The sequence below is a fragment of the Barbatula barbatula genome (assembly GCF_947034865.1).
Source record: "Barbatula barbatula genome assembly, chromosome: 25".
In the NCBI taxonomy this organism is placed as follows: Eukaryota; Metazoa; Chordata; class Actinopteri; order Cypriniformes; family Nemacheilidae; genus Barbatula; species Barbatula barbatula.
The window spans coordinates 12,800,273-12,854,037 of record NC_136788.1 but is presented as its reverse complement, the minus strand read 5'-3'; the positions used below and the strand labels follow the sequence as shown (position 1 = coordinate 12,854,037).

At 38.3% G+C, this 53,765-nt stretch overlaps 4 protein-coding genes across 4 annotated transcripts; 3 read left to right on the top strand and 1 right to left on the bottom strand.

The window, feature by feature from the left end:
• Positions 1 to 12,923: 12,923 nt before the first annotated feature.
• On the top strand, positions 12,924 to 14,186 carry chst1 (carbohydrate (keratan sulfate Gal-6) sulfotransferase 1; the record flags this gene model as incomplete). Its single annotated transcript, XM_079450616.1, has 1 exon — positions 12,924 to 14,186. One exon carries the CDS (start codon positions 12,924 to 12,926, stop codon positions 14,184 to 14,186), a length of 1,263 nt encoding a protein of 420 aa, XP_079306742.1.
• Positions 14,187 to 20,534: 6,348 nt separating this feature from the next.
• LOC306890219 (transmembrane protein 263-B) lies at positions 20,535 to 40,594 on the bottom strand. Its single transcript, XM_079449784.1, has 3 exons — positions 40,446 to 40,594; positions 39,936 to 40,038; positions 20,535 to 22,300 (listed from the first exon to the last, which is right to left on the bottom strand). Exons 1-3 carry the CDS (start codon positions 40,449 to 40,451, stop codon positions 22,020 to 22,022), a joined length of 390 nt encoding a protein of 129 aa, XP_079305910.1. The 5' UTR covers positions 40,452 to 40,594; the 3' UTR covers positions 20,535 to 22,019.
• Positions 40,595 to 41,953: 1,359 nt separating this feature from the next.
• On the top strand, positions 41,954 to 45,673 carry guca1g (guanylate cyclase activator 1g). Its single transcript, XM_079450700.1, has 4 exons — positions 41,954 to 42,420; positions 42,561 to 42,710; positions 43,080 to 43,170; positions 43,524 to 45,673. Exons 1-4 carry the CDS (start codon positions 42,223 to 42,225, stop codon positions 43,643 to 43,645), a joined length of 561 nt encoding a protein of 186 aa, XP_079306826.1. The 5' UTR covers positions 41,954 to 42,222; the 3' UTR covers positions 43,646 to 45,673.
• Positions 45,674 to 48,295: 2,622 nt separating this feature from the next.
• Positions 48,296 to 53,370, top strand: acte1 (actin, epsilon 1). The gene is made up of 9 exons (XM_079449608.1): positions 48,296 to 48,366; positions 49,179 to 49,321; positions 49,790 to 49,918; positions 50,012 to 50,122; positions 50,219 to 50,303; positions 50,380 to 50,541; positions 50,806 to 50,997; positions 52,094 to 52,275; positions 52,368 to 53,370. Exons 2-9 carry the CDS (start codon positions 49,193 to 49,195, stop codon positions 52,509 to 52,511), a joined length of 1,134 nt encoding a protein of 377 aa, XP_079305734.1. The 5' UTR covers positions 48,296 to 48,366; positions 49,179 to 49,192; the 3' UTR covers positions 52,512 to 53,370.
• Positions 53,371 to 53,765: the final 395 nt, after the last annotated feature.

Here is a 53,765-nt window from a genome sequence, read left to right as displayed (position 1 = left end):
GGCTTCTTGAAATGCGAACCTCATGACTATTTTCTGAGGCTGGCGCATGGATTGTATCCCTTAGTACACTGCTGCTCTGTGCAGAAGACCTTTATCTGGCCTGACGTGGCGTGCGTGTGCCGCCTGTTTACACATTCGGCGCCTTGTGTTTGCCTGCACACTGCGAGGAAACTTTCACTTCATTAATCTGTGTGGACTGACACAATCGTCAACTAGATCCTTGTTGAAATTCAAATAGGCTTAGTCCTAAAGGCTTAGTCCAAAACCTCTGATCGGGCGATCGCGCAAATATGGGAGGATGGAAATGTTTGCAGGAAAGCGGGATAAATGCTACTCTGGGTATTCTTAAAAATTATTTCACGTGAGCAATTATGTTATTTTGTATAAGTATAATTCTTAATAATTATTTGAATTCATTTTTTAATATGCACTTATAAAGATAAATATGCATATATGGATTCTTTTGATGAAAAAAAGTTCTGGCTGCGTGTGATTTCATAAAATGCATGTAACAAAAACAAGCAAATCTTTTGCCTTTTCAAAGTGCCTCTGACAAAGCTCTACACCGGGAAAATGAAATAATCAGCTTCTTTTATGTGTGTGCTGTGACAGAAAATTGCTCAAATTATTCACACTTGTATGTTTTTTACCTTTCAAGTGAAAAGGATTCGGCTATTAAATCAATAATAATTTAGCCCGATGAATAGAAAACCCCCACCACTAATAGAAGCAAGACAACATTTAGGGGTCCGTATATGGTTAAGTATACAGAGGTTACTTCTGGTTATAGAAATGTGAACGCAATCTCAATGCCTCAAGAAGATGGGTCTCCTGAGATAGTTACCGCCTCACGTTGCTTATATCTTATTCAGGGCTGCAAAATCAAAAACGCCTTCAGAACACATTTCCATTCATTTCTCCCGCAGCCGTGTTTACAATGAAACTGCTGTGCTGGCTCTCTCGCGGTCGCCCAGGGATTTTACTGAATTTGCTTCATGTTCAGACACTAAGAAACAGCGTTCAGGCTGCAGGCACGTGTCGGCGACAATATACGGCCTATCATCGGCACTGTTTCTTTAGACTAATGCGTTCGCTAGCCACTTGGAGATAAACGCTTTGTCTCGCCACACTGCACAGACATGTTGTCTTTTAGATAGACTCCCTGTACTTTGGTACTTCATTATCTTTGGTGGAGGCAAACGTATGCCGTTTCTTCTTTGATGCTTAACTGTGGCACGATTTGCATGGGCAATAATTTATATGGTCATTTGGGGGACTACATTTTCTAATCCAATTTGCATTATCTGCCAGTTTGTTCTTCTCTTTTGCAGCGTTTTGTTTAGGGACTTTCCGAAGAGAACTGTTTGTGATTAATGTGTCCTATCATAGCATTAATTGAAGAGAAATTGGACTGTGCTGCTTGTGTTTGGATTATCTATTTGCATAGATGAATCTTCTTTTACTTTAAGGCTCTGGCTTTCTAAAATCCACCTGTTTGATTGTAAATAATTGCAGTTTTCATTGTTACATGTTAACATTAAGCTTATTAAAGGGATAGTGTACCCAAAAATGTAAATTACGTCGTCATTTGTTTAAAATCTGTTTAAGACTCTTTGTTCTGTGGAACTCAAAAGAAGATATTTTGAGACATGTCAGTGGTTTTGTGTTCATACCAGGGTTGTAGTCAAGTTCACCTTCGTCGTCCACGACCAGCACTAGTCGAGACCGAGTCTTAAGAGGTTGGAGTCCAAGTCAAGACCGTGTCCAAATGAGATGGTCAAGACAGAGACAGAAAAAATAATCCTCTTCAAGACTACATACTTTATTTGTAATGATCACAAAGCAGATACATTTGGATCATTTTATTTACTTTAGGTACAGCAATTAGACCAGTCACATAAAGCCAAAAGTGCAACTTTTTTTATTGTAGTGTAACAATCTGATTCTGGGCTGCCAAGAGAAAATGTTCCCATTCTCAGCTTGTTGACTTGTAAGTGTGAACTGTATTGAATCAACATCACTTTTGCAACCACAATTAATGTTTAGAAGTTTCAACAAACCATCATTATTGTGATCAGAATTTGCTTTAGTTGAGTTCTTGATTCTTGTGTTTTAACCTTTTCATTGTCTGCTATAACAGTGCTAAAATACAATTGTTGAGGCAATGAAAACTAAGATCCATTTGGATCAGGTGATAATGATAGGTAGTCTTTGTGCAGTTTCCTAAATAATTGTTTATGAGTGCATTGTGTTATTGAATTATGAGTATTGTGTGATACTACGGTGTGAGATTAAAGCAGTGGTATGGCTTAGTATAATTCTTTGAATTGACAGAAAATATATAAATATATTGGTGAATCAATCAGACATCAATAACCAGTTTATGAAACACAACAATAGAGACAATCAACAAAAGAAAGTTTCATGCTGCAAGGCACACTGGGTGCCATCATAGTACAAAACTCATTCATGACTCCCAGCATGCATTGCAGTTCATCTGTTTATCTGAATTAGTCTGATGATTGTCACCATTGTTAAGGGTTTGTAGGATGAGTGTTGATGTCAGGAAAAGTTTCGGTTTAATTTGGTACAGAAGTGTTGTGAACCAGAACACTCAAATCAGTCATCAACTTCATTCAGTGTTATTTATCATCTTGTTTACAGCTTGACACCCATCACAAAAAGTAACCTACTCCAAGAGGAAAGAGAATTAACTTAATGAAAGTCAAGAGTCCGACTAAAGCAAACATAGATGCTTCATCAATGGTTTTGTTTAGGAGAAAAAAACTCAAGTCCGAGTGCAGATACCAATGATTCCAAGTCCGAGACTACAGAAAATCGTCTCGAGTCCGGACTCAAGTACTACAGCACTGGTTCATACAATGGAAGTCAATGGGACCAATGTTGTTTGGTTACCAACTTTCTTCAAAACATCTTCTTTTGCGTTCTCCAGAAGAAAGAAAGTAATTAAACTTGACACGACATGTGGGTGAGTGAATGATGAAAAAATGGGTGAACAATCCTAACATTAAAACAGTGACTCTTAACTGGACATCCAGTACCAAAGTTGTTTGTCATACAAAATGTGAATGGTTTCCAGCACTCGCTAGTCAATACACTCCGTAAACTCATTGTGTTGTTCACAAATCATGTTTATCCTTCTTCCAGGTTGCCCATATTTAAAGCAATCTGGGTTGCATTTTTACCAGTAGTTTTGTTACAGCATCTGGCAAACTTGGCCAGCTTTTTACACAATGACAGATGGACGACAAATTAACCTGTGCCAAGATTGGACCTTTTACATCAAAAACAAAAGATATGGCAAATGCATTTCCCTTTTAAAAGCTCGCAAACCTATTCATTTATTTAATTCACAATTTGGTTATTTCCATTTAGCCGTTTTCCCATTCTGTTTATGGCCATATTACGAAAGAACGACCACCACACTTACATTTACACATTTTGCTGATGCTTTTATTCAAAACAACTTTCAATGCATTCACAGTGCACATTTTATCCGTTTGTGCGTCCTCTGGATGAAAACCCATGACGTTTCTAGTGCCATGTTCTGCTAGTTGAACAACAGAGACACTGCTGACACCATCTGTTGAAATCCACTGATCTAGACACAGCAAATCACATATCTCCTAAGCATCTGCTAGATACTAAAATATCCCGTCGAAATGAAGACCCGCCGGTATTCTATGAAAAAAGATAGATGTGGAATATCTTTCAAAGTTAGTCATCATTTTATACTTGTCCTTGAGATAATACCGCACAGTTTCATGTTGCCGTCCCTGAAAAAACTCAATATCTTGGCTCACCAATAACAGTGAAGTAACACAGATGGTTCGCAGGTAAAATCATCCCTTCTGATCCTACTGGAGAGGCAGCGTGTAATTATGAGGAAGCTTCTAGGCAGGTCTGTCCCTTCCCCCTTTTACGCACAGGGGAGAGATAATTACCGTACCTGCTTTTCAAGGGCAAATAGTGAAGTACCATCGCCGGCGACTGAACTCTTCGAGAGCAAAAACGCCGGAGATGCTGCTGAGATATTCCTCCGGAACTCCCAGTTCTCTGCCCGTTCCTCTGTTCTCATGAATCTGCACATACACCATTTATCATCATTAGCATCTCGTTCGAGAGCCAGGATCGTATCATTTCAATCTCTCTTCGGCCTCCTGAGTGGCGGCTTAGCGTTTCATGAGGGGTTGAGCGAGGGTCATTGTCAGCTTTGAACATTATATTTAGCGAATGTTTTAATGCAGGCCAAGGTCTAGTTTCTTTGGATCATCCCGGGGCTGAGTCAATGCAAAGATTTCTACATTTATATCCAGATTTTGTTAAGATGTTAATGCAAGGGTTGAGACCTTAAGATTTTGTGAAGGTAAAGCTGAAAAGAACAGCTCTTCCAACTCAAAAAGAAAAATGAACAAGTTTTATGCTCCTCGATCCCAAGCGTAATGCCATTGTATGCTAAATACAATACATTCAAAAATGTTTTATTTTTTGGTTCAACTGCTTCATTAAAAATACATTTTGGACTGGTCCTTTGTTGGGCCTGTCGCAAACAATGCATCCGAAACTGAATGAAAGATTTCCAATTAAAAGAACATCTGATGCTTCTCAGGTGGGATAGGTTTTGATAGGCGGTTTCTTAAAATGGGCGTCTTTTGTGCTCAGCTGTTTGACTGCCAAATCCTAGCCCCTCGATCCATCAGAATGTAATATATCAGCCCTAATCCGGCATAGGCTTTTTGTGTTGTTTCTGTAATCTTCTCTATAGAAAAACCATTAAAGCACCCAAAGCTCTCATGATTCCATAATTCAGCCTGTCCCACAAACTCTGCTGACAACTAGAAATACATCTATTTTGGGAACAAAGGGCGGGGGAGAGGAGAAGGAGATGGCATTTTGGTAAACTGTAGCACTTAACAAATGGATGGAAAGAGTTTATTTCAATAGAGGGCAAAGTAATTAAAGGAAGGTGATGTATTTTCACGAAACGATCCTTCTAATGTGAAGCAATGGGAGGGATGAGGTATGCGGGTGAAACGAATGTGATTTTAATAATGCTTAAAGTATTGAATGATGGTTATGTGGAGCTGGGTTTGCTGCTTAATACGATTTGACACCTGTGATTTACATTGGACTATACTTATGCCTTTGAATAATGTTCACATTGTGACTCGTGCTGAGAAATCCAAGTTGCTTTAGTACAGACAAAACATAAAGCCCTTGCAAGATATATTTACAGTGGCAACATTTCATTGAACCATTTGGGACCATGGTTCAATGAACACAATGCAAATATTAAAGATGTTTAATAAATGCCGTAATTACAGAAGGAGTTTGCATTTTGCATGTGTTTGTTGTGTGAACTCTTTGGTTTAATAATAGCAGACTGTAGTTCAAGTTGGTGTTTACTGTAAATAATCATTTTTTGTTGGATGTACCAAAGTCAACTTATAAAATAATTGGTGGTATAATTATGCCAAACACTGAAGAAACACGCCTACTCATCTTCAAAAGTATAAAACGATTATATAAACATTATTTTACGTCTGCGCTGCTTGGAACAGAAGGTAATACAGGTCAAGCTTTTAGGAGGAAAAGAGTAATACAAGAACCCCTCTCGAGAGGCAGAGAGACAGCGGGTGGACACCGGGAATGAAAGAAGATCATTACCGTGGGCTCTGGGAGTACAAAACTCTGTCATCTCTTTGCTTTTTTGACCTCTAGGTATATACAGGCTATATATGGAAATCCAATATACAGTTTGAATTGCTCTCTGATTCCATCATTAAGATCACAAGAAGTCCATCAAAAAGAAATATGCATCTTTTCAGAAAGAATGAAAGAGCCATGAATATGATTACGGAGATGATGATGATAGCCGTGTATTAAAGGCCTGTGTCGGACAGATCGCTAAATCTTTAGGTCACTTCATTACTCAATCATTAAAGTTGCCATAAAGCTTAATTGTGGCTAATTATGAAACAGCCTTGGATGGTGTATATCAAATGGTGTCAAAAGAGCTTTGAAACTGTATAAGGAGAGGATATAAAGCGTCACTTCAGTCCATGAAACATTGAGCCACATTTAAGAGATGTCTGAGTAGAATAAAACAATGAAACACTACCCACACAACTTTGAACATAATATTGACTCATTTCACTTGTTAACTGCTCTGTAAAAACAGTTCTGCTAAATAAATGCATAAAAATTGTTAACGTGTACACTGTTTTTAAAAGTCCAGTGTGTAATTTTTGGGATGATCTATTCATTGAAATGGAATATAATATACATAGCTATGCCTTCAGAAGTGTATAAAGAGCTTACACAATGAAGCGTTATGTTTTTATTACCTTAGAATGAGCTATTTCTATCTACACACACCGCGGGTCCCCTTGCATTTAATTCCCTGTCAGCCGTCATAGTGTTTCGAAAGGGAGGTGTAGGGTTGGTCTGAGCGCCGCTAGATTTCACTGGACCTAAGAAAATATAGACATTTGAAGTAGATTCGAAAATAGCTATTATTTAAAGTATACATGTATATGCTTACTATATATTTATATATAAATATGATTAATTATTATTATTGTATAATATAAAAACATTTTATATAAATATCAAAGCTTGATCCATACACATCAAACAAAAGGTAATCAGCCTGAATCCAATAACAAAATATAAATGTTTTAAACATTTTCATTTTATTCAAACAGATACCATGACAAATGAACGACATTAAATTACACTTTTGTTAATGTCCCAATTTAAAAAGCATGTATCACCCACACTAATGGAGATGTTGGTGATTGTGTTTTGACCCGAAACCAGCACACAGTTCAGTCATTTTTAACACAAACAAAATCTCCATTAATGACTCGACTGTCTATGGATCAAATGTCACAAAACACGCTCGGAACGTATTCACCGCAATTCTCTGCTATGAAGTCATTATGACTCTTGTACGTGTAGCATTAGGGCCGATATGGCTTTTGTAATGACTCTCTTTCAATTAGACAATGCATACGAGCAGTGGGCTGAAAAGCCATTGCTCTCACTTAAAAGCGATTTGCTTGGCATACATCATTATTAGCAGCCCATAAACGTCATACGCGTTTGAAATCATGGTCACGTTCGGGCACAAATAATATTTCTGATGGCTTCAATTTATGGGATTTTGGAGTCATGACGGATCGGTGGGGTTAATTAGCGACACAGATGAGGCTTCAACTCCAGTCATCGAATGTGTAATTAAACCTTTCATTTAAGTGCCAACGACTACACTATCACAATCTCAATTCGGTGGTTTTGCATCACAATACTGCAAAAATGAATACACCTTATACCACGGCTCTCCGATTGGTCTGTCATCACATTCCAAGCTATGTTATTCTCAACCGCTAAAACTAATAACACAGGGTCATCTGTGCACCGCGAGTCATCTTGACTAATCATGACTTTAAGGCTGTTATCCCTTACTTTTCAAACGCTATATATGATTTTGTTTCTATACATGTCACCATTGTTCCAGTATATACAGTATGTGCATATATTATAAATTAATCAACATTTTTATTTATTCAGCTTTTCTAGATGTATTGTGGCCATTCCAGTCCATTGTCTGTTCAACTTCAAACCTCAGAGTGTCATCCAACGGCAATGTGAAAGACTGACAGCATGACAAGACACATGAAAACTTATAAAAATCGAGGATATCACTTTTTTCCACTTTTCCTAAATTCTAAAACATTTACTTGTTTTCTTGCTTTCGCAGTATTTGAGGTCTGAAAAAACACAAAGCATATTTTCTGTTTTATGTTTCTCCAGTTTTCTTTTTTTTGCAAATAAATGTATATAGAAACAATATATTTCTTTTTCAATTTGGAAGATCATTGAACTGTGCAAATATAGCCTAACCTTTATTTCATTACAAACTAACATTTTATTTAATATGAAATGTCGGTGACATTGATGAAAAATGAGTAGCAAATAAGAGAACAAAATTGATGTAAACTCAATATCGTTTAAAAGCATCTCAGGATGCAAATATATATATATATACTGTATATTTTTCTTTTTGCCACATGATTCTCATAGTTTACTTTGTCTTATTCCACAGTTTCAATGAGCTTACTATTTCTCTAAATTGTGAAAAAAATATGAATAAGTGAGTAAGTGTTGTAAACTTTTGACCTTTAGTGTAAATATATACAGTATATGTTGAAACAGAAGAGGTCTGTATGAATCAACTACAAAAATCAACAAAATATATTGATATAATAATATTTAGCTTGGGCTTTTAGTGGGATTTACAGTGTTTCATTGAAAGGCATCACGACAGCAGTGTTCATCTTGAAGCGGACATTGTGAATTATTCATTACTGCACACTTGACCCTGTACTTCCATTGACCTATTAAGAAATTGTGCAGTCATTTACTGTAGCGAACAAATTCTGCACACTACATATCAATACACAAATCGCCCACTCGCTTTCTCGTCAAGGGCTTTTGCCTATTTAAAATGCTCTCTGGCACCCCAAAAATACTGGAAGGAGGGCAGAATGTATTACAAGACGCCATTAAATATGTTTGCTATCTTTCCTGCACACCAAGGGCGAGAGCGAAATCTTTGAGTAGAAACAGGATGATGTTGCTGTCCCGAGACCCGAGCGCGTCCTGCCGGAAGCCTGGTCTTGACATGCCCTCAGCTACAGACTGCCATCCGAATTGACGCCCACACAGGCCCTTGGCCCTCCATTTCTGCCAATCACAGAGGTCTTTCTTCAAGCCTGTTCTATCAGTGGGCGGAGGAGACGTGATACCATTTCAGGCAAAGATTTTAGCTTTTTCAGTGCGCAGGACAAGACAACGTGTGGCAAATTTCGCTGTAGAACAACACAATTATATGCCACGCAAGCCACGCTACATTTTCAACAACTGTCTTATTCACGTCAACACCTGTCCAATAAAATCAGACTCTCTTTGAAAAAACGAAAACCGAAAAGTAAACACAAATAAAAGGCACTTATTATTGGGAATACTGACAGCCTGTCACTAACGTTTCTTTTAAAGGCATCAGGTTCTAAGCTAATCTCATATATGAGACGTCTGTTCTCAGATACAGGGAGCTGTCGGGAGTAATGGAGAAAACAATGGCAGCTCCTGTTTTAATTAGACCTGGGCTACTCCTCTCCAACAACCTTTTCCAGACAAACTCTTTTCAATTAAACAAAATAAAGTCAGCTGTCTCGTCCGGAGGCACTGATCCAAAGCCCGGCCGCGGAACAACCTTGGCCAGCCGAGACCCGAATGTTCCTGACTTGCGTCAGGAGAGTTCAGACAGTTCTCACATTCATTTTGTCAATGTAGGTGATTTTTGAGTCTGGAAAATTTGGCTGTGTGCCTCACGAGCTTTTACTGGCCAATAATATGATGAAACTATAATAAAGTGGTATATTTTTATGTCTTTTATGTTATAGCTATGGTGGGTATATGTGTATGCAATATTTTCAAGTTCCAGAGTGTCATTTTTTGGAGGACCATATAATACACATGTCTTTGTCTTCAGAGTTGTATAAAGACCTTATATAATGAAGTGCTATGTTTTAACTACCTTAGAATTAGCTATTTCTGTCTATGTACACCACGGGTCCGTCATGTTGTTTCTACAAGAGCCCAAAACTTACCAACTGCTCTACAGATCGTGTTTTGATAACACTTTATGTCCTTTGGCAAAGAAGCGAAAACACGACAACATCTTAGTCCTGTGTCAGCTGCCGTAGTGCTTCGAAAGGGAGGGGTGGAGCGAGCCGCTCACCCTGTGATGCCAATAAAATCTCCACATTGCTTCTTTAAAATACATTATAACCTATTCCGATCATTCTGATTTTAATTCATAGACTCAAAATACAACATTTCTTATGAGCCCTTCTTTTCATCGAAACCGGTCAGTACGGTTCCTGTAAGTATATTATGCTCTAGCTTCAACTGCCTCATGCACACAATTGCATATTGAAATCACGTTTCATGCTTTCGGTTTTCTCATTTCTCCGGACACGGTTGTCATAATAGGTCCATATATAGAGAGCTGGAGAAAATAATGGCTAAGCCGCCGATGCAGCACTGTGTTCACCGGACAGGACGTTGAGGATCATTTGCGAATGAAAGCTTATTACCAGTTTTCACCAGGGTGGATGATCCATCTTCACCTAGGCACCGCACATTTGCTGACATTCACAAATGCTGATTGAATTGTGTTGAGCACACAAAGATAAAACTGATTTGCAAAAGCCAACCACAATCTCACATTTGGCCACTTTTAAGACTCAGAAACACTGAACTGGGGTAAAACCGCATTTCAAATGCCAGTTTTCTGGCTTTAGGTGAAAGGATAGAGAGGCTAACAGTCGAAGAGAGAAAATATTTGGTAGGATGAGGGCTTTCCGGTGTAGACGTGACGGGCCAAATGAGCTGCAGATTTAACGAAGAGACAGATGGTGGGTGTTTCACCAGAGTCAGTATTTACATTGTGGTTCACTTGCGTGATCGAAGATCTTAGACAAAACTAAAATGTTTGAATGGATATAGAATATGAAAACCGTATTTAAAATATAGAAATGGTTTTCAGCTGTAGATGCACTTCTCTTCTGTAGACTAGCCATACCCATAAATGTAAGAGGCAGATCAAACGAAGTGTGATCATTTGGTGAAAATTGTCCCCCTCCCACCGGCTCTCAAATCTCATTTTACATTCATGTGCATTTAAATAAGAAGCACAGGGTCTTACACGAAGGACATTAAAATATATTGGTTCTTACATGTCTGCCGACAGATTGTCAAACCTGCCACAACAGATCTATATCAGGCATATCTAAAGTCAAATTTGAACCTACGTTTCACGTTTTATTTTGTTGCTTACGCAGATCACATGACCTTAGATGACTTGAAATATACTTTTGAAATATAAATCGTGCGTTGCTTTTATCCTTTATTGTTTGAGAGTGACATCGCCCGGCCCCATTAACTTCAATTGTATGCAAAGGAAACTGCCATAACAAAGCATGTAAAACACACAGCTAAATTGAACGTTTGTAAATGAAAGAATCAGTTAACTGATATAACTCCTATATGACAATTAACCGTAGTTTTACTTCAGCAACCCCCGTATACATATCAACTAATTTCTCGCTCCATGAACCATGTTACTTTCACTATAATAAAACCACGGTTAAGTTTTATGTAACAATAACACGTCCATTCAAACGTAAGACACGTTTGGCCAATATGACAGGTACAAGTACATTCTTATGTAAAGTTTCGAAACCCTTACAAAAGTTAACCATAGTTTTATTATCGTAAAAACACCGTGTATCAAGTCTTTGGCAGATTTGTATGATAGCTCTATTATAAACATCATGGTTAAACTATTGTAGAGAGCGTCGTCAATGTATGGTGGTGACTATGGTTTTACCTCAAATACCATAGTTAAAATAGGCTACTGTACGGGCACTACAGTGTAAAAAGTGGTCATTCGTCCACAAACTTATTTTTCTGGACATACTGTACCATTACATAATGAAATCCATCACTTTACCCTCGCATCCAGCTCGATCTTAGCTGAAAGTGACCTCAACCAAACTATCTGCGCGTTCAAAGCATCATCGTCGAGGCACGAACACAGTGTGTACTGGACCTGCCTCCCCCTCGTGCTGTTCTTTCCCTCCTCCTCAGCCTTTGTCAACTGTGATTTTGAGGGAAGGGATGAATATTCGGGTTGGGTTTCGTCAGGCTATACGTTTTACCGACCGTCACACCTCTCTTCAGTCTTCTCCTCACGACGAGCGAGCGAAAGATCCGTCCGGCGTTACGCGTTTAGTCACAGATATCTGACGATGCGCATCAATTCATCCGTTGTCTACCCACGGAGGCTGACTTTCAATGTTTTACCCCGAGCATGAATGGGGCTGCTTAAGGATATGCGTCCTTTCGTCGGCGTTTAAGAGGCAAGGAAATGTTGGACATGCTTCACGTAAACGAAAAGCGTTAACGCGTCTATGACGGACGTAAAGGGACGAGCACGCAAAGCCAACGCGGCGTATGACGGTTTTTTCTTTTTGTTTATTTTACGGCTTGTTCCTTAAACAGCTCGATGTGAGGCAAGTACATATATATCTTAATATAACTGTGTTTTTACTCTATATGAATGTCTGAGATTCTCGAGCGAATATGCCAAGTTGGTCGCCGTTTGATGTATTCAGTTGGGATTTTTAGATTTCCGACTGAATACTGAGTTGTTGCACTGCGGTAAATCAGAAGTCGACGCGCCGTCGTCGATGACTGCCGTTCGGATCTATCATATATGAGCGTGCATTCGGTATTATGAGAGATCGCGGTTAATACCGCTCTCCACAGGTGCCTGAACCGGTGCCAGTTTCCGAAAAGGACCGATTTCAAGTCTGCCTCTAATGTTAGATACCGGTTTGCATGAACCCTTCGCTGTTCCCCCGTGGGAATAACTAAATACCCCGCTTGTATAAAAGGCTGTAGGAAGCACTTTAGTTCAAGACTTCGGCTGCATTTCACGTAGCTAGTTCATTGCAGATTGCATATTGTAAATGCTATTATCAAGGAGCTTGCTTTTGACTTCTAGATTAAGATTGGCTAAACAGTACATGAAGTTAAAACATACACTTTCCGCCTAAATTTAAAGCAAACTATTGCATTTAATTAGTAGATTCCATATCATTTGTTTAATATAACAGGACACTGTTATGAATGTGAATGCCTTTTTTTAGACATTTTTATTCGTGCCTTCTCTCATGACACTCACTGTAAGATCTGTTTTCCCCCTAGCTGTGTGTTTGTCCGTAGGATCAAATCAGAGCGCATCGTCTAAATGAAGTTACCCAGCCATGCAATGTTCCTGGAAGGCTGTTATTTTGCTTGCGTTGGTGTCCATAGCAATCCAATACACAGCAATCAGGACTTTTACAGCCAAGACTTTTCACATCTGCCCCGTTCCCAACCCACTAAATTGCGGCTTGGGACAGGACGTGGAGTCTTTCGATCGGATGTGCGACGAGTACCCGTATTTTAATTACAATTCCTCTAGGAAGACTCACATCCTTATCTTGGCGACCACACGCAGCGGCTCGTCATTTGTCGGACAGCTGTTCAACCAGCACTCGGATGTGTTTTACCTTTTCGAACCCCTCTTTCACGTTCAGTCTACTTTAATTCCTCACCTTTCTCCAAGCAGATACGCCGTCGAGCGTAGGGTGATGCTGGGAGCAAGCCGCGACCTTTTGCGAAGCTTGTACAACTGCGACTTGTATTTTTTGGAGAGCTACATCAAGCCGCAGCCGGCGAACCACACCACGGACAAACTCTTCAGAAGGGGGGCCAGCAAAGCGCTTTGCTCTGTGCCGGTCTGCGATGCCTTCAGCCCGAGCGAAGGCAATATAGAAGAGGGGGATTGCGTGCGAAAGTGCCCCTCCGTCAACTTGACCCTAGCTGCCGAGTCGTGCCGCGAAAGACGGCACGTGGCCATTAAAACGGTACGTATACCGGAGGTCGGCGACCTAAAGGCGCTGATCGAGGACCCCCGGCTAAACCTCAAAGTTATTCAGCTGGTAAGAGACCCACGTGGGATATTATCATCCAGGATCGAAACCTTTCGGGACACGTACCGCCTGTGGCGCATCTGGAGAGCCACGGGCCGCAAACCGTACAACCTGGATTTGACCCAGTTCACAACAATCTGCGACGACTTTCTCAACTCGGTGTCCACAGGGTTGAGCAGACCACCGTGGCTCCGGGGAAGGTACATGCTGCTGAGATACGAGGACGTGGCCAGGAACCCGCTTCAAAAAATCAAGGAGGTTTACGAGTTCCTAGGACTGTCCATGGAAAAGAACGTGGAGGATTGGATACACAACAACACGAGAGGCAATAATGACGCGTCAGCAAAGCATAAGTACGGCACGCTGAGGGATTCGGCGGCCAACGCGGAGAGCTGGCGGTTGAAATTGTCTCATGACATAGTTGATTACACGCAAACTGTCTGTCAGCACATTTTAGACGAGCTCGGCTACAAAGCTGTCAGCTCCCCCGAGGAGCTGAAAAACATGTCAGTCTCTCTCATTGAAGACAAAACCTTCATACCTTTTTTGTAACAAAGGTAATCATGCGCACGCACAACTATTTTTCTACATTTATATCCTTGCCTTATTGTGACTGACGTTTGCACTATGAACTTTTTATTACTTGGGGAGACTTCCCTCAAAGTCACCCAATGAGTTTCCGAACAGCACAAGAACCAAAACACTCAGCTGTAAAGAGATCCGACTTCACCTCGATGGCAGTGACTGCATTGAGTCATGTTCATTATTTATATACTAGAACAGAGCACCACAATATTGACCAGAAAGTTTTGTATGCCAGTCATTGCTTTGACAACACTGAATGTGAATATTTTGTCGGACCTAAACTCCACGAACCGAGCGAACTGAAATGCTGTATTGTAAAATAACAGCCGTGCAATAAAATCGTGAATGTCACAGTCAGATTATTTCTCAGGTTGTGTAAGTTTTAGCTGCCACCGTCTGCAGTGGGATTTATGCTTTGTGTACGGTTTGCATTTAAAATGCGGTTTTAAATGCAATGTTATGCATTGGTGCTGTATCTGGGTTAAAGGGTGATTTACCGTAAACTCATGCACTTATATTGGCTTGCTTTGGGTGGGTATGATTTATATGTAAATTGTAATGATCGGTTACTGCTGTTACATTAACATGATATGAGCTCTTTGTTTTTATCTCGCTAAATGTCATAATACAGCCGCAGAGAAACAAAATGCAGTGTGTCTATGTTTTTAAGAGTGGAAAAATGGGTTATTTTTTAGAGTAGACATGTCCAGATGAATGAAATGATTCATTCTGTACTGTCCTCATCGTCATATCACTTAACTTTGTCTTTCATGCAATCAGTACATACAGATTTGTATTTAGTGTCTATGTATGGGAAATACATTGTTGCTATTTTTGAATTCATAATAAATGCAAAGAAGCAGAAACGGGATAAATGGCAAAACACGATGCACTTATTTCCATGGCCAATTGGCTGAATCTTGCCCACGTTTCTATAGTTACATAAATGTGTCATTAAACCTCGTTTTCATCTTACAAGGACAGTTTTGAAGATGTTTTATGCTTGGTTGTCAAAATGGCCTCAATTCGAGTTCGTCCATGCATTTACATTTAGGTTAGTGAACCACAGACCAACATAGTTGGGAGATCTGACTTAAATTCAGATTGATATTAATCACTTTGAACTACTTTATATAGGAATATAAACAGTATGGTTTACTGTCGGATATGCATTCAAGATTTTATTCAAGATTCTGGTTATTTATTTGGCCACATTTAGCATTCCACACTGTCTGTCTCAACATCATACTGTACAAGGTGCTTTCATCTAGCCTTCTTGTGACCTTTCAGGACATCCAGGAGAAATGACACCCTCTTGTGGTCTGAACAATAGCTAATTATGTCTACTTTTGGTTATTGGGCTGAAATGATCCAGATAGTCTAAGATTTACGCAGCGAGGGAACTGTTTGTTATAACAAAACGTGCTTTAAAGTGCTCCCATATGCTTGTATTGTGACTCTGCTTTTATGTTTTGAAGTACTGGTCTTTATTTCCTCAAGTAGAGCTAGTTGATCAGCCTAAATGTTCCAAAAATAAAAGCACGAGCAATAAACGTTTGATAAACACCTCAAAGAGAAAATTTCCATTACACGTTCTTACCAACTAAAGTGCTTTTATCATTTGTGCAAGCTTTAAAAAATGTCAGAAATATCCCACAAAAAGTTTATTAAAGTGTGCCATTAGTATAATGTGCTTCCTATAAAAGCAAGATAAGAAAGTTACCTTCAGTCAACTTCATGTACTTTACAGAAATGTACTTAAAACTACATTTAAGTCGTTTTTACACACTGGGTTAAAAACGAACACTTTCAAGTTCGAGAATTTACTGTTAAAGGTATTTCAATTACAAGGTACTGAATATAGGTACAAATTATACAGGTATTAAACTTTATAAGAGGATATGCAAAAATTATAGAGAAACAGTAAACTTACATAGATAAATGCTACCTAATATTACATATTATATATCAGTATACCAACAAGTTCACTTGTAGTATAGTTTCAGTACAAATTAACACTGTATATGTAATCTAGTTTTGTATTTCAAGATAACTGTCTGATTTTACACTTTAAAGAATATTTTTATTAATTAAAAAGTGGGCCAATGTAGTGCCAGAGAGTTTTGAAATGACATGTTCTTACACTTACAAATATATTATTAGAGATGGGGGACTCGAGTCATGTGACTTGAATGGAGTCAGACTTAAGTCGCAAATTTAAGGATTTGAGACTTTCTTGACAAATATTAATAAAAGACTTGACTTGGACTTGCTATTCATGACTTGAGACTTGACTAGTTAAATTCTTCAAAATAACTAGTTTTTTGTTTATAAATTGTTATAAATTATAAGTTGTGACTGAACATGGAACGCGCTACATAGAGAATTAACTTTGGATACCTGGATAATGTGCAAGACGGTGATAAGAAGATATACAACCACCACCACTTCGAATATCAATCGACACTTCGAATTTCATTCGACACTTCAAATCCCACAAAATATTGTAAGTGACAAAGTCAGTCCCACTGTTTTCAGCTAGGCTAATGTCTTGGTCATATTAAGAGTCCAAAGATTTCGAATATTTTAGATTTAAAAAAAAAGCCTTTATTTCATCATGTGGGTATTGACCAGGGGCCACAGTCATGCTGAATTGATACTGATGTAGTCAAAGACTCTTCATCTGCTTTGCAAGAAGCTTTATCTTAGCTTTAAATTCTATTTTATTAATATTCTTTTCAGCTATGTTAAGACTAGGCTATACTTCTCTTATAGCACAGTGCTCTGGTTATCATTTCAGTAACAAAGCTGATCAAATACATGATTCTACAATCCTGCTACATGTGTGCAGTATTTACATTGATCTTCTGGCTTGTTTGGCTGCAAAGTTATTTTTATTTCTGATAAATAATAAAAAAATATATGTTTACAATTTATCTTATTTAGATTAATTTGTCTGTGCTTTATCCGATATACAGATTGTTATCGCTTTTATTTGAGCTGGGCAATTTTAGGTAAAATGGCAAGCATTGAAAGAATTGGGTGAGGCCGAATTTGAGTGGCTCCAACAGAGGTAATCTCACTTCAAACCTTTGATAAAACAAAGGTCACGCTATACACAGGACAATATTCAAATATATAACAAAGAGAAAATCTCACCCCTCATATCATATATCTTTGATTATATGCCTTTTTGTTGTGTGGATGGATTTGTATATCTCTGTTCATTTATGATTTTGTTGATTTGTATTTATTTATTCATTTATTTTCTATTTAATCCTATATTGGGTGAGATACGTCCTTTTTGCATCATTTGAATGATGTTTCATATTGAAACCTAAATACTTTTCATGCTTTAATGTTGGCCTCATTTCAGTCACATTTACATTTTATGCTATGTAGTTTTCATTTTTATTAATTTTTTAATATTTAAGTTTTTATTGTATTAACATGCATGACAACTTTTGAGTAGAAATGCATATTGATATATTTTTGTTGCACATAAAATGACCATAGTCCTTAACTACTGTAGTTTAAACTTATTTTAATATACATTTAGCTAAATCATCAAACATCTGTATGACTTGCTTGACCCAAGCTACGACTTGACTTGCTTGATTCTCACAAAATTGACTTTCTTGAGACTTGAAGGTTAATATTCGAGACTTACAGTATACTTGCACATGTGTGACTTACTCCCACCTCTGATTATTAGTATACTTGTATACTTTGTATAGTTTTTTAAAAACATGAAGAATTATTTTAGGGCGTATTGGTATCTGTGGCTTGCACACATGGTAATGAAATGAGGACAAAATGTAAGGGATAGCACAGGCAGCCGGTTGTATTCGCAGTTATAAGCACCGACATTGTGATCAGTCTTGTGTGATTTTGGACCTTTTTCTGTTTACAAAAACAATTCAACGCTAAAATAAGAGTTTTAGGACATGGAAATGAAAAATATCACGTAACTTCACTTAAGCTTCAGCAACAAGAATTGCATGAGGCTCTGAAATTTGGCAATTTATGACCTGAGGTCTGTGCATAACAGAGACTTTTATAAACACTGATGGAATGGGTTGGGCATGGTGATCTTTAACTTTTCTTCCATTAACCTTGCACTAGTGAGTAAGTAATTGGGTCTTTGAGCCATCTCGCTTTATCTTTTGCCAAAAAAGGTACAAATAATTTGTCCGTGCCTGGAATAAATCACTTCATGTGCAAAGATCAGCAAAAAAGGTTCTGGCAAGAAAAACAAGGTTGTTACTTCTTAAACTACTTAAATGCAGATACTATGTGTAAATTACCCACTTAAATTTGTTTCGCTGTGACACCAGGGCCAGTCACATCCTAGACTGCTGTGTAAATCTGTGCCGAGGTTGCTTATTTTTAATATGTGCAGCGTTAAGAGAATCTCAGAGGGAATATGATGGAGAAAATGACCTTGGAGAGGTCCAAATGTCTTGAGGTTATGGAGATGATGAGGTTTTGTAAGGTTAGGTGTTCTGAGAACATTCACATTATGGGCAGCAAATGTCAAGTTTTGCTTTCCTGAACTTCCGGCGCTCTTCCGAGGATAGTGATTTATCATGCTCTGCCCATCTCGACACGCTTGAGCTCTTCTCAAAAGAGATGTTGTTCATTTAAACCACTTATTGTGATTAAGAAAACCATTTAAACCACTTATTGTGATTAAGAGACGGCGGGATACAAACTATATTTGCAACATTGTGCATTTAATCATAGTCGCTACGTTCTCTAACTGTGTGTCACTAGAGGGTCATTGTGATTTCCAAATTGGAAATATCTATGGGGAAACAACAATAAGTAAAAGGTTGGAGGGGTGAATCAGTGAATTTGCAAAAATGTATAATCTATTGATATATTTCTATTGGTTGGTGGGCAAAATATCCTCAACCAATTTTCTTAAATCAAATATATGTAATAGAGAAGCAGAATGACATAAAACATGAAGTCTGGTTTTCTGAAAGAAATTAACAAAAATAAGGAAGTATTTCCTTAAAATAAGACTAAATATTTGGCAATTAGTTCATTTTCTTTTTTTGCAGTAAAAAAAACCCTGTTAAATTGTAACAGGGTTGAAGTTAAATTGTAAGTAATTGTAAAATAACGTATAAAAGTCCGCTCTGGAATCATACAGTTGATGTAGAAACGTCAAAACGAAGAACTTTGTTGCATATGCAAGTACTACGGACATGAGAAGATATATAAAAATACAGCTTCTGACCGTTTTCCCGCTGCATTTTTAATGACCAAACAGACTATAGACGATGACGTCTTTGCACGCGAGCAACCCGGCGTAGAATGTTTATTGTGTTTTGAAAGAAAATGTCACATCATCACGAGTAAACATACACCTAGTTGGTGAACAATGTCTAGAAGTTTCTCAACAGTGTCTAAACAATTGTATTTGACCTTGTGTTATAAAGTATGAGATTAAAAAGCCACAAAATAACTCTGATCTTTTATGGTGCGTTAGCCGTGCTTGACACTAAAATCACTAATGTCTTAGGTTAACATTGCGGAACGGTGATGTTGTCGAGCTGTGCAATTGTTTTTGCAGATAAAACACCTGAGTGACTCTATAAATTTTTGTGCTGATTCAGTATGCCGTGTAAAGACCACGGTTTATGAGCACCTGCCCATACCGGACAATGACAGCTGTACACAGAACTCCAAATAGCATGAAATGGACTCAAGAGTCCAAATCCAATGAAGCTATAGCAAGCTGTTGTGAGAGAATATGTGGAAAACATCTCTTATCTTGCAGCTAGAGATGCACAGAGATATCGGCCAACAATCGGTGAAAAGTTAAAAAACATCCACAGTTTGATGTTCAATCTTGAATAATAGTTATAATATTGTTAATAACATTCAGAAAAATTAAAACATATATTTTAATATATGTCATGAAAAAAATTGAGAAATATTGTATTGCATATCTACTTACAACATATTTTATAATCACATGTATAGAAATCAATTCTGTTAAAATGCTTCTCTTGCAAGAGTGAAACACCAATAAAATGATCATTTTACCATGTGACCTAAATTATGTGGCCACTTACTTTGTATAAACTGCTTATGTAATCCAGATCCAGTTTACTAATGCATTCCAGTGTGTTTAATGTTATATAAATGATTGTAGCTAAAAATGAAATTGGATCAATGGTTTTGAAATATCTCCACCTGTACCGGTGCCAGACCGGTGTGATATTCAAATCTATTCTTGTCTTTGCTCATACCGAACAAAAGAATGTCTCACTAAGAAAAAAGAAACTCCCAAACTGGTCTAAAATACAGAATGTTTTATTTTGTAGAATACAGCATCAATTTAGCAAAAATAGTTCTATTATAGACAAAATCTACTTGGTCTTAAAAGTCCAATTTATAACAGCATCTTCAAGACGAGGGTACCTACAGGAAAGTATGAAAGCAAAAACAGGACAGGAAAAAAAACTAAATATAAAAATGAAAAATACAGTCACAATTAACAGCATGTTTTGAGTTACACAGCATGTTGTACAGTGAAAGCTTGAGCTTCATGCATGCATTGCAACACTATAATAATACGCCATTTGAGATGCATAAATAAAAATGAGACAAACGCTGTGAAAAAACACAGGAACAAATACTCAAGTTGCACGATTTCCAACTGTGATAGCTCTATTATGTAAACAGCAGTAAATATAAAGCAGGAAATACATCTGTGGTTATTTCGTAGTGTTCTGAAACATTCCACGGTAAGCTTTTACAACTCCCAAGACATTCAGGCACATGTACGGCCATTAAAACAACATCTCAAATAAGCTGTAAGTGATGCTTCACAAAATAAGAATGTCGTCTTTTTAAAAAAGCTTTTTAGATGGACTGAAGAAAATGTGGAGTTTTTTAAGCCACGTTTGTTTCCGTCTGAAGCATCCTTTTCAGACTGTAGTCATTTATTTTCCAGGCGCTTGTTTCCTGGAAACAGATTCAATTTCAATGTCTTGTCATAGCAAATTGACCATCCACACAGGAGACTCATCATTTATGATGCATTTTTTTCAAGGTAAAAACTATAGCAAACAAACAGCTTGAATCGCTGCCATTGAGAAATGACCATGATCTAGATGAAAATGTGTGCTTTATAAAATAAAATAATATAGCCAAATGAAATCTGTAGAAGCTGCACGGTTACCTATATAAAGCTTGTTTGACATGGCCAATGTCGAACAAAAGAGCATTAGAAAAGTACATAGTCTATATCCCACATTATTAAATGGGTAATCTATACATATTCAATTAAATAATAATAATAATACTTGCTCACAATTCTAGGAAATGTGACATGTGCTTGTCTTGAATACAGAAATGAGCTATTGTGTTTGTGTGGAGTGTTTGAAATGTACCCAAGTACTAAAGGGTAACATTTAATCCTAAACCAAAAAACGATTTAAGTTTCATGAAGGTTTTATAGAATATGTTTGATATCCCTCTTCGACCTTAAAAATAAACGTTTCTCTGTACCGATAATTCAGACAAACAATTAAATTAAAAACAAACAAAAGATCCCACATATTAGCAACTTTCTAATGTTGGTCAAATTGTGTTGGTGCTGATATTCTGCAATACACTAACTAAGGAACGATTGTTCAAAGATACATGTAAAACAGCACTTTTCCCAAAGGGCTAAATGAATCTGCTACTTGCTTTCCAAGCCCCTTGAACGTGAGAACAAACCACTCAGACATCCATCACCACACTGAATCAGACGGAGGGTGGGAGAGAGCAGACAATCTAATCCGACTTGTCTTTTTTCTTTGGTGTAACTTTACCGGCCACTGCAGAGCCCACTGCCCCGACCCCTCCCGTTACCACGGAGACACCGCCTTTAACCAATCCCACTCCAGCTGCGGGAACGCTCGTCACGGCCGTCTTGGTAAGCTCAAAGCTCTTGCAGCCCACCCAGGCCACTCCCCCGAGTGTGGCGCCCACCGCTCCCTTGGTGAGGTTAAACAGTCCGCCCGTAACTCTCCAGACGACGCCTGCTTCATTTTTAGGGTGATCCTTTTCCAAGTCTGAAAAAGATTAGACTCGTCAGAAGTGTAAACGGGTTTTTACAGTGTTACAAAACTTTCATAGCACTGCTGTTCACTCGTGGAAAAATGCTCGCCACTGATAGAAAACTTTGTTTGTGTAACAGAAATATTGTTGACAGTTTTTTCAAACGTGTTAACCATCACTTTCATTAACAACTGAACTTGTGATTTTCACTTGGTAAAGTAATAAGTTCAATAATGCTAAATCATTTTTATCGCTAGAAATGCAACTATGGGAACGGAAAGTCCAATAGTTACACTTTTTAGCAATATTATTATTTAGTTATGTTTTGTATAATTTTTTCGCTCCAAAATAGGTTGAATTACAGTAAATTTTCCTTATAAAATGTAACTATGGGAACGTTAAATACAATAGTTACATTTTAGTGTTACATTAAAACATTTAAATTATTTTTACCCCTAAATAAGAGTACATTTTAATATTTCTTTTAAATGTTATAATCATTAAATTATCCAGTAATATATAAACTTCTGGAACAATATCCCGGTTACATTTTAGCGCAATTTGTTTATTATTACTGTACTTATTTTTATCCCTAAATAAGGTAAATGGTAATAAATATTTTTTATCTCTAAAAATCACATTGTTACCTTTTTAGTTATACAGATACTTAGGGATAAAAACATCAAAGCTCTCTCATAGAGACTCGTAGAGGACAAGTCATCCTTGCAACACCAAAAGAATAACTTCCCATATTAATGCAATAAAATCCACACAAAACACTTCAGCATTGCATAAGTTGTCAGAAAAAACATTACGCAACTCGTTCCTAAAAGCCATGATTTAGAAATGAAGCGTTTCAAGACATTCTCTGAAAAATAATAGTATTTACAGTATGTAGGATTGCTTTTCTATCTCCCCGATGTTAAGTGAACCTGAAAGCTTCAGGGGAGCAATCTAAAATCAGCACACATCTACAAGCGTGACACGCTGAGTAATCCTCTAGATGATATGCTCTCCGACACGCGGCATCATCTTCCCCTACTGCTGTTCATCTTGCAGAATACAAGAAAAAAAGACTCTTCCTCTGGACAACTAGCATTTACACACCCCGCAATCCTCTGTGGACTACGAACAGAAATTATATCTTTTACATTCAATCAATACTGTCAAGGACCGAGTGCCTGGGTTGCTTGATTAGTTCCCCCGTGAATCAATGCTCCACAGAGTAGCCGGTGAATGACAAGCAGCTCATCTTCAGATGAGTCTCTCGGGACGGCGGTGGGAAAATTTCAGCGTGCTCGCGAAACACTCAAAGTCAACCCACGTGTAGTTGACACGCGCGAGGATGTGCACGCACATAACCGATAACGGGCACACGCTGAGGTTAACAAAAACATCCCTGCTGTGAAACGCTTTAGAAATGCGACAGGGTGATATTCCTCAGGGACCCGGTGTGGTATGAGAAACTCAATATTAAGCAAGAATAACTCGGGTAATGAAGTGTAGAAATTGGTTAAATATTGATTCCAGGCATATTTTTAGTGAGGAGAGGTGTGTATTTATCCCCCTAAATGAGAAGATTCAAAGCAGTGGAGGTGGTCAATGATAATGATGGGTAACGGACGGCGTTGGTGGGAAACTTACAACTCCACAGTGTAAGTTTCCCATCCGCTCGTGCAATTAAGTACGAGCTTTTGGCGTGGGGGCCTGGGGAGAGGCAATTACGTTTTCCACGGTGTGAAACCTCAAGGCGCTGCGGTACTTTCAGAAATATTCCATTTGCGCATTAAGCTTGACTGAGTGAAATCAGTGAAGCATATTTATGAAAAAAACAGAAATATGATTATTTTTTAATTGACATTCGTGTGGCATTGTTTCCGAAGCTTTAACTAGGACAATGAAAGAAGGAATACACAACTTCAAGTACATGGCTTTTGTTCAAAATCATAACAAGAACAAATTCACAGTTCTTTTGGCTCTTTTTCATGAGCCACGATGAGAATATTTCTGCGTGAATAGTAATAATAATCATTATGCGTACTGTAGCATTTACATGACAAGCAATTTCTATGTTAATCGCTCTGAAACTCATTCTAACGTTAATTGTTCCATTCATACGACAGGCGAATTGGAAATCTCTTCTTACATTGTGGCAAATTGACGTTTTGCGTATATTTAGCTCTGTGTGTGCGCCTTCGTGAAACGCAAGTCAAACTAAATTACGTGCAAATCATTCAGTAATGTATTCTTACTTTTGCAAAAACTGACTGCAACTGTTGTATGAGTGTTTTAAACAGTATTTCATAAATTCCAGTTTTCACACATACTGTATAACACTGTGGATAACAGGCGTTATTTTGGCCAATATTGAGATCCCCCATTGCTCACATAGAAAATAAAAAAACTTGGCTTTTAAACTCTGAATTTAACTGAAAAATAAATGTAAAGAAATAGCACCGCTGAACCACTGTACAGAAAGGTGTGCGCTGTGGATTTATACTACAAGAAAAGAGAGAATCCTTGCTAAATGGAATGCGGCACAATAATCGTTTACCTCGATTATTTAGATTTTGTAATTGATGAAGGCCAAAATTGACGATTACTTAGATTAATTCCACAGCCCTATAAGGCGTTATGACACAGTTGCATGATACCCAACCGTGTCTGTTACACTGCCATTTTGTGACTCCAAGTTCAAATTCAAGAGGTCAAATTAAGAGGACACATACATGGCTTGTTTATCAGAGGGTTCTTATAAACCTTTATTATAGATTACCTCCTGTCCGTAGAGTTTGCAAGCAAATATTGAATTATTGTCATCAACAACACCGTGTGACAACAATGTCTATGAAATGTATTGTGGCAACATAAATGGGATACAGAAGCAACACCTGATGGTGTTTTGAACATTCGGCATCCTGGACTGGGATGATTCTTTCAACGCAATACCTTTGGGAAGCATTTGCTCCATATACATACACAGTAACCTACTTTTGCAGATGGTCACGTCGCTTTCTGTATCTCTGCGGCAATCGAGCGAACGTTATTAGGTTTAAGGAGTCATTAAATGTTGACAAATTCAATATATTTGTAAAGACATTTTTAAGATAATTCACACTAGTCTCATGCCAACTGCCATACATGTACTATAGATTTCCATTGTAAAAGCAATTTTAGGGCGAGCTGAAATTGTATTTGGTGTTTCACAGCGTCGCGGGACAGTTTAAAGGGGTTGTTCACCCAGATAAAAAGTCAACATTTATTTATGGGTTCAAAACCGGAACACAAAATATATTTTGAGATGTCTCAGTGGTCTTGGGTCCATAAATGGACGTCAATGTGTCCTGTGTTGTTTGGTTACCAACAGTCTTCAAAATGAGGGTGTATAAATGATGAATGCATTTTCCATTTTGGTGAAATATTTTATTATTTTTTATTTATTTCATGTCCCATGTATTTCTTAATTGTTAATACATCATTTCTACCAATACCACTCCAAATCCTTTGCACAGTTAAAGGAATTACCATCCATCCCAGCATGCCACAAAAGCTATAATACACCGACCCCCACTTCATTTTATTGAAGAAATGACCAATTTATTATTTTTGACAGGAACCTTCTATATCAATCCAATTCTATAGCAAAGAGAAAATGTCAATTTCTCTTCAAATGCAGGAAAGAGAACAGTGACATTTGAAGGCTTTGATGAAAAGGTTAAGATATTCTAAGGCATGTTAGTGTTTCAGAGGGCAGCCGGGCTCTGTGGAGGGCTTGCATTAGTGGCTAAAAACCCACTCTACAAGGCCGGAACAAAGGTTACTGTACTCACTTTGACAGTTAAATAAACATTCAAAGGCAGTATGGAGTATTTCCCATGTGTTTCTAAGAGCCACGAGTATTCAAAGAACCGTGGAGTTGTGCTGGTTCTGTGGTACCTGACAGATAACAAACCAAAACAATTCAAGGAGCCAAATCTGTCGCCTCAAGTTTGAAAATCGATATTAATAAGACACTAAATCTTATTCTGTTCAATGGTCGTACAACAGAATAAGGAATGATTTTGACCCCTGTCTCTGTCCTTTTTTTGACATTGTACACAAGGGATTGTGGAAGTCCTTCTAAATCATTCTAAACATCAATTTAGCTTGCAGCTTTCCTAGATACATACAGTTTTGGGTTGAAGAGGGCTCGCGATAGGATCCATACAGAGCAACCTGGAGCGAGATAAGTGGTCTCAACGGTACGCCGACCGAGCGGAGAAAATTATCTAGACGCACTTGAACGTTCGCATAGGTTCCAGCGCTGCCTGCACTCTGCCCTGAACGCAGTGTTATAATCCTGCCGAGGACAGCAGCAAATAAGACCTTACGATAACACAGAAAAAGCTGCATTCGCAAACCAAAAAGCAGAGAATTGAGATAACGCTTGAGAACGAACGGATGAGACAGATAATGCGTTTTTTTCCCAGGAATCCACTCAGTCGGGTCTGTTTTATAAAAGGAAGAACATGCTCAAATAGGTTGTAAAGTTGTCTCTTGAGTTAAAGTTATAAAACTTGGGGGTACAAAATATTACTTTGTTTACTTTCTTTAAATGAAAGGTAGGCTTTTCGGAGATACAAATATTCACCCTATGTTGTTCAAAACCTGTATGACTTTCTTATGTTGAACACAAAATACGATTTTCTTGTCTCAGTGATTTTGTGTCCATACAATGGAAGTCAATGGAGGTCAGTGTTGTTGGTTACAAACGTTCTTTATCTTCTGCATAAGAAAGAAAGCCATAAAGTTTGGAATTACAGTGCATGAGGGTGAGTAAATGATGAAAGAATTAAACATTTTGTTACACACCCAGTGAAACTCTTTTGTTGTAATTGCTTAATAAAGCTAAACCACACCTTTCCCTTACAAGTCACATTATTAAAAGTATTATACCCCTAGCACAAACAGTCCCAAACTTTAAGGGTGTGATACAAAATCTTACCCTGTGTTTTGTCTGGTTCACAAAAATCAAGAACCTAACAAGTACCAGCAGCATGTTGTACCTAGTGTCGTGCATCAGGTATGATGGGGAAACATATTAGTGTAGTATTGAGCCCACTGTATGTACCAAACTGTCATCTCTTTAAAACCCGCCGATATAGTCGTTTTGATTTAGACCCGCCTGACCTAAGCTGAATTGGATAGCCAAGAATCCATTCCCGACCAATCAAAGCCGAACATGTTCCTGAACGAGAGGTGGGCTGCCAGCCTCCGGCGTAAATCTGTCGCCTCTGTAAATTTACGGGTCCGTATCAATACCCGCATTATCTCTCTGTAGTGCCGAGAAATAATGGTGAAAATATTGTTCTCCTCACTTGGCAGTGAGATTTACAGCGAGCGAGTACAAGAAATACGAAAGAGCAAGAAAAGGGAGGGGGGTAATCGGACCTTCCCCAGTGATAAAAACCCCCAGCGGGATTCAGTTCTCCACCGCTCCTCTCCTCGCGCCAACAAGAACCGTGTCGGCCCCTTCCCTGCTGAGGTCTCTATTTTTAATCCCTGTGCCCGAGTTGCCAGGGGTAAAATACAATGAAGGGTCAAGTTAAAATGAGGTTTTGAGAGAAAGAGCTGGAAGGAAATGTACTGAATTACTGTTGGACCTTGTCGGACATGGTGTTAGCGCAGGAGGCATGGCCACGTACACACTGCAAACTAAAGTGATAACAACATTTAAATGTTGTCGCTAAATATTTGTTTGTATGCGATCCAGAAGACAATGGCTAATTTGCAAGGGTTTCCGTCTTAGTTTTTGTATTAAACACTCAAAAGCTTAACACTCAGGAGTGCATTTCTGTCATTTATGCATTTGGTGGACGATTATCCAAAACTACATTTCGAACATTCATGTTTTTTTCAGTATGTGTTCCCTGGGAATCGAACCAACACACTCCCAGTGATCTATCAAACATTACACAAACAATAAACAGACATAAATCTGCGCAGTAGAACAAAAATGAATTAATTCATTTTTTAATACTCAAGCATTCAAAAAAGCCCAGATAGGCCTTCAAAAACGCAATGAGTCACCTTCGCAAAGACCACCTATGTGAGAACGTCAACGTTGCAATAATTACAAGCTCTGTTCAATGGCAAGCGCTGGCAATTATGGGACTGACAAGAACCTCGCTGAAATGTAGCCTTTCCCCATTTCCCTGATACATCTGCATTAAATAAATAAATAACCACCCGTGAACCACTTATTGAAAAGGTCAATGCTTCCACCGGGTGCGCAGCTCATCTGTGTCTGACCTATTGGGAGCGACACACATGAAACTGGAACCTTTGCGTATATTCATCCCGGTCCTGCCAATGTGCGTTTGTTACCTTCAGTTAACGATAAAAAAGCATTTTCCCACCAAACAGCGCGCTGGGATCTGATAATGTGTGCAAGTGAGTCATCGGTGTCGTTCGCCTTCGATATTTATATTGATGGCAAGGCCCATTGTGTTATTTTAAATGCCAGCTCGGTCACTTCAGTGAGCTCGGGAGAGAAGTCCACAGGTGTCGCCTTGAAAATCCTAACAAAAATTTAAAAAATTCACAAGCGTAGCCTTTTTGGAAACACAAAAGCCGCTGCTTATGAATAGATGCCTTGGACAAGCTTGAACAACAATTGCTCAATATCATCGCTCACTGGACACAATGTTTTTTGTATCGCATGTAATTCAATCTGCGTGGCTCTGCATGGCGTCTCATGAGAAACTGTGGATGTAAAATCTGTATCTGTGTGGATGAGTCATCAACCGAACTAAGGAGAACAGACTGTTATGTAAACGCTTTCCATCAAAGTCAATCACGACTACGACTTTTTGGAGAAAATACTTACTAATGGAGCCAGAGCTTCAAGCTTTTCTATTGGGAGAAATACATTTTTTAACAGCTAGCATGAAAATCCAACCAAGGAAGGCATCAACTGCAACTGAGACCAAATGACTTGAAGCAGTTCACCGAAAAATGACAATTCTATCATGATTTACTACTCGCCCTCGTGTTTTGCAGCCCCGTACTTGCCGCTCTCTTCCATACGGAGAAAGTAAATGGTGACTTGGGCTGTCAAGCTCCAAAACGACTAAAATAAAGTATTATCGACTTCAGACCGTTTCTCACAAAAAGCAATCATATGCCTTTAGAAGCCTTATTATAGTATCGACTTTATCTATGACACTTTCATCATGTTTTTTTAGTAATTTGGAGCATGGAAAGCCCAGTCGCTATTTACTTTTATTATATTCCTTTAAAATTGTACTCTTCAGTGTTTCACAGAAGAAAGCGTGATAAATGGTTTGGATCAGCTTCGGGGTGAGTAAATGAGTTTCGGGGTAACTATTTCTTTAAATAAGTAGAAAGCCAATGAGACACGACAAGCTGTTTCAGCAAAAGCACAAGAATGTTCACCATCTACTATTAACAAGAAAAAACTGCCAAAAGATGAGCTATTGTAGCTTTTTTCCATCCATTTTCATCGCTCCTTTTTGCAGCGCCTCTAAAAAAAGATCTCATATTGTGTTCTACAGAAGAAAGAAAATACGTATTTGGAGAATTGGGGAAAATAACAGATTTTTCATTTTTGTTGAACTGTTCCTTTAAAACAGTCAATCTGTTCTCTCAGACAGCTTTATCTAAGACACCTATTGCTTCAGCTTCCTGCGGAGCGGTTCACAGCACGCCAAAACGGCAGGTCTAAATGAAACTGACGCTTATTCCTTCCAAGAGATAACTGTTCAATCTTAGTTACATGACAATAAAACGGCTCTACTTTTAGTTACCAAGAGCTCAAGATTGCCATGGCCTGCATTTTTAATCTTAAGAGTTGCGACACTGATCTCACATCCGATTTCTCTGTAATACCAGATTTGTAAAAACAGTACCGATTCATCACTAATAATTCAACCAGCATCTATATTCCCTAATGGATTCATCTGTTATAAAGTGTGTGATTGACAGGCGGATGGCACATGCCTGCACCTCAGTAGCTACAGATGGCGGTGAAAAAACCCACTGCCGCTGAGTCTACTGAAGAAGAACCGAGTATGCGTTGCCCTGTCCTGCTTTTCAAGTCAGAACGGATGCTTTGAGGATTCAAAAAGACTCGTCAATCCTCTGTAAAATGTCTCCCGAAAGAAGCAGCGTACAGAGGACCGCACTATCTCGAAAAGCAACACAGAGAACCTAGAATTTGAAGCATAGAGAAATATATCAAAGGGCAAGCTTTTAAAAGTAGAGATCTCTTATATTGTGCTTTCTCATATCACACACATCAAAGAGTTTTGGCTACATAATGTTTGTACCCGAAACAGACTGTGACCATTGAATGCCGAGCGCTCATTTAAGGCATCCCACCCTTAAGCATGTCTATTGAATAATACATCAAGCAGATGGTGTGTAGAATAGTCAAGGTAAGACCTTAAATAATTCAGTGCAGGCAAACGCGCCACCTTCCCCCCCCCCTTTATTTTTTTGTTTATGCTTGGTATTGCCGAGCAGGGATTTGCAATGATAGCGGTGTGCAACAACCCGGCAAAGAGAGGTTTGCTGACCGGGGCGAGGCGTGCATGTAATAACCTTATTATTTCTTTCCTTTTTTTCAGTTTCTCTGCGGTTTTCTTTCTGCTTTGCGAAAGGGCGTAAATATCAAAACCAGCTTATACTTGTTTGTGGAAAGCATTATTTGTGGAATGCAGATTTCCTTAAAAATTAAAGAATTATTTTTTCTACAAATCGGGTAACTATTCACACTTGGCACATCACTCTAGGACATGAACGTAATAAACAAAACAGACACTGAATGCGAGACCCTTTGAGATAAGAGACTTTGTGGACACTTTAGACTTGGGATGTTAGCGTTTAGCGAGGGCCACGCCAACCATGTCGCAATGATCTAAAAATCACTACACAACCATAGCATACAGTTTTGTCACTGTAAAAAAAATCTATTGTCATTTATAAGTATAATCAACTTAGCTTTCTACAAAAGATGTACACTGTAAAATATATATTTCATATAAAATTCATAGGTTAAAAAGACTGGCTTTAACCTATGAACTGAAGTTTGAAGTATGATATTTTTTACCAGTCTAAAGTTAAAAAATCTAGTTAATTTCTTAACTCACTCTCTGGTTTATTTCATCATCCTAGCTAAAAACTAGGAACCTAGTGTCCTTTTTAATAAGTGTCTTTCAACTGGTGTGGTTCCTACTTATTTGAAAGTGGCCAATGTCACACCTCTCCTCAAGAAGCCTTCACTCGACCATAATTATCGCCTTATTTCTGCCTTACCATTTATTTCCAAGGTTTTGGAAAAGATTGTTTTTTCTCTGTTGTCCTCGTTCTATTCGATTTATCAGCAGCCTTTGAGACTAGTAACCATTCTATAATAATCAATAGACTAGAATATTGGGTGGGTCTCTGTGGCACAGTTTTAAAGTGGTCCCAATCATTTTTATCCAATAAAAATAAATATGTGGTAAGGCTAGGAGAATATGTCCCCCACGCTATTCTTGTTGTATATGCTACAAAAATGCTACATTTTTAGAAAAAACAGGGAGTCATTTCATTTTTATGCTGACGACACGCAAATCTATTTACCTTTTAAGAAGAACGATCCATTGGCCGCGACTTCTCTCTCATCTTGCTTAGACGAGGGTAAATCCTGGCTATCTCTAAATATTCTATCCTCAAATGATGATAAAACTGAGGTGATTGTTTTTGGCCCATCAGAAAATAAGTATTAGCTTTCAGGTCCTCACAGGTCCAGAATCTGGAATCTTTTAGATATTTCGACAAACAAATTTCCACTGCTGTTGGATCCAGTTTTTTTATCAGCTCCGAATACTTGCAAAGCTCAAACACTTTCTCACTGACAAGACTTGGGTATTCATCCTTTTATTACATCGTGCCTTGATCATTGTGACATTTTATACTGTCGCATCTTAAAAGCTCGCCGGCCTTCAATTGGTCCAAAATGCTTCCCCTAGATTCCTAGGAAAGAAAGGGATCACGCCACTCGATTTTTGAAGGCCCTTGATTGGCTGCCTGTTCAATTCAGAATACATTTTAAATCGCATTATTTTTTTTAAATCTTTGCACAATCACGCACCCTTCTATTTATCTGAATTGCGACTTTCCAGTAGAGATCAGAACGGCCCCTCGCCGGCCTATTTTTAAGTCTCCTTTAAAAACTCATTTGTTTTCTTCTTCTTATTTGGATTACATTTTTGCCCATTGTATTTTTCATCAGTGTTTTATTTTTGTGATTGTAGTATTTGTATAACTGTGCTTTATCTTTATGGTCCCAGTTTTTGTATTCCTCATTTTATGATGCTGTCTTTTATTGTAAAGCACTTTGGTCAGCCTTGTGGCTGTTGTAAATGTGCTATATAAATCAACTAAACTTGAAACCTGAAGTAGCCTTGCACTGCATGAAATACATATTAATGAGGGCGTACGTTATAGAAAGCAGAAAAACTAAAGATTGTACTATTGGCTACTGAGTCGGCCTACAAGCTGATCTGTGGTGTCCCGATTTACCACAGCAAGTTGCACAGTGTAGGTGTCAGGGGAGAGAGAGAGTAAAGAGGTAGTTATGAAGAGAGAGAGAGAGAGAGAGAGAGAGAGAGAGAGAGAGAGAGAGAGAGAGAGAGAGAGAGAGAGAAAGCTGTAATAAAGTGTCATTATTTACAGATGGTAAGTAGACTTCTTGCTGCTTTTCATTGTTCAACCGGTGGAGAGCAACTGTCAGCCCTTTGAAAACAGCCGTGGTGAAAGATGTATTCACTCAAGCTGTCATTTCACTCTCCATTATGCATGTTTCCCTTTCTGAAAAAAATATATTTTGCTCGTATCAGAGGCAAACTTTACTTACCCATTTGAAGGTAACAAATTCAGCTTTTCCTTTTCTGCTTTTCCTAATCTACCGTTACCTTTTTCAGATCACCAAATCTTTATTCTTAAAATGATGTCTATCTAATGTTTCTCATCTCATTCTTGCTCGTGAAACAATATGTCGGTTAGGTAAAAAAGGTCATTTAAATAGCTGGTTATTTGTCACAAAATCCTCTTAAATTCAACATGCTCTGTTTGCTTTCTTAACGCGAGACTTATCGTAGCATGTTATTCGACAGAAAAAATATATATTTGGCTTTGTAATCTTATCATTTTGACCTGGCTCACCTTTAAAACGACTTTCCTTGTTGATGCCATTTACCACAGCAACCAATTCGGCAGGCCTGTAAAGACACTTTATCACTAATCTCATAGATTTAAAAAAATCAATATGCTTTTATTCCAAACATTATACGTCCCCTTTACAGATAACCTTCCATGCCTGACACGCACACTCGTGCGCAAGTCACAAAACAAACAATGCTGTGAAACAAAGTGGAAAAAGTTTACCCCGGAGCAGTCAAAGACCAGAGTGAGAAAGTTCTAAGGGAAGCTCCGTTCTGGCCTGAGCTGTGACAGATAATAACGTGGGCCGTAAAGCCAGCTGATCCGCATTATTTCCGATGTTTCCAAGTGTCTGTCCATAGTCTGCGAGACGCCCAGCATGACTGTGCATATAATGGCCAGAAAGCGTTATATTTTTTTGGGTTTGTGACAAAGCATTCAAGTGACTAATCTCTCCTTGTGATCAGACAAGCATGATAAGCCCACATTCACAGACAGTGCCCACAGCAACTGTCCAGAGTAAATTGACAAAACCTATTTGTGTGTGCGTGTGTGTCTAGGTGCATAGTTGGTATGCATGTGTTGTTTGTTACACTGGACAGGTTCCATTCATCTCTAACCATTAAAGTCGGAGGGCTCAGGGGCATCGGCTTAGAGAGCCAGGGAATACCAAAATAACACAGCAGAAAAAAGGCCATATGTTCTTAACTTAGATCTATGATGATGGATGTGGTTAGCAAGTGCACTTACATTTGCGGGCAATGGAATAAATGCACCACCGTGCCAAGTCTGTCCAATTGAAGAGGCTGGGACATTAACTAGATGCATTCTAAAATCTACACTAAATTACCCAGAGTTCAATTAGCCGTCAAGGAGGTCTATCATACCTGGAGAGAGTTATCCGTTAACGTTTCCATTCGTCTCAACGGCAGTCGCAAACCTTTTGTAGTTCGACGCAACAAGGCTCAAATTTCTCGTAGCTTGACTATCTTTAATTAAAGACATCACTTAGGATGATAAACAATTCTGAAGACGCAAAACGTAACCACAGGCTTCTCTCCACGCTGGAAACTATCCATCATCTCGCCTGGGCCGTTTGATCAGCGCATATGTTGATCTGTGTCTCGGGCTCCGGGGACCTAATGAAAACAGCAAGGCAGAAGCGCAGGTGAACGTTGCACCAGGAGCCTCGTCTGGCTGACGGCCCATCCATCATGCTTTTACAGCACATCAAATTGAGGCTCGCATGCACCGGATCTGTCAGGATGATGGAACAGCACGGGCGGCTCCAAGCAAACAGGGTAGAAGCGCAAGAACTCAATAATACGCAATTTTTGACCGTTATTAACTTGAGGCGCACTTTTCAACTTAATGGTGAGATTGATTGAGTATCACCAGCTTTTAGTGGCGAATCAAGACATCATACATTATGTACTAGGCGTTCATAACCTAACGTCACAGACAAAATTTGGTAAGTTAATTTGTACACAAAATTTCAATATTTCCGAAAGAATTTGAAGCGTCAAACTTTGTGTTGCCAAGCAACAGAGTATTTGAGTGCCCTTTTCAATTCCCTTACACTCACTGAGCGAAACATCCCACTTTTCTTTTACTACACATCACCACTCATGCAACACTGCTTGGCCAATACAATTAAATGTCATAACATGGCATACTATTTCCAAATGACATCAAACTATGTAACATAAGCGACATTTGTTTCAAAAATGATTTATTACTACAAAAATTACGCCCTCACGTACAATACTGCTACCACCCACTGGAGGCAGAGCAATACCACGGCCCAGATTGTGAAGCACTGGTGTAATAACTAACCAAGCGGCAACCTTCCAATCTCTCGCCTGAAACCAACCCGTTTACTTATATTAAGCCTTACAATTCTGCAAATGAGGTGTGTGGCCACTTGAGTGACACGTGGTTTCAGCAACCAGCACCTCAGCTCCAACCACGTCCCGCCTCTATGCCCTTTTTGGATTTTCCGTGAGTGATGCGCTGCTAAGATGGCGACGGCCGGCTCCGCCCACTTTAAGCTTTAAAATAGCTCCACAGAGACATACGGGTGACGTCACAGACACTACATAGCAGTTGGCCATTTCCTCCCTCAAACTGTCAGATCAATCAAACCGAGTATAAAAACAATGGCAATCCTCAAGGCTATATACAGTATAATCTAAGGTAGTCTATAAAAACCAATGACTTCCGTATTCAACACTTCCAGTCAGACCGGTTATTGCATCTGTCAGAAGTGCTGGCTATCTATTTATATGCTTTGATCAACCGAATATACAACGTCACGAACATGAAAAACACTTAAATGGGGTCTAGATGGCTAAAAAACTGCGTCCGCGTAAGATTCCGTCAAAGCAACAAATACACAAATTAGGCCACGATCGGATTCCACAGCATTGTTTCCCAGGTTTACGTCAGTTTCTGCCTGTTCTCTTGGAAAATAAAGTGCAATCACACTGACTGAGCTTGACAATTTAAACCTGATTGAATTTTGCTGCCGCTTTCCCGCACTAAAACACACAAAAAACATAATTGTGAAACGGATTCTGCACCCGTAATTTGCCAAAAATTACAACTCTGCCTTTCATTTGAAGTGTCCTCACATTTGACATTTAGAGATGAGGTAACAGCACCAGCCTGCAAAGAAAATCACTTGTAAATGTTGCATCAACAGAAGAAAAACTGTGCGCTGTCTGCTGTAGTGTGCACGCCTCGGGGAGGATAGCTCCAATTCGGCTGTATTTTTCCACATGAATATAAGCATGTGGGTTAGGCTGTCTGGCTTAACTTCAAATGATGGACCGCAAAAGTGTATAAATCGCAAAGGCGCTCAAATGGACACCGATAAATAGGCCTTATTGACTCATTATTAATAAATCTGTGTCACATTCCTGCTATGCAGTCAGTTTTTATAGATTTTTTATAGATCATGAAAAGATATTTTAAGAAATGTCTTAATGGTTTTGTGTGCATAAAATGAAAGTATTTAATGAAAGTAATGAAAGATTTGGTTACCAACATTCTTCAAAAAATCTTTTTTTGTGTTCTGCATAAGAATGTAAGTCATATCGGTTTGGAATGACATGAGGATAAACAAATGATGAAAGACTTTTTGGGTGAATTATTCCTCTAAACTTAGGAACGGACCACCTGGTGTCTTCACATGTTATGGCAACCATTCATATTTAAGAAATGGGACCTCAGAGAAAACGCTATGCTGGACTTTAAACCCAAAGCAGATCTTGACGTTTCTAAAATACAGATCTAGGATCAGTCTGCTTTAATGTCAGTCCTACCTGCTATTTGCTCAGCAATAACAAGGCTGATTCAAACAATTCTCATGAACAGGCTCAATACGCTTGTGTACCCAACCTACAAACTCATATCCTACAACATGCCACTCACTGTGACTGCCATTTCCACTAAAAATCATCCGAAATGTGTCTGGCAGTAAACGCACGCCCCAAATCAGAACAAAGCAATTTAATGCGCACAGCAAGGATCCGGTGATTCTTTTATGTGCATTCCCAGCAGCAAAGAAAGCGAGAATCTTAGTGATATAATAAACTATTTTCGCAATGAGACGGCAGCCAAAGGACAGGCATTTGCCATCACACAATCACCTGCGATGCGCAGATGGGTGCCAAACGCCAGCAAGGATCCCAAAGCAATTCACAGCAACGTAATGGGGCAGTTAAAACTAAAGCGATTGTTTCCAGCTATACGGAGACATTAGAGCCTACACCTCCGATGGACTGTTTATAAAGAGTCAGGACAATAGAGCTTTGTTATTTTGTGATGGTGTCCCTGGACATTAAGATCAAATAACGCAGACAACAAAGGAAAGGCATTGATCAAAGTGTGGCACTAAAGAGCCTAGTGTAACTTAAAGATGTTTAGGTACGCTAGTTTCATTCTAAGTAAAGGCATTAAAATAGCCCACATATTAGTTATACCAAGTATAGATTTGCAAACCATGTTTACTAAAGGAAACCTGCAGGGTTTTTGGAAAACAATTTGACAATCTGTGAATTAACTTCACACGCAACACAACTGTGACAATAAGGTTTCACACTGGGGTGATTTTTCTTTCTCTGATGAAGTCTTGTTTTGTCAAACGCAAGTCACTGTGGCCCTCTGCAGACAACTAAACTTTACTGCAACAACAGTGAAAAAAACACGATTGTGTATTATTTGGTAGCCTGTGCAATTATTCATATAATAAAACAACTTCTGATTAACAGTTCACAAAATTAATGTGTTTTCTTGGTTCTTGAGGCCAAAAGCACTGCACAGTTTATGTGGATCACTTATCAAACACACGCAGTTCACTAGGACAAGAACTTCTGGAGAAGCTTGTAAAGACTAATGTGAATCCTTTTATTATTTTGTGGCTATTTCCTTTTTTAACTAATCGCACTCAGTATGTTAAGGTAAATAATACTGATGGTAAATCAATAAGTATTGGTGTTCCCCAAGGTTGTGTGTGCTCTCCTATTATGTTGAATGACTGTTTGAAGAACAACTATATCATCAAATACTCTGATGACACTTTTATACTAAGTCTCTTCAAAAGAGATCAGAATAACAATCTGAAATCAGAAAGTTTGTTCAGTGGTGTAATGCAAATCAGCTTATTGTCAATGCGGGGAAAGGTCCCAAGAGGATTAGGTGATTACAGTCTAGTAATCATTTAAAATGATATTATTGAGCAAACGGATGCCAACAAGTATTCAGGGTTGGTTATTAATCGCTCATTGACTTGGAACACAGACATTGACTACCTCTGTTTAAAATTCCAATTATATATGATATATTATTATATTTTTTAAGAAGAATTAGGTTGGTCAAGGTAGGTCAGGTCAGGGTTTAGTTGTTATGTTGTTATTTTATCAAACAGTTTTAGGAAGTATGGTAAATGATGGTATGCAAATTTGGTATGGCAATCTTACATTAAAATCTAAAGCACAGCTTGCAAATTTTGTACAAATTGCCATGAAAATTATATGGGTGTACGTGAATAAGTATCACTTCAATCTATTTATGAGTTATTGGTCTTTAATAAGTGCACAGACTATATATAGTAAGTGATCCAAGCCACTTTTTATTTACCAATACATAAAATACCGCCATCATGCAAGTCTTATAGAGTTCCACTCTGTAGAGGTAGTCGGTACAAGAAATAATTCGTACCTGTTTCTATTCATATTTTAAACATTTACAAATTGTCGTGGCATTTGAATGATTGTATTGTTTATTGTGTGTTGTAGCTTTAAGTCCAGGACCTGTAACAAGGAGAATAAAGTATAACTCCAACTCTAAGAGCAACTTTACTAAACTAATGAAATGATAAAAAAACGTATGAAAAATGTATTTACAAATGGTATACTTGTTATATAATACGCAATTACATATCCGAGTAACATCCTTGTTACAAATACTGTACATATACGGTATATATTTGAACACAGAGTCATACTTTAAATTGTATAACTTATATTGCATTAGAAACCAAATAGGATCAGCAAACAAATTACCCTTTGCAACGTTTTCAGAAAAAAAGACAAAATGTATGTTTTAGTACTTTGAATAAACTTCGTATATTAGTGGATGTACACATGTGTACACTTACACATTAACTATACTACACCAACAATTGAATAGAAACCATAGAAACACTTTTAGAAACACTTCTTTTAGAAGTAAAGGATAATGTACAGGCAGCCGGTTGTTATCGCACAGAAGGGGCTTATATTGCGATAACAGCCGGCTGCTTGTACATTATCCCAATTATTACATGGCTACTTGCCACATGAGAAAAAACTGGACATAAAATGTGAATGTGAAATATTTGATTAGCTCATTTTTACCGAATGCAGACCTTCCACGAGGAAATGCCTCTTACTTTCGGTTTTAAAGTAAGAAACGATATTCAAACGTCACGAAAAGGCAAATTGGTTTAACCATTCGTAAAAATAATGTCGTATATGTTATTAAAAGACATATTTATAATTCATTGTAATTTGTGTAATATTAATCTTGCCCTCTCAAAATGATTTGCAGTATCCGGCTTACAGGCTGTTATTAGTTTTGAGGGATAACAGCGCCTGGAATGTCGCGACTGGCCAATCAGAATCAAGCATTCAAAAGGTGTTATAATTTAGAACAATATAAATCTATTGTTTTAGCCTTTAAAATAAGTACGTATAATAACCATAATACAATAAATAAATAAAAAAGACAAATACATTTATAAAGATTCTAGAAAGTTCTATTAGAGTGTTTCTACACGCTTAAAAGCATGTTTTAAGAAAGCATTGAAATAAAGATTAGAATAACTTGGCAAGAACAAATGACATGCTTACATTAAACAAAACATTATGAAATAAAGCAATAAAAAACATAACATACCCTCGGGTGGTTCTTCACGCAGGTAAGGTGGAAGTTCGTCTTCATTGTTTGGGTCCGTAGATGTAGAATCCTCTTCGATCACCTCAGTTGCTGCACTGGGGCCCTTAAGGTAATATTATACACGAGCAATAGCTTACAATATATACAATAATAACAACAATGATACATTTTACATTCATTTCAGCCCAAATAACATGCACAGCTTTATTATACAGTACTATATAACAGTATAATGCCATTATGAAGTTTGCATCGTGATGCATGTGAAATAAAAAAGAACCGTCATTGTCAGCTGCAGCTGTTTATAATGTCATTACAGTCAAAAGATAAGATAACACACACCCGACCTAAACACATTTGAATCCGTCTGAACTAAAAACATATGCATTGCGCAATAAAATGTTGCTTTTTATTTACAACATGCACCATTGGATGTTTGTGCAGAACAGGTAATAACAGGTTTGGCACAGCATCATCCCGAGCAGCACAACAACCCCATCCGTCACTCACCTTCATGACTGAGGCGTTTCAGACAGGGCACCTCCGCGCTTCACTATTGATGGATATCAAACACACGATTATGGGATGGAAATCACGCTTTTGCACGAACTGATGAAATTCAGCGTGTTTTGCAGGCGAAAATAAGCGGAAGTGACGTCGTGGATGTTTACGGAACGTTCGCGGTGTTACCGGGCGCGTGGCCGGTAGGGGGCAGCAGTGTGTCGATTATGCTCGCCTTTTCCTACAGGTCAAAAGATTGTTTCAAGGGTCACGCAATCCCTAGTTGAGAACAGACATTTCACATATACAGAATGTGCTCATTTAAGCCTGTTGATAAAAACAACAACAATAGAGACCATCGCAGAAATTCTAATGCATTTATTGGTTGTGATGCGGGTTGTATTGGTTTTTAAGGAATCTGTAATGTACTCTGCTGGTAATGTGTTGGGTTCTTTTGGTGGGATGTGTCATAATGGATCATAATGGAATGAGGCCCCGAACACACTACAAGAGTTGTGTTATGGTTTTAAGACCTGATGTATTTTTAATGGAAGACAGATTTGCATTATGTGTGTGTGGGTATTACTATGGTTTATATCGAAGGATTACAGTGATTTTAATGACGGACGAGAAAGGGCGAGAGACGTTCCTTATCTCTACTGGCAGTCCTGACAAACTGTCTTACGTACTGCTGAATAATGGATCGGCTCATCAGAAGAGGGCGAGAGGTGAGAGTGAGGTGGATTTGGGTTTTATTGGCCGGAAATTAAATCGATGGGATTCTATGTTAAGGGCAGGGTTCATAAGGTATTAAGCTTTGCTGATAAAACTGTGTTCAGCTATGTTATGGAAGGCCGGACATATTGATCTTGACCTGCTTAAAAAATAATAAGCTATAGTGGTTCTCATATCTTGGTGGACGTTATCTTCATTTTAATACATTTGAGACTCAACCAGATTTGTATTCTTGCAGAGCATATTTGTTTAAGTATTGAAAATTTGAGTACTGTATTTTATTAAAATAATTCAGCAATGTCACATGTCTGCTCATTCCTTGACCCTGTTTTGACCACGTCTGTGAACTGGTATATGTTGTTTAACATGTTAAAAGGTCTATTTATAGACCCTGGTTGTTCTGGTTGAAAGGCGCTGTTAGAGCAGCTGTTTCGGAAAGTGGAAAGGTAACACTGGTGAGAATGGTTTTGCTCCTTAAAAGCCCCAGTTGTTACATCTATATGTTACACAGTGAGGCATTCTGGGAGAGTAAAGTGATAGCAGGTCAGGGATAAAGTTAAGTAATCATGCATGAAATGCAGTGACACTGGTGTAACCAAGCTGGCACTTAGATCTAATCAGCTATGACTTCATGAATATTCAATCATTTGAGGGAATAAATTAATCATTTTGAGATCATACTCAGCCAAGATGCTTGCTAGTTTTTTTGTTACGTTTTTGTGATACCACTGTAAAAAATGTAGGTATATACCATGGGTCATTGTTTTTTTTTTTACTTACAGGTCCTATATTGGTGTGTGATCTATAATCGTAAAAACCTGACACGTAAGATGAAGGAGTAAATAAGATTGAGACCACTTTCTAAAAATACCAGCCTGTTCATAGTTAGTCAACACTCTCATGTTGTAAGTAAAGAGGATTATGTCCGTTTACTAGTAAGAAGGATGCCAGTACTGTAGGATGCTGCACGCAACATTTGGCTTTGCTATCATGACCATTTTCACATAATGGATATTGTGACTTCTGATATTGAACAAAGCTGGATTTGAGAATGGGTCAGATTCAAAGCGATGAAGATGAAGAAGTGAGGCTCGCAGATATCCAGCCTCTTTACCTCGTGTTCATGAAAGAGTGCCCGAGCGGAGCTCTGCATCTTCACGAGTTCCGCAAAATCTTCGGGATTCAAAGCACATCGGAGGACGAAGCGTTGTTCATCGAAACAATATTCAAATCCTTCGACACAAACAGGGTACGTTGAAATAGGTCAAAAGAGTTTCTCGAATACTTGAATCTTGTATGCTGATTGCGAAGTGATTTATATGCATAAGCTCTGATTATGTGTATATGTTATGAGCTCATCAGCTGAGAATCATCCGTGTCCGTTTGCAGGATGATGTCATAGACTTTATGGAATTCGTAGCAGCTGTCCATCTGGTACTGAGAGGAAAACTAGAGGACAGATTGAGGTGGTTTTTTAAAGTGTATGACAGAGATGAAAATGGAAAGTTGGACAAACAAGAGGTCAAGCATATTATAAAGGTAAGATCAGGGGTGGAAAATGAACGGAGAAGTTAGACTTAAAAGGACAGGTCATGGTTTTGAATTTTGTTGGAAGTATTCAGTTGAAATGTATTGCAAAAGATTGACCTTGATGAGAATATTAGTCTTAATATAATAAGTGTTTAAAGTGCAAAGTAATATTTATCTTGGCTTTAAAAATTAAACGTATGCGAATGTAAAACCGGTTTTCCTCATTCAAGAAATTTTGATGTAGTCCTGATTCATCAAATGTTGTTACAATGTATGAATTTTTATACAGTTTTTATAGAGGTTATATCGATTTTATTAGCTGTTAAAAATGTCTGTAGACTCAGTACCAGCAGCTCATGTGCTTGTTCTTGATTCCAGATTATTTGTCAACTTAAGAGAAAGACCCTTGAAATGACACCCAATGAAATTTGTGACAGGATATTTGAGCTTATAGATGAAAACAAAGATGGTGAGTGTCCCTTGGTTCAGTATTTTCTCACAAATAAATACAGGCCAAAGCATGCTTTATCTAATGGTAACATATCTTAATTCCACATCCATATGGTTAATGCTGTTTATAATAAAACCATTAGTTAAAAGATACTTCTCTAAGATTTTCGGAGAAAGCGCTCTACATTTCTCTGGGGATTTGCTTCCATTTAAACATAAGAGCACCAGTGAGTTCGGCACTGATGTTGGGGGCCTCACTTGAGATGCTTTTCCAATTCATCCTAAAGTAGTTCACTTGAGAAAGCAACCATGATAAAATACTGCATGTAAAAGCCAAAATCAGTTAAGACAGATTTGTTTATTCACCCACAGGTCAGATATCCCTGTCAGAGTTCTTGGAAGGTGTGCAAAAGGATGCCTGGATTATGGACATTCTAAAACTGGACATTAATGCAAGTGGGTGGTTCAATGAAAACTGGGGGAAAACAACATGACCTTTAACAAGCTTTCACATGCTGGGGGTCTGCAAACCGGAAAGACCTGAAGAGGAGGTCAGAAAAAATTTGCTGTCAGTCAGTCTTGCACACTGATCACATTGAACATTGACGTGCAGCCAGTCCGGACTTGTTAAAGCAAATTACAGCCCCACTGTTTTCCGGTGTGGTGAAGGAGTTGGTATTTTTATGACTGTTGGATATAATAATGGCAAACTGGATTAAGAAGCTTGCTGTGCCTGGAAGAATCAACTGCCATTACACTGTCTGGTTGCCAGCCTTGACAACTGTTTACTTGTTTTAACCAATGCTCAGATACCAAAACTCAGATTTCGCATACTTATTATAGAAAATGTTTTTATTTTCTAACTATTTACTAGCAACAATCCTGGAAAGATTTGCTTATCTGGTACCATGGAAACGAAAACAGCGTACACAGGTTCCTTGCCTGCCCTCCCTCACAACAATAGGCTCGGTTACATCATCTAACAGTTTATCGTTGGTAGAAATTAAATTGGGAAGTATTTTGATTTTGGTAAATATAAGTTATGCAATATGTTTAAAATGTTCAGTTTAACAGAGGATAATACCCCGGGAAAACCGAGGACTTGGCAACAGCACGCAGTGATGCCCTCAAACCCGTCTCTGGTGTTGTCATCACCGCTACTCACAGTCACAGAGATTTACACCATGTTGTTGTACGTTTGCACTGGCAAAGTTTTTCTACAAACAATGTAAAGTTATATCTAAGACAACATTTTTCTTTTTAAAAGTTCATACATACTTTATATTTTTGAGATGAGGTTTACGGTGGCAGTGAAGTGGGCATCGATTCAAAAACGCCCCGCTCACGGAGTATGTAACAGGTTAACACCAATAGTTGATGCGACTCAGTTTTTGTATTGCGCTTAAATCACCCGCGTGCTTTTAAATGTGTTAAATGTTCATATATTGTTGTTAAAATGTTTCTTCATGTAGAAATTACAAACGCTGTATCAGGCTGTTGTACTGACCAGTCGTTGTTGGACTTTTGTCTTACATACAAGAATTCGGATCAACAAATGGCATGAGTTTGGGACGGGGCTAGCTCACTGTTTGGGTAACCTGTTTGTGCTGTTTTGTCACATGGAGTTTTGACGGAAATTTTAGATCGGTTTTAAGCATTGTTACCAGTCAAACAAATGCAATCGAAAAATATCAAACGATAACAGCATCAGCATAAGGAATTGCTTATTTTGCCTCTATAATATAGCCTACTTTTTTTTGTTCTGAATACCGGTATTTATTGCGCACATGATGTGTTCCTTTTTCATGCAGCTACTGAAACTTAACAGTTGTTTTATACCCAACATTGCTGTGTGTTGCAGAAGGGCGTAGAAGTACAAGTAGGGCCTACAGAGTCATAATCAAACAAAATTTTGGAGGAATCCGCCTGGAGCCGTCAGACTTGTCTTGTACATTTATTATTTATGTCTGTTTTGAAGGCATACAATGCATAAACCCATGCACAGTACATGTATCATTTATGTATAAAAATAAACCTTATTTTTCTATGATTTATCTTCCTGAATTCGGAGACAGATTTACGCCAGCATGTTGCCTCCCAGTGCGCACACAGATGGTGCTAAGCAATGAACTATTCTTAACAGTGACGATTCAAACCATGTTATTTATTTTACCCTTAGGCCAAAGTGTCGCTCATCCCTTGGCTGAACCGCTATTAACCCCAGTAAATCACCCAGGTTTTGCTTTTTATGGGCCTTCTGGAAGACTCAACACATTCAATTCCTCGAATCTTTTTTTTCATACTTTGTTCGATTTTTTCTTATCCCCAGTCACCAGGAAGATGCTAAATAGGCTGGAGGGTGGTGGTGTTAGACACTGTTAAAATTCAACACATCAGATAGAGTTTACAGTAACGGTGCATACTTAGAATGCAGTGAAATTTCCAATGGACAGAATGAAAGGCTATATCATATACTGTGTACACTGTAAGGAATGGCAACAATAAAACTACAAAGGGATGTTATATTTGTGTGTATAAAATATCCATACAATTACTGAAATAGGTGTCTTGAAAAAATCACACTAGACTCTGTTAGCAACAAAACACAAAACAAAACATTTATGAGGTATGCTATCCACAAAAATATAGCTGTACTTTTACTGTCAACTGTCATTTGTATCTTTTTAGTTTTATTGAGAAACAACCTCTGTGACAAAGCTGATCAATTACGCATAACATTAAGGTAACATTGAGAAATCCTGTGCAGCACTCTTTGCTCTATCCTATAATGCACAATTGAATGCCATTGAGATTGGAAAATGTGCATCTATGTTTAGTGAGCTGGAATTTGAGCAATGAGACGAAGGCAACAAGAGAGCAGAGGACAGATCATATGATTCGACAGTGACAGAAGGGCTTTAATATGGAAACCCCATAAAATGATTTTGGTTTTATTGACCGGAGATACCCTGCAAGAACTGTCCTATATGTCGAGGGCAGGAGATTAACTTTACGTTAAATAAATATGACAAAATATATTTTGACCTTTAGAGAGACTTTTGTTTGGAGAACTATTAATAATGTTAAAAACTGTATGTGTGTCAAGGTTCAGCTGCATATTTAAGGGTGTAAATAAAAAAAAAACATAAATAAATTGTTGACCGTGAAACATAATTAAAACGGTCAAAATTTAAAATCCTTTATTTACTAAAAATGTAATAAGGCCGACAGGTTTTAAAGAGTGTTGCGCATTTTATTAAATCCATTAAATCTGTAAGAAGTCCTTACCAATATTGCTGTAGAGGTGTGTTTGTATGTGTGTGCGCTCTTGAAAAGTGTCACTGTTTCTATAGGGAAGCTGAAGCTGTGTGATTTGAAGACAGTATGATGGGACTGTCTTACAGCTCTAAAGTAAAGTGACAATCAATCAGGAACTTTGAAATTCTGACACTAGAGACATTCATGCAAGTTTATTACGATAGATCCAACTCTCTGATGGAATGTATGTACATATTCTATACAGTATATCTGTATAGACACATGTGCAAACAGTCTGCCTCTGTCCCGACCATTTGAATTGAAGCATATCAATTCTTATAAGGAAAAGGACACTTTTATTTGTAATACATTATTCATAATCAGACAATAACATTATTACTATAGTATAATGGATCTGTATGTACTGTGCAGTCTGCAAATCGTCTGCATAACCCGATTGACCTGCAAATTTGCCAAAATGTAGCTGTGTGAAATCCTGTATCCCACAATTCAACGAACGTGACTTGAATAAACATGACATGTCATCTAGATAAAATATCAGATGCGAGTTTGAGCATCTCTATTGTCGTTGGCATTTCCTTAAAGGAACAGTTCACCCAAAAATGAAAATTATGTCTTCATTTACTCTCCTAAAGTTGCTCCTAATTTGTGTACATTGCTTTGTTCTGATCAACACAAAGAAAGATATTTGGAAGAATGCTTGCAACCAAACAGTTCTTGGCCACCATTGACTACTATAGTATGAAAAAAATGCTTTATACATTTCTTTGTTCTGTTGAACACAACAGATTTTAAAGAATGTAGGAAGGCAAACCTTTCTGGGGCACTTTTGACTTCCATTGTAATTTTTTCTACTATGGTAACCAAGTACTGTTTGGTTACAAGCATCTTTGCAAATACCTTTCTCTGTGTTCATTAGAAAAAGGACATTTATTCAGTTATGAACTGGAGCATGTCAGGAATATTGCTGAAAAATCTGTAATTTTGATACAGGATAAAGGAATGTGTGTGTGTGTGTGTGTGTGTGAGAGAGAGAGAGAGTTTTTTTTCCATCTACAGTCAATGCTGTTGGATCTGTCATGGTGCCAATGACAGAATGTGAGACGCTACTACTGCGAGATATTGGGTGGCCGCTATCTGACACTTGGCCAAACTGCTACTTGAGATGCAGATTTTGGATAAACTCAGCATGAGCTCAAGAATGCAGATGGTCAACTGGCCACGAAAACTTTAGATGACATTTGACCTTCACACATCAACACATCTGAGCCAATGATTAATCGTGATCTCATTTAGAGATTTTTAGAGAATGGCGCCATAACACTATGCCATTAAATCGCTTTTGTGTGTTTATATTTGCCCTCCCACACGGACAAACTCTACAAAGACTGACACATATTGTCAGTTTCCTTAAACCTGTGACTTTCATCCGGGTAGAGACCTTGAAAATCATTCCTCATTTGGTAGGCCCACACCCATATGCAACGACAATGTTCATTTCCTTTGAAGGCCAGCTACAAGTTCCTCACATCTGTCACATAACAGACAAATGGCTATTCGTCCATTATGACCAATGCACGCCGCCTTATTTTTAGCGAGAACTAGAATGCCATTCTCTTCCAGTGAACCGGCCCCCTGTCTTTCCAACAATAGTCCACACTGTCCTCGAGAGCCATAAGTTATCTTCTAATATTAAATGCAACTGTCTGTTGACGGCCACCATTGTGAGACCCCCCTTGATGGGATGGCCCACCTTTTTGTGATGCAGGGTCGTAATGTGTCCTAAAAAGGCTTGGGGTTCTGTGGCTGGGGCGATGGGTCTCCTGGCGGAGCGTTTATAAATATGGACGGCAGGTTAACTGGTCGCTCACTCTCTTCTCTTTCTACCGCTCTTGAGGGAGCAACTTTTCCAGGCCTCTTTTGCAAGCTCTCCTGGGTGAGTCTACCGCAATGGCTCCTTATTGGTTAATTGGTGTGTTGGACGACAGCAGACAGTGAAGATGCGCTTGGTGCTTGGATTTATTATTTTTTATAAGTGAATTTGTTATATTATGTATTATGAGGATTTAAAATGTGATGTTTGAATGATTTGGTGCATGTGGAGAAGGGTTAAAAAGCCTTAGACAATTTTTTTCTATATTTCTAAGTGAAATCAAATTCTTTTTTTATGTTCTTATACAGCATAAGAATCTATTTTAGATTTCAATCAAGCTGACAAGTTTGTGCATGAGATATTCATGTTATCCAAGCATGACAATGCTCCAAAGAGCATCTTGTGTGCTTCAATGAAAATTCAATGTCACAAATTATTATTTTATTACCGACCTATAAAAAGTGCCTAATCTTTGCATTTACATTACATTTTTAGCATTTTTTTCTTTATTTCCAGTATTTGACTTCAAGGTCTCGGATATTTGGACCTTTGGATTTTTTAAACTAAGTAAAAAATCAGTACAATAGCATCGCAGTACAAACATCTTAACTGAGACCATTTTTATGCACCACACAGGATGACGGATATTAAATTATAATACAGTATCCACTATTTACAGCACATAGTTTCTTCATAGGGAGTGCGTAACTGTACATTTCAGAAATGTTTTATGTAAGCACAGAAGATGAATCATTCAAACTTTTAGTCTGAGTGCCAACAACAGTCAGAATGAGCATTATAAAAAACATCTGCTTTAAATGCAACACGTCATGTTTTCTTCTCTTTGTTTTTTGCATTCCACTGACAAACAACAGCTGTCTGAAGAAACATGTGCGATGAGGAGGAGACTACCGCTTTGGTGTGCGACAACGGCTCTGGACTGGTGAAGGCCGGCTTCGCTGGGGATGACGCTCCCAGGGCCGTGTTTCCTTCCATCGTGGGGCGACCCCGCCATCAGGTGACCAGCAACCTTTATTTAGACAATCTAGGCTTATTCTAATGTTTTGTATCCACTCAATGGCTCCAGTAAAGCAGCTCTTAAGACACTTAAGCTAACACTGAACCTTTGACCCACACTCCTAAAAATAAAGGTGCTTAAAAGGTTTTTCACAGCGATGCAATAAAATAAACAATGTTGGTCCCATAAAGAACTTTTCAGTCAAAGGTTCGTCAAATAACCATAATCTGAAGAACCTTTTTTCACCATAAAGAACCTTGTTCTTACAAACAGAAAGCATTCTTCAGATGTTCTTTATAGTACCATTAAGACAAAAAAGGTTCTTAGAACCTTTATTTTTAAGAGTGCATAAAAAACAACAGTTTTCTGACAGACACTTTGCTGCTATTTATTAAGTTCCTTGTAATGTAAACGATCCCATCCATGTGGATGTGAGGATTGTATTTGATCGGCTGTTTTTCTTTACAGGGTGTCATGGTCGGTATGGGTCAGAAAGACAGCTACGTAGGAGATGAGGCCCAGAGCAAGAGAGGCATCCTCACCCTCAAATACCCCATTGAGCACGGCATCATCACCAACTGGGATGATATGGAAAAGGTAGACCTTCGAATCAAATGCAATGCTTGTACACATTCATCAGGTACATACGACTTGAAGTTATATTTATACATATTATATTTATGTGATCAGATCTGGCACCACACCTTCTACAATGAGCTCCGTGTTGCTCCGGAGGAGCATCCCGTCCTCTTGACTGAGGCTCCTCTGAACCCCAAAGCCAACAGGGAGAAGATGACTCAGGTGACCGTTTTAAGAAATAGTAGCGATGCCGTATCTGAAGTAAAACACAATATAATGTGCCTGTTTTAAAATAATTTAATTGGTTTGTTTCTACAGATCATGTTTGAGACCTTCAATGTTCCAGCTATGTATGTGGCCATCCAGGCTGTGCTGTCCCTCTACGCTTCTGGCCGTACCACAGGTCAGCATTGCTTACAGCAAACTTTAAAGTGTTGTAAATTGTGTGTATCTGTCTTATTGTTTTGATGCAATTCCAGGAATTGTGCTGGACGCTGGTGATGGTGTGACCCATAATGTGCCCGTATACGAGGGTTACGCCCTTCCCCATGCTATCATGAGACTGGACTTAGCCGGCCGAGACCTTACCGATTACCTGATGAAGATCCTGACAGAGAGGGGCTATTCATTCGTCACCACTGGTAACCCAACTCGTGAATCTATTTTCAATGAAACATTTAAATTCTGCGAATTATTATTTTTGAATGAACATTTAATGAGATAATTAACAAAGCTATTCATTTAAATAATTTAAAAGGAAAAGATCATTAATATTCACGACGCCATCCTAATTAGCTAAGCAGCACCACCTATTGGTAAACATTAGTAACTGCTAGCAAAAGCACATACTGACTGCTGTTGTCACATTTCAAATGCATTCATTTGTGTGTAACACACTTTTGCAGCGGAGAGGGAGATTGTGCGTGACATTAAGGAGAAGTTGTGCTACGTGGCTCTTGATTTTGAGAATGAAATGGCCACCGCCGCCTCCTCTTCATCCCTGGAGAAATCCTACGAGTTACCCGACGGCCAGGTCATCACCATTGGTAACGAGAGATTCCGCTGCCCCGAGACCCTCTTCCAGCCTTCCTTTATCGGTTAGTTCAACACACATCGGTTCATTTGTAAGCATAATTGTAATATTAATTTAAACAATAAATCAATAAATCGCATTTTAATATTGATCATAATGTTAAAAAAAACGACTAGATGTTTTAAACAAATTGTTCTCCGTATGGATATTACTGTAGGTGCCAGGAACACAACAAGGAACACAAAAGAACATATTTGGGGATTTAAAACGTTGATTTCCCTTTTATTTTAACACATTATAAAGATTACACAATATCCAGACTATGAATGAAATAACATCTTTTGATTCTTGAAGGACCCCATTATATGCTTCAGAGACATTTAATCTAGAAATGGGAAATTCGTTTATAAACTTCAATAGGAATCCTGTACAAAGTCCATTTATGCAATTGGCAGATGCTATACTCTAAAGCGAATAGCATTCGATGTATACATTTTATCAGCATGCGTGGGAATCAATCCAATGACCTTTCCGCTGCTAACACAATGCCCTACCACTTTAGTAGATTTCTTTTAAATGATAGACAAGCTTCGAATACCACATTGCGTTATCTATTATTCATAAACCGTTGTTGAACTTCTGAAATACAGCGAATCACTGAAAATATATGCTTCCTTTTGAGTCATTGCCAGGCCAGAATCCCATTGATGAAACATTTATGACATTAATAATTCTTAAAAATGTGCACATCAGTCCATGTGTGGGTAACACAATTAAACTCGCCATCCATATGCACGGCAAAGCGGTCAAGTTTCTCACAGGGAAGCCACTGCATTTATCAAAGCTATTTCTACCATTGGACTGAACTCTTAGGGTGATTGATCACCTTTGACACAGGAGCTAATTAGGAGTGTTTTGGTACATGGCCAGGGGCTTACGGGTATGGTGGACTATTTCTGGTGTAGAGAGTTTTTACTTTTGACATTATCCATCAATCACTGTTTCCTTATTTAATAACACTGATAAAACAATGTCTGTGCAGCAGTTCCTTAATGAAATCTGTGCTGCTGCGTTATCTGCGCTACAATGTAATTTGGATATTGTGTATTGTATCTTAATGATGGTACAATGCTTAAATATTTCCGTTTGGTTGTCTGTAGGAATGGAGTCCGCTGGTATCCATGAGACCACTTACAACGGCATCATGAAGTGCGACATTGACATTCGTAAGGATTTATATGCCAACAACGTACTATCTGGTGGTACCACCATGTACCCTGGTATTGGTGACAGGATGCAGAAAGAGATCACAGCCTTGGCTCCCAGCACCATGAAGATTAAGGTACGGTTTATATCCTGCTTTTGCGGACTTGAGGCTAATACAATTTTTTGGTAGAAATGTTAAATTTAAATGATTTTCTTCGTCCTTTGCAGATGATTGCACCTCCTGAGCGTAAATACTCCGTCTGGATTGGTGGCTCCATCCTGGCTTCCCTTTCCACCTTCCAGCAGATGTGGATCAGCAAAGATGAGTACGAGGAGGCCGGACCCTCCATTGTCCACAGGAAGTGCTTCTAAACCCCCTCCTCATATTATCTTCTGTCCTGGTCTTTCCTCCTTGTCTTGTGTTTGTTCTACAGACTTGTTTCATGTTTGTTTCAAGTTCCTCTGTACCGTGATTCATGTCTACGGCCACAATAAATTGTTCAATAAATACATTTACATATTTTCAACAAAGCTCTCTTGCTGGATATATTCAATTCAACACCACCGCTTTTCCAGTCATAACCTTATCAGGAAGTACATATAGCATAGTAAAGTTCATAGTTCACCCAAATAAAAAATTATGTAATCGTTCACCCTCATGTCGCTCAAAATGTATATGATTTTGTCTTTAGTGGAACATGGAAGAAGATATTTTGACTAATGTCTCGCTGGTTTCTCTGGTGTTGTGTCCGGTGAATTGAAAAGTCCCATGTTGTTTCATTAGTAATTTCATTAGGGTTTCATTCCCATCGTCTGTTTTGTGTTTCACCTTCGTTAGGATTTTATTCCCATCACCTGGTAGTTGTTTCACTCGTTATGGTTTCATTCCAATCACCTGTCACCACTCTCCCCATGTAATCACTCCTCGTTAGTGTCTCCCTTTATATAGTCTCAGTTTCGCTCTGTTCAGGATTGGTGCATTATCTTTTGTCTGATGTTAGTGTTTGCTATCAACGCTCACGGTAGTATCCCCGTTTCTCGTCTTGTTGGACTACTCTGTTTCCTGTTTCAGTTTTGTGAACATTTTATTTATCTTTCCCAAAGATTCTTGTTTTGTTTTTATCCCCCTCGTGGGAGGTTTTTGTTTCTAGTTTTTGTTTGCTAGTGTTTTTTGTGCTTGTTTTTCCCCATTGTGGGTGTTTTATTTAATAAACATTTATATTTAACCCCTCGTCTGCCTGCATCTGGGTTCTGTCAAAACCATTTCGTTACATAAACGTATCAAAAACACAAATGAATTAGATTACAACTATGCTTATGCTTATGCGCTGCAGAGTTTTGTGTTGTGAGACAAACAGACTGAGCTTTTCATGTTTTTGTTTTGTTCTTCAAAATACCACAGGATGGCAGACTTCTGCTGTGAAATAACCCCCCAAACACCCTTGAGAGTTTCCCAATTCGCTGTAAAACTCACATAAAATAACTTGTCAATCCTGCCGGCACGGCTTAAAACACATTAAAACGTAATTTGATCGCCCATGGTTTGTCTGAAACAAAACATCAGTTTAATCTAGTGGTGCCAAAGTCTCGATCCAGCTCTTTGAGTTACTGCTGTGATCATCAATA

Excerpts from the sequence above, each read along its gene's own strand:
- acte1 (XM_079449608.1), top strand. The coding sequence starts at position 49,193 with ATGTGCGATGAGGAGGAGACTACCGCTTTGGTGTGCGACAACGGCTCT. Across the intron at positions 50,123-50,218 it reads ACAGGGAGAAGATGACTCAG|ATCATGTTTGAGACCTTCAA; the intron begins GTGACCGTTTTA and ends TTGTTTCTACAG. Across the intron at positions 52,276-52,367 it reads CCAGCACCATGAAGATTAAG|ATGATTGCACCTCCTGAGCG; the intron begins GTACGGTTTATA and ends CGTCCTTTGCAG.
- guca1g (XM_079450700.1), top strand. The coding sequence starts at position 42,223 with ATGGGTCAGATTCAAAGCGATGAAGATGAAGAAGTGAGGCTCGCAGAT. Across the intron at positions 42,711-43,079 it reads AGGTCAAGCATATTATAAAG|ATTATTTGTCAACTTAAGAG; the intron begins GTAAGATCAGGG and ends TCTTGATTCCAG. Across the intron at positions 43,171-43,523 it reads TATAGATGAAAACAAAGATG|GTCAGATATCCCTGTCAGAG; the intron begins GTGAGTGTCCCT and ends ATTCACCCACAG.
- LOC306890219 (XM_079449784.1), bottom strand. Across the intron at positions 22,301-39,935 it reads GCGTGAAGAACCACCCGAGG|ACTTGGAAAAGGATCACCCT; the intron begins GTATGTTATGTT and ends AATCTTTTTCAG.